This window comes from Phasianus colchicus, chromosome 2 (genome assembly GCF_987193195.1).
Source record: "Phasianus colchicus chromosome 2, bPhaCol1.hap1.1, whole genome shotgun sequence".
In the NCBI taxonomy this organism is placed as follows: domain Eukaryota; kingdom Metazoa; phylum Chordata; class Aves; order Galliformes; family Phasianidae; genus Phasianus; species Phasianus colchicus.
The window spans coordinates 18,164,273-18,235,429 of NC_143437.1; the positions used below are offsets into that span (position 1 = coordinate 18,164,273).

At 44.7% G+C, this 71,157-nt stretch overlaps 1 protein-coding gene across 2 annotated transcripts; it reads left to right on the forward strand.

Annotated features, from left to right (window-relative positions):
• Window positions 1-17,706: 17,706 nt before the first annotated feature.
• Window positions 17,707-39,978, forward strand: DUSP10 (dual specificity phosphatase 10). Of its 2 annotated transcripts, none has more exons than XM_031596128.2 (4): window positions 17,707-17,862; window positions 18,716-19,555; window positions 34,672-35,046; window positions 37,617-39,978. In XM_031596128.2, exons 2-4 carry the CDS (start codon window positions 18,760-18,762, stop codon window positions 37,880-37,882), a joined length of 1,437 nt encoding a protein of 478 aa, XP_031451988.2. In that variant the 5' UTR covers window positions 17,707-17,862; window positions 18,716-18,759; the 3' UTR covers window positions 37,883-39,978. The 2 variants fall into 2 exon arrangements, with proteins under 2 accessions (XP_031451988.2, XP_089991145.1); XM_090135019.1 differs by lacking the exon at window positions 17,707-17,862 and adding an exon at window positions 17,912-17,975.
• Window positions 39,979-71,157: the final 31,179 nt, after the last annotated feature.

Here is a 71,157-nt window from a genome sequence, read left to right on the forward strand (position 1 = left end):
TGAAGACATTTCATTTCAGCCTGCCATGTTCCTGTTACTTTTCACTTGGTTTACACTGATGGTAGTGTTAATAGTAAACCCCACCAAGGGTAGTAGTGACTTATTTTAAGATATCATTGGAGAAGTGAGATATTTTCACAATTGTGAGTTTATCCATGGTGTTTAGTGGTATGGTGGTGATGGGTTGATGGCTTTCCAACTTAATGATTCCATGATTGTATGATGGTTTAAACTGACTGGATGGTGCTCCCTGTTTAATACAGCACTCTGCCCTGCTATGAGCTTCTTTCTTACTAATGTCAGACACACAGGGAGGAATGAATTACTGTAATTTGTTAATAAAAATAGTTTCAGCCCTTGGGATTGTCTCAGTTATGTTCCCTTTGGATGTTTTTTTGTACTACTAGCAGTGTTTCTTCCTGACTCCCAAACTTCTAAAACAAAAGAAATGGCTATGTAGCCATCAACTGTCATGTAGTAGCTCACAAAAAAAAAAAAAAATGGAAGGAAATTATATTGATGCAGACCTTTCAAATCTGTTCTGGAATTTCACCCCCCAGAGCCTTCTGTTTGCTGACTCTCTGTGGCAGCGCAGCCTGGCTATTCTCAGGTAGACAAACAATAACCTCAAATGTGGATTAAGCTGACAATTGGCTTGCTATAAAAAGTCTTCATTTAATGGTTGTAGGAGACCGAACATTTCCATCAAGTCCACAGAATATTAGAGGAAAATTGGATCTGTAATTAGATCCTTCTGATTAACTTGTGTGCAGCAGGCTATCGCTGAGCCACCTAGATCCTTCCTCTTAATAAGGCTTATTGAAGAGGCAGAATAATTATAGTCTTGCAAAAAAGCCTAGTTTTGCAGGATTGTCAGTATTATTTTGATGACTCAGAATGATCTGATAGGATTCTTTTGAATGAAACTTGGTCAGTAACTGTTCTGATATCTTTGCAGCAATTTAAAGATTTTAAACATTTTCATGAGAGCATTTTTCTTAGGAAATGGGAAACAAAGCTTTGTGGGCTTCGCACTGCACAGAAGTACAGTGCAGGTTTTAGGTTCCTCTTTTTTTTTCTCACGCTGCTTTCTACCATGTTCAAACTATTACTTAAGAGAGTGTTTTAATTCATTCAACAGTAAAAAAGGTTTATGTTGGGAGAGAATAATTTATCCAATCTGTAAATTACATTGGGTCTAATCAACTTAAAGAAGTGTTTTTGTTCAGCAGCAATTACATCCAATCAGGTTCTCCAGGGTTCATATTCATGAGATGGAGAAACTGAGAACAGAGGTACTTCCCTTCGTGCAGCCTGGCTCCCTAAGCTCAGGAGGAAAGAAAAAGTCAAACAGCTGAATACAAAACTGCACTTTATGCATTCAGCTCTTGGTCTCTTTCTGTTGGTACTTAGTCAAGAAAGTTCTCTGGTCTATTCCTCGCTACCCTGTGTTTAAGTGGAGGTCCTTCTGATGTCCCCTCTTTGCTTTTATAGCCTTTCTGCTTCCATGTGGCCTGCCTGCCCTCCACAAGGTGAGCCAGGACTCACTGTTGCCACATGCTGGAAGTCAGCAGCTTTCTTGCAGAGCAGAACATGGCTGCCTGGATCCTGACCTGCTCAGAGGGCGACCGAGGCAATTATCCAACCTCTGTGGGTAAATTCATAGCCCAGACTCCTAGTTCTGCAGATTTGTCTGTCAGATGACAGACAAATTTTTTTCCTGAAGCAGTGGGTTGGAGGACATTTTCTCTGGGACAGTGAGCAGCAAGAATTTCTATGAATTTCTTTCCTTTTCTCACTACAGTCTAGGCTCAGTGAGCTCAGAAGGATCAAAGGGGCAGCCTTCGTGTTCCCAAATGGGGTGAGATGCAGGCCATAACAGCAGCCAGGTTGCTGCCGTGTAACTCTTGTTTCTAATGCAGAGCAAAGAGACAAGTGATGGAAATGGCTGTGAGCTGCAAATCAATCCCTGAGACCTTTGAAAGTTCAGAGAAAGGATTTCAGGCCCTTCCCTGACTGTGAAATTGCGTTGTTATCAACGAGTCCATCAGGCTTTTGGCTGCCAGTCAGAGAAATGCTCCGCGGCCATCAGGGAGCAGGGTCACGTCTGTGGGAGCCTGGTGTCCCTCATGTCTTACCAGAGGCAGGGTTCCTGCCACATGGATGCTGCAGTTTGCGTGTATCTTCTGTCTGTACTATTTAGGGGGAAGTGTGGTGTGCTGATAGGAAGTGAATGAAATGAGCTTGCTCACTCTGCTTGGACCTGCAGTATATTTCAACTGTAACCTTCAATACCTCTTGCTATGCCCATCTCCTGTCTTTCTTTATCAGAGACTTTCAAGTTCACGTCAATTTGAAGATGTAGGTGTTGGGCCTCAGGCAAATGTTCACTGGAGATTAGGAGGAGACTGTTACAAACGCAGTGTAACAGAAGTGCTTGCAAGACAGCAGCTTTTGAAAAACCTTTCCCAAGGCAGTTGCAGCAAATCTGGGGCACGCCACGCTTTCCTTCACTTGAGATTCCAGCTGCAAGGCATGTTGTTCCGTGTGGAGTTTCTTTTGCATTTCACCCACTCAAAATGTCTGTCCTGGAACTGCTGGAGGCTTGAAGTGAATTCAGGACTGCATCCAAAAACAGGTGTGTTTTGTGGGTGAAAGCCAGTGGAAGAAAATTCCTGTCCAGAAAGAGGATGCAAGAAGAGGTGATCCCAGTATGTGCCCTGCCAGTGCCAGGACAGAGAGATGGAGAGAGGAAGGGAGGAATCATTTCCACAGGGTGCATCAAGATGCTGACCCAGATTCATGGTGGTGGTTTTAACACAGAGCTGGCGGCTCATGAGGGAGCTCAGCAGAAAGCACTTGTGCAGCACTGACACTTCATCCCATCCTGCATATGGGGAAAGGGCAGCCTCTAAGTTCCTGCAGCTTGCTGGTTGTACTGGGAATTGCCTCCCCTTTTCTCACCCTTAATATTAAGTAAAACTCAGTAGAAATGCTGAGCAGTGGGGTCTGGCTTTGAGTTTATCCCTTTTATCCACATCCTAATTAGTTGCTAAATGACCAGTAAGTTATTGTTGCTTAATATTAGCTTTTCTGCATGATTGGTCATGTAGAATTATCAGTATTGTCTCATTCCCAATACAATTAATCAGTTAAATGAAATGGTGCTAATCAAGGACCCATATGGTGCAGAATGTGGTCTGACCCAGAGCTTATTGAATAAAAGCTTTGTCTGACATGTGTTAGCTGCCTCTTTTTGCTTGAGTTACAGGACCACAGCGTCCTTTCATTTTCACTTTCCTTAGGAGTTCCAATCTCAGATCTGCAGGAAGCACAAGAGAAAAGAGGAAGGCTGGACTTGCTGCTGAAGCAGAGAGTTGAACTCAGACACTGGGTCATATTGCTGGCTGTGCCCACTTACTGACATGGATTTATGCTTGCCATTTTTGTCCCATTTTTTTCCCTCTTGAAAGCAGGAATGATTGTACTAACTTATCAAAGCATTTGTGCATCTTAGCTACTTGATACTCTGAGAGTGCTCTGGGAGTAGCAGATAAAGTACAAAATGTGGTAGTGCCACGCAGGCCTCAAGCATTCCATGTTCCCTCCATCACACAGCAAAGCTGCTAGGAAGGTCTTGGCCGAAGCAGGATGGCAATTTGTTTCTTGCTCCAAAACCTTTGCTTTGCTCCCCCAGACTGTGGGGAGTGACTGTCCTGCAGCTGCTCTTAGCACAGCCTCCCTTGGGTCTGTGGGTCTGACTGCAGGTGTCCATGGGACAGCAATTGTTTGGTTCTCTATTGTTTTTTTTTTTTAAGTTTTAAGTTCTGATGAGTATGGGAGTAAGTCTGATGATTGGCCAAGATTTTAGAATTCAATTACAGCTGGATTTCACTGACATGTACTAAGCGAGATATATTTGATGGAGAATCTAACATTTTATGTAAGTAACTAACACTGGGTATGCCAGGCTGTAGCAGCAAGAATCACCACAGCAGTCGTGGGGAAGCATCTCATGTAGTAGTGTTTGATCCCCCAGTTTTTAATGACTCATAGCTTGTTAGACAGAGAGCTGTGGTCAGGAGGACCTCTGAGCATTGCCTGATGCTGTGTTACCATTTCTCACCCTTCTCCTGCCCAGCTGCATTCTGCCCAAGCAACAAAACATCACCACTGCTCTGGATCGGGCAGATGAGTCGTGGTTGATTGTGTCCTCAGTAAAAAACTGTCAGGACCTGTAGTTATCCTTCAGGTTCGCTGGAAGTTTTTTAAAGCTGCCATGGCCAATGGATGACCATGGGGCTTCACCTGGTAGCCACAGCTATGAGGTCATGCAAGGTGGAGTTCATCACTGCAAGCCTCAGAGGGCAGCCATGTCTGCAGCTTGGGCTTTTTCCTTTAATTTTTCTACTTGCTGCTTCTTCAGTCTGATCTTTCCCCTGACCCTCCTAGGACAATAAATGCCAGCTGAGACATATCTAATTCTTCCCTGTCTTCCTCAGCCTGTACTTCTTTCCTTATCTGAGCACCCAGAAGTGACCTCTGCCTCTTCTCCTTTTCAAGTGCTGTTCATACAAGATTGACCTCAAAGTACACACATACAAGAGTAAAGCACACAGCTCAAGTTTTGTCCATAGACAAAAAGAATTGAACTGCAACAAGCGGGGGTTTTCCAGAGGTGGGATTCATCTTCAGCTACTGGGGATTTTCCAAGAGAGATGATCCAAAGCAGAAGCCATGTGGATGTTTTACAGCATCTCTTTGGTTAGATTGTATTGCATGAACCGTGTATCAAAAGGCATTCCAGGAAAAGTGTTTTGGATTTAGAGGTGTATAATTGCATAAAGCCATGACTAAGGAGGATGGTTTTTCTTTTTCTCTCCTCTGCAATGGATTTCTTTCTTTCTTTTTTTTTTTTTATTGCCTTCTTATTCAGGTATGTTTATTATTGCTGGATGTGAGCACGAAGAAGGAGACTGAAGTACTGGTATGAAAATACCTTGTGTAAAAGTAGAGATCATACTATGGAGAAAAAGGCACAGGCCAGATGCTCACTAGAAGGTAAACGTGTGCAGAGCCTCAGACTGCAAATGCAGCCATTCCCTCCAAGGCTGAACCCTCCTGAGGCGAACATTCAGGCCGGGGCAGCTCAGGCAGGTGCATCCCATGATTGTGAACGCATCGGGGAGGTGCTGCGGGAGCGGCAGGGCTTTTGCTCCAGTCAGTGCTCTGAGCACATAGCAGATGATCTTGCAAGAGCCTCCCTGATGCAAGCACTGCACTCTTCTTGCATGTCTGGTGCATGAGGTATGAGGAAACACAGGGAAAATTCTTGTGCTCTGTAGGCAGCTTTACTTGTATCATCCAAATAAACATGAACTACGGTGGTGCTTATAGGTAAAACTCTCTCCCAGGAGTGGGAGCCCTTGCCACACTCCTTGTGTCCACAACAGCTGAAAACTTAAATGGGACAGATGTGCCCTGTGGACACCACACTGGGTCTCTGCACAGCAGGGAGCTCTGCCCTCTAAGCCTGAAATGTCCCCACATTGACCAGTTTTATGCAGGAAGTGGAGGGAGGTCTGGAGGAGTGAAACTGGCTGTTCTTTTGAGCTAGCTGTAAGCATTTAGGAAAACTTTATAATTAGCAAAAGAACAAAACCTCAGCTATGCACCCTATTAGTTTGTGTGTGTCCATGCATATTTGCATCTGCATACAAAAAGACGTTTTAAAAGTCTGTCTGTCCAGTTGTCTCCCATTGTCATTTCTTGTTCATTCAGAAAAGCACTGCTGTTTCTGGTGCATTAGTAACTGATAATGCAAGCCACATCTAAGGGCTCACAGAAGTGTTGCTAGAAAGTCAGAGTTATAGCCAACATTTTGATGTAGTGATCTCCCAGCAAGATGCTGGTGCATGATCCATGGAAGTGACATGGCTGGGGAGGGGGAAATACCGTCGTGGGGTCACCAACACCCAGCAAACATCAATGCCGTGAGGATAACAGATGAGTTTAGTAGTGTCAGAGCTACCTGCTTCTCTGAGGCAACAAAACATACGAGCATTTGGTCCATCAGAAATGCTCAAGGCATACGCTTATGTGGAACAGGGCCTTGATCAGTAGGTTGTTACTACGGGGTCTGGTAGGAATGGCCAAGCACATGCCCTTCTCTGGGACTGGTAAAGCGGTTCTTGATACCTTCTGCCATCCCTCTGTAAGGAAGGCCATGAACCATAAGCAGACAGAATGCTCTTGGGGTCACTGAAGCTGCTCTGACACACGTGACAGCGGACATTGGCCTCATTGTTACCATGGGCCTCAGTTACTCATTTTTTCAGTTTTCCACTCAGCATTACTCATACTAGTTTTTCAAATGGGCTGTCTGGTGACTAAATCTGGGTTGACTGAGTCTAACACAGTTCTTTATATCTTATGCTACCATGTATTGCTATTATTTTTAATTTCCTGATTTATGAAAAGTATATATGTCAGAGGAGAATAAGTATTTTACTATATATGGTGACGTCTCCTTGTAATATCAAAACAACTTTGAGGCAGCCAATGCTAACTGTTCTGCACACAGCTATGTTGTATTGGATTCAGTGCTCCAGGGAGCTGTGCAGAATGACGTACCAATGGAACTGGGAGGCAAAAAAGCTTTTAAACGCACTGGAAAATTTAGCTTCCATTGTCTGTGTAGGCAGGAGCAGTCTGACACATTTGGTAACAGTTTCCCACATCTATCCCAAGCAATAATATCCTGGTCTTCCTACTTTATGGAGGGTGTGCAGTACTGTAAGGATGTTGCATTACTAATGGCTTACTGTGCTCCTTCAACTGTACAGGACCTGGAATACAAGTGTCTGGCTTGAAAGCCTCTTTGATAACTGCTGTCTGTTGTCTATTTGGCTCTGAGATCCTGCAAATCTGGAAAACGTTGTTCATAAGCACAGGAAAAAAAATGAGTAGGTCCTTTGTTTTTTTCAATCATCAAAGGGGTATTTTCAGAGAAACCTGAAAATAAACAGGCTGATTTGGTCAAGCAGATTTGACTCAAAAGGTTTAGGGGCCGGTATCCTGCCTGTGAATTCCAATTTCTGCATAGTTTGTTCTCTAATCTTCTCTCAAAGGAGCTGGCTTGGGGGATTATGGAGCTGTGGTACTGCACAACTGAGGAAGGTGTTCTGCAGCCCTAGGGATCTCGTTCTTCAAATCCCCTGAGTCCCATAGATGGTTGAGGTTTCCATACAGTAAGGCTGTGCTTTGTAAATCCACCTGACTGCTGTTAAATTGTGACAGCATGAAACCCTTGGGTATGTGTACTACCTTCTCCTATTGCTTGTATTTCAGCAAAACCTCTCTTCCCCTTGGCAATGGTTGCATCTAGTTCTTTTAGAAAAAAAATTCTGTCTGGGTCTCTGCAGGGTGTGAACTGTGAGAGTTGTGTGGTAGTCACTGAAAGAATTCAATTCTACAGGCTTGAGTGGTGGGCCCCAGAGAACCTCATGAGAGCCAACAAATCCAAGTGCAAGGTCTTGCACCTGGGTTGTGGCAATCTCCACAATCATTACAACCTGGGGACGTAAGGATGGAGCACTGCCTTGCTGAAAAGGACTTGGAAGTACAGGCAAGCTGGATGTGAGCCAGCAGTGTGCCCTCACAGCCCAGAAAGCCAACTGTATCCTGGGCTGTATCAAAAGAAGTGTGGCCAGGAGGTTGAGAGGTGATCCTGACCCTCTATTTTGTTCTGGTGAGACCTCACCTGGAGTATTCCAGATGTGGAATCCTCAGTACAGGATAGACATGGACCTGTTGGAGTGCATCCAGAGGAAGGCTACAAAAATGACCCAAGGAATGGAACATCTGCCTCTGAGGACAGGCTGAGAGAGTTGGGTCTGTTCATCCTGGAGAAGAGAAGGCTCCAGGAGATCTGAGAGCAGCTTTTCAGTGTCTAAAGGGAGGCTGTAAGAAAGAAGGGGACAGACTTTTTAGCAGGGTCTGTTGTGACAGGACAAGGGGAAATGGTTTCAAACTTTTTAGTTTAGGGGAGATTTAGATTGGATATAAGGAAGAATTTTTTTACACTAAGGGTGGTGAGGCACTGGCACAGGTTGCTCAGAGAAGTGGTGGATGCTCCATCCCTGGAGACAACCAAGGCCAGGCTGGATGTGGCTCTGAGCAACCTGGTCTGCTGTAGATGTACCTATTCATTGCAGGGGAGTTAGACTAGATGGCCTTTAAAAGTTACTTTCAACTCAAAAGATTCTATGGTTCTTTCTTTCTTTTTTTTTTTTTTTTTTTTTTGATGCTTCACCACCTTTCCAGCTCAATTACCACCTGTGTAAGTTTGGATTTCTAAGTATGTAAAGCTCATGAATCACCTCTTATTTCTGTAGTTTGATAACAAATGTTCTTCCTTTAAAGCATTCTCTGTACTACAAATATTTGACCATGACTGGTCGGCTCTGGCCATTGCTATAGTGAATGACTACAAGTTGTGCAATGTTGTTCCTTGTTGAAGATGAGTGAGCTCATCATTGGAAATCAGAACGTGACTCTTCTCACAGGCATTTTTCATCAGCAGAGGAATAAAGTCACTGATGCACAGGAAGGCTCCCATAAAATGAGAAAGATCAAAACAGACGATTAGGAGCAGTTCCCTGAAACTAAGTAGGATTATCATAGCCTTTTCTCCTCAGGTAACTAACAAATGAATTGGAGAAATTACATCACGGGGTTCTGATGGTGCCTCTCGGTGTGAGGGAGTATCCCAGAAAGCACAGGAGGCAGCAAATGTAGAAGTGCTAATGCTCTGTTTTACACATGACATAATTAACACATGGAAACACCTCTCAGAGAGCCCTGAGGTCAGAAGGCAAGCAGGAATAAAAGACTGAATGAAACAATTACAGGGTTAATGAGACTGCTCATAACTAGTCTGTTAGAAGGCACTGAGAGCACCAACAATTCTCACCTCTGGGAGCATTTAGCAGTGTTTGGATAATGTCTTTATTCCTTGGTTGTCCAACGAGAGGTTCACGGATATCAAAACTCTTGAAAGTGAACAGATTCAGTGAAAAATTCAGATTAAGTGGATCACAGGAATTACCCACAACAGCAATCTGTTTGTGTAACATGGAGGGAATCACGAAAGCTTGTTGTATGTGTAAATATACATATACACGCTATGTAAATTGAAACTATTTAGTATGCATAGTTGGTCTGACCTCAGTAGGCTTTGTGGCTGGAAAATCTAAAGGCATGACACTTTCAAGGGGAAAAGTTGCATTTATCACCTTTTTGCTTGCAGACTCCATTTTATGCACTGACCTCAGCAAATGTAGCAATGAAGACAGCAATATCAAGAAGAAATATCAAAACACTGCCTCCCAACTGCTTACCCATGCATGTTCCCAAATCCTGCACTGAGCTAGGTTTGAATTTTGCAAATCTTTTCCTTTATAATGGGCTGAACAAGCAATCATGTTAAAACAACCTCCTTTTCCCTTCCTCTCCCTGCTCCTTCACTGAATCTGCCCTGTTTAAAATCCTCACACCAAAGTTTGGAGGTCGAACTAAAATCTCCAAGCTCTTGTTAGTTTCCCTGGAACATGTTGCTGAAGTTGTGAGTCCCAGGGTCGGAGCAGTGGTTCGCAGTCCCGACTGTTCTCTGCTGCAGGAAGGTGTTCCAACCCAGATGACCAAATGCTTGGAAGCCCCCATTGCTCCCCTGAGCTCAAGCTGAAGTTTTATTAAGGCAGTTTGCCAGAAGAATGTTAGTCATGAATGAAGTATCCATAAGATCACACAACTGTCTTCCTAAGCTTTTACTTAATCTATTTAGAAAGGATGTGAAATTTTATAATACAATGCAGTCTTTTGAGAAGTGCTGTGAGTGGGGGATGAGTGTGCTGTACTCGGAGCAGATGAAAAGACCTGTTGTTTATTGCTCCGTCACGCCAGTTGCATACATCCTTCACCTGATGAAGCAATTCCTTATTTTTGCATCAAGCACTAATTGTTTGTGTGCGCCCTGTGTTTAATGCAGAGGACATTGCTCATTCCTGTGGCATTTACAATTAGTGCTAATCGCAAGCAGTGTAGTCAGACAAATATGTGGTATCTAAATGAAAAGCTGAAGGGGTGTTGATTGTGTTAAACCTTTAGGCCCACGAGATCTCAGGACCAGCCCTGTGCTGATCTCCTCATGATTCTCAGGAGTGATTTGCCTGCTGCAAGCAGTGTGGTGCCATGGGGCAGCTGGGACCCAAGGTCCCCATGCTTGTTTCTTCCCTGGGTGAGGGCTGAGCCCATGTCCCACCCTGCCAGGGGAACACTGTACTGTCCCAGCTCCACCATGGTGCATAGCTGGGATCCAAGGGCTGGAGGGGCCCATCAGTGGGCAAGACTGAGGTTCTTGGTCCTCACAGGACTCCTCATTTTGATAGCCGCTGAGAAGCAGTGCTCGGGCTGTGCTTGGGATAGAAATGTGTTCCTTTGGCAGAGCAAGCTTTGGTGATTCAGTATTGGAGCCTCCGTGGATCTGAAACAATTTTTCTGCACATTTCTCAATCCCTGTCCTGCTCATCCTGCAGATCACCAGGTGACAGGCAAAGGCTCTTCTGAGAAAAGATGTTAGAAGTGAGCAACAGCATTGTAGCAGCAGCTGACAGAGCTGCTGCAGATAAGGGCTTGTGAGAATTTCTATTACTCTGTTGTTTGAGTCCTTAAGGTTCAGCCATTAAAATTAGTTTGGAGCTAAAAACTGACTGGAGTTACTCGTCTAGCAGTGCTAAACACACTCGGAGTACACTTTTTCAAGCATAGGTCCCCATTCTTGGCAAACTTTATTGTAAATAGATTTCTCCCCACCTGTTAGCTGCAAGCACAAACTATGTGTGCATTTTAGAGGGATGGAGCACAGAGAGAAATTATTGAGGTGTGTACCCAGAGGTTTCTATGTCCTCAAAATGGGAAGGCTGCCATATGACAGAGCACAAAGTATAGCCCAGAGCTTCTCCCCGTATACCAGTAAGAATAATTTTGGACATGAGGCTTGTCTGAGTTGTGACATTTGCTAGCCCATGTTTGGCCATGATGCCAGAAAGAGACTTCGTTGTTTTCTTTTTTTAAGGTTGTTTTCTTTTTTAATGTAATACAAAGCATCGAATCATACTTTAAAATCCTTTATAATTTTATTTTTGGAACTCATGTAGTCTGTGAGCTGTGCCCCTAAGTGGGTAATAAAAGTCCAGTTCCCAACTCTTGCACTGCAGCAGCCCCTGAGCAGTGCTGCTGGATGCTGGCCATGATGCAAGGCTGCTCATGTCAGTGGGGAAATATATCTTCAGTAATGTCATGGGGAAAGTCTGTTGGGAGTGCTCCTTCCTGACGTGGTCATTCTGCAGAGAGGAAGTAAAGAAATAGAAAAGATAAATCTTCCTGAACATGTGTTGTGCCTGCACAGGCACGCAGTGTTCCAGTAGCTGCTGTTGTCTATGTATATGTCTACTGCAGTGCTGCTGGAAACACCTCCTAGTGATTTTCTGTGGTGTTTCCAAAACACGTGCATGCCTGACAGCTGGGTAGTGAGTGGATTTCCCCTGGCCAAGAGGCGAAGCAGAATGGGGCCGAGATGTGAAAAGGAACCAGGATTTCTTCCATGAGATGAGGGGTGTAATCCCCTCTGTGGCGAGGGAGGGGGTCAAAGGGACCAGGGAGATGCTGAGTTTTGTCTCCCAGGATGAGTAGACCCGTGTCTCTGCCACCCCACCTGAGAGCTGGAGTCCAGAGCCTCCTTATGGCTCCAGAAGGGCTTTATGACCATGACTTAATTACCACTCGTCAAGGAAGAATCTCTCCCTCACAATGACATCATCGCTTTTTATTTTTACACTCCTTCGATTAAAGAAGTGAGTAACGACTCGCTCTGTTGACTTTGGCATCTCCTGGCTGATCCCCTCCGATAAGGCGGTCGGGGGCCGCGGGTGACTCAGTGCTGCTATGGGGGCAGCCGGCTGGGTGCCTCATCCAGATGGTATGGGAAAGAAGGGGGGCCAGGGCCTGAATGAAAGTTCCCTGACAGAAAGCAGAGCGGGGCCACGTGCGGCAGGGAGTGACAGTGCTCACTGAGCTATCTGATGGAAAAAGAGCGGTTATTTGCTTTCTCCTTGGCCAGATCAGATTAGTCGTGATTGAAAACTACTTTAATCAGACTAATAGTAAACATACTTGCTGCACTAGAAAAAAATCCTTTCGGTTTCTGATGAAATTCACTTGACTTTCCCGATACCAGCACGAGCGACGGGCGCAGGGCAGGAACATTTGCACAGCCCCATGTCCTGGTGTGGAGGTGATTGTTTTACTTGAGTTCTCTATAGAAACCCTTCTCTCCAGCTAGGTTACAGCTACTTACACTGGCTTCTGCCATGTTTTAAGGCTGAGTCACCACCTCGTATATAACATACACAGTCCTGCAAGTTTACCGTATCGTTATTATTAGATCTCTGTAATTAATGGCCTTTTATTGCAAGAGAGAGAGGGGAAGCAGTGTTCTCAAAGCATGTTTATAAAAGTGAAATTTAGCAGGGCTTTAGGAAGATGAGCAGGATTAAGGAATGGTGGTGAGAAGACCCAGGTGCTATTTAGTCCATCAGCCCCAGCATTTTGATTCTGCTGCAGGATTTGCTAGAACTGAAATTCTGATGTGTCTTGACACGCTCTTACTGGTTTGATGCTGGGGCTGGAGGCATTTGCTTTGGGTTCTTCCTTCTGGATCTGCTCCCGACCCTTTTATGTCCTAAACCTCCTGTTATTGAATCCCCTGGGATCCCTAAGCTACCACACTGCCCTTCAGATCTTGCTCAGACTGCCACTGGAGTCTGTAGGGCCACTGCTGGTGCAGTTTTGTCCTGGTGGGTGGCATGGGATACAATAGTTTTGCTGCTGTGAATGGATACTACCACTGTTTTCATCTTCAGTGGTTCTTTCCAGCCAGAGCTGAAAAGGTGGCTCATGCATCAGAGACCATTTGGGAAAGCAGAGGCCACTGCATTGAAGTGACAGAACAACATGGCATTGCACAGGAATAACGCGGTACTGACAGCAGTTCTACACCTCCCTGCACACCACATGCATGTCCATTCAGGTGCTGCTTTAAGAATGAGAAGAGGGCTGCAATTAGAGGTTGTCCATCCTATTCCCAGTTCTGTGGCTTGCTGCTGAACAGAGAAATGGGCTGAATTAGCCCAAACCACCAGCAGACACTGGAGTGAAGCTACAGCTGTGCTTCTTGAGATGACCACAGGCAGAGCCAAGCCATGTAACCCAAAACTACGGCACAAATGTATCACCAGGGATCTCCCTCCAGTACAACGCACCTGCTATAGCAAAGTGCTTCTAGGATCTGGAGCCAGGGCAACTACTTGTTGGTAGGGATTTTATAGTCAGCTAAGCAGCAGTCATGTGGCTGCCTAATGAGAACAGTATTTCTTGTAAACTCAATCATTAGAGGGCAGGAGGGCTACAGGAATTGGACTGGAGTGAGAAATAGAACTGGTCAACTGTTGGCTTCATGCCGAATTGCTTTCAGCGGGTAGCAGGGAGAAAAATGATTGTTGGTCCAAGCCATGAAACAATCTCTCAAGGAGGTGTCTGAGTAGATAGTAGGTGTGGTGATAATCCTCAGTGGGCTGGGGAAACAAGCCCATAGTTTGTAATCTCTGCTGCTGACATCTGTTTTGTGAGTCCCTCCACTGTGGTTTCACAATCCATCAGCATGGAATCATCAGTGTGGGAAAACAGAAGTTGTAAGAAACGTCTAGGACATTAATATTAACCATAAATGAACTTGGTTTTATTTTTTTGTGACTTGCTATAAAAGACAAGGGCTCCAAGATTTTCTATTAGCAACAGTTCGTCTAATTCAAACGCAGGCTATCTGCATTCTACGCAAGTGTGGGCATTTTGTATGAAATCTGTACTTCTGGCCAAGCAGTTTACTGTACTCAGAAACAGGCATAGAGGAGCCAGCTTCCTCATCTCTCTTGATTGCCTCTGGTTGTTTTCCTTGTACCAAGAGCAGCAGAAGTCCCTTAGGACGTCAGTCCCATGAGTCAAGGGAGCAGGATTTGCCTTAAAAGATTTAAGCAAGCATTGGTTATACTGATTAGCTGGTTGGCCTTGCCTAAGAATGATCATCTTCTTGAGAAAGTCAAGGTACTATTTTCCCTTTTAGCTCATCCCTTGGCTTTGTTATCTGAATGTCTTGCACCACTGTAATTTGGTAAGAGCACGGGCACTTCCCTGCACACTTGAAGTTTGGTGGCAAGCTGCTGAGAAAGGCACACCCAGTGAGAGCCAAACTGATCTTTAGCTTTCTCTTAACATGTTAAACCTCAGTGTCCTTCCTCAAACTCCTGGTGGCGTTTATATGTTCACCTCCCGGAGGACTAGGGACACTTGAACCATGACGGGGACATCGCTGTTCCTCTTCAAGCAACACCGTTGGTAGAGGCTCCACAATGCAGGTGCAGCTCATCAAGCTGGAAGCAGCAGTGAGCTCTCAGCGAAAGAACTTGGGATGAGCAACCTGTGGGTTGCTGTCCCCCACCTAGTGTCACCTTATGTCACCTGCAGGGACCAGCAAGGGCACACCATAGCACCTCTGAAGACGGGGAAAATTAAAGGGATAGACAGGTGCGTTGTGAGACCAGCTGGCAGCTGTGAGAGCAGAGGGAGGTGAGGGTGGTTTTTGGGTGGGGGAGTGGCTCTATGAAGGCAGGAGATGCTCTTGGCTAAGCTGTCATCCCATTTAAAGGTGAAATCTTTTAGATGAAAGCTGAACAAGCCGGTATGGGGCTCAACTTTTGGTACAACAGACTGGCAAGGGAAGAGCTCTCTTGTTAAACTGGTTTGTCATATCAGTGTAAGGAAGATGGTGAGCCTAATTATTGCTCACAGCCTCAGGGGAGCAGGGGAGGATGGCAAACAAGCTTGTCCTATGACCCAGAGCACTTTGCTCGTTGACTAATGCTGTCAAAATTTGGAACCCATTAATGTGAATTCTACTTTCCCCATTGCCTGATTTTGGCTGTGCAGAGGTGACCACTAGTGGCTTGCTTATAGTCACATGCAGGGCAGGAGCCCTGGGTGAGGGGCTGAGGCCGAGCAGTGCTACATCAGGGTAAAGCAAGCCGGGGCTCGCACTGAGGTAGGCGGGAGCAGAACAAGGCCAACTGCCTGTCTCAGTCAGTGTGACAGAAATAGAGTTGATCTCAATAAGATCCCAGCTCTTTCTTCCTGCTAAGTTCTCACTTCCAATTTTAGGGTTGCTGTAACCAAACTGAAGAGGTGGTTTATCCTATGGAAGAGATGCTGCCTGAAGCCCAGGTGGGAGGAAAGGGTTGCTTGAAAATGGGCATAACTCAACAATCTGCTGTGCAGGGACGGCCTGAGCAGCTCTGGAGCTATTTCTACCACACCAGCATGGCCATACCTGAGGCAGGTGAATGAAACAAGGATCAGCTCCTTCTATTTCTTAATGACTGCTTGCACCAGGGGAGGCTGGGCTCAGCCACTTGGTCTGGCTGAGCAAACATCTCCAGGCCCACTGGCCTGCACATCCATGAGAATGTTAAAGTGCTTGCTGTGTGCAGAGCTTCCCCTGCCTGCTGCCAAGGAATACTGATGCTCTTTTTGACAGAGGTGAGATGCCGACAGCTCCATCTAATACAGATGGAAACAGGGTGTGGTGGAAACTGGCCCTGAAAGCTAGTAGGTAAGCAGCAGCTTACCATACAAAGCCCCCACTACCAACAAATAGGTTAGGATGTTCTCTTAGGACAAACATTCAGAGTGACTTTGTGATGGTTCTATTAGTTTCCCTTGCAATGCTGGCGATCACAGGAGTACAGCAGGGATGGTGGATGTGCTTCACTTTACAGCCTCAGTCCTTGCAGGACTGGGAGCCATATGCATGAAACATGGCATACACAGCCCTGAGGCCAGATGCTGCTGGCTTTTGGGCAAAGGAACAAAGCTATGGCTTCCCCATAGCAATGGTGCTTGCAGCAAGGGATTGGGTTTGCCCAGTCTGTACCTACAGTATCGCTCCTGTGCTGCTAGACTCAGCATGCCTCCCATGTGTGTCCTTCTGCAGATCCCAGTTGGATATTTGCTTCTGGGAAGGACACTGTGTAAAAGCAGGGTTTGCTCTTAGGGGATCAATAGGCTCTTTGGGCAGATGGTAGAGTGGATCTCACCCAGCTGAATGCTAATAACTGTGGCCTCTTCTCTCAGGGCTGCTGTTATCTATGCAGTTACTTTCCAATAGGACTGATTTGAGTAATTCACCTTCCTGGTCTCTTTTTCAGGACAGGAGGAACAGTCATTATCACCCCAAACTATGAAGCACAGCTGTGGCAGTGACTCCTACTGGGGTCTTTCCAAGCCTCTGGCTCACCAGCTCAGTTCCCCACCATGAGGCCCTTCCTTTGGCTGCACCAAGGATGGGCAGAGTGAGGAACTTCACCCAGCCCCTAGGAAATGGAACTGCAGTCATGTCTGAGCTGAGCATGGCTTGTAGAGGTCCTAGTGCAGCCACATCTAGAGTGCTGTGTTAGTTCTGTGCTCCTCAGTTCAAGAAAGACAAGATATCCTAGAGGGAGTCCAGTGGAGGGCCACAGAGATGATGAAGGCCTGGAGCATCTTTTGGACAAGGGAAGACTGAGAGACCCGGGGCCGTTCAGCCTGGAGGAGACTGAGAGGGGATCTCATTGCTGTTTATAAATATCTAATGGGAGGAAGTCAAGCAGATGGAGCCAGGCTCTGTTTGGGGATACCCAGTGGCAGAACAAGGGGCAATGGGTACAAACTGGAGCATACAAGTTCCACATGAATATGGAGAAAACTTCTTTGCTGGGAGGGTGACGGAGCACAGGAACAGGCTGCCCAGAGAGGCTGCAGACTCTCCTCTGGAGATACTCAAGACCCATCTGGTTGCCTACGTGTGCAACCTGCTGTGGGGAGCTGCTGTACAGGGTTTTGGACCAGATGATCCCCAGAGGTCCCTTCCAACCCCTAGGAGGTGGCCTATCCTGCCAGGTGTGTAGAAATGCATTTGTTTTGAAGCGCTGTGTAAACATCCGGAAGAGGAATTGAAATGTTGGTCTGTGTTGCCTTTGTTTAATGGTGTGAACCAGGCTGTGGCTGCTTTGCCCAGCATCGCGGAGCACCTCGTGGTTATCGGACAGCAGGATGAATGGGGCACCTGTCTGTGGGCAGCGCTGGGTCTGTCACTCACAGTCAGCCTTCCCACAAAAACACAGAGTCGCATGTGGCTTCCCTTCACTTTTCTGCAAAGAGCATCTCGTGCAGGCTCACGGTGGTTAGAACGGGACTATTGGCAGACGCATCCAGCAGAAGCCTCTTAGGCTCAACTCCGCTCTACGTCATCGCACCCCTTCTTGCGGGGACGCGGTGCTGCTCGCCCCGAACTTGGAGATGTGCGGTTCCCGCGTCGCTCCGTCGCTCCGCTGCTCTGACAGCGCCGGGGCGCGAGAGGGGCGCGCGCCGCACGTCCGCGAAGAGCAGCTGCCGCCGCGGGGCGCGAGCCGGCGCCGCGCCCTTCCGATTGGCTGCCAATGACATCACCCGCCCCGCCCCCTTCCCCGCCCCGCTGCTCGCCGATTGGCCGTCGGGGCCGCCCGTCACCTCTCGCCCCGCCCCCGCAGAGCCGTACATTTACGCGGTAGCAAAAGAGAAAGTAACGAGGATGGTGCGGGTGGCGCGCGGGGCGGCGGGCGCGAGAAACAGCGGCGCGGGGCCGCCAAGAAGCGGGACGCACCGGAGCGCGCCGCGCCGGTGAGTGCGGGCGGGCGGATAGCGGCGCGAGGCCGCCGGAACACGAGGGGTGGAGGGGCCGGGCCGGGGGATGAAAGTTTGGTTCTGCGCTGCTTCGGTTCGCTGCGGTTATTGTATGTTTTCTCCCCTTTCTTTAGGGAGATGGGCTGTTTGCCCTTTTATTGTTGTTGTTCTAAAGCGTGTCGGGCAGAGAGGTTCCGCTCTCGGTTATCTTTTTTCTAAACAGCGAAAGCATGAGGGATTTTCCTCTCTTTCCTTTTTTTTTTTTTTTTTTTAGGGTTGCCCCCCGGTCCGCCCGCTGCCCGGCTCCGTGCGTTGGGACGCGCGCAGGGCGGGGGGAGCCCCGCGGGCGGCGGGAGCGCTTGCGTTCCGCCGAGCTGCTCGGAGCCCGGCGTTTCCTGCTTTCGGCGAGATTTTGTTCTTGTTTAACTCGGCGTTCAAGTTTGCGGCTGTCTCTGCGCGTTGAGTCAAAAGCCGATTTCATTCCGGCTCGCTTGAAAAGTTGCACGTTGCCGCCGACGCGCCGGGCTGCAGCGGTTGCCGGCCGTTCGCTCGCTGCGGAGCGCGGTGCTGCCCGCCTCGCGCCGGGGTGTCCGAACCGCCCCGCACCGTCTGCGTGCGGACCGCGGCCTCCTCCCGGCGTGCTGCTCCGCTTGCTCTTCGCGTACGTGCACGTAGCGTTGCTGCGAGGTTGGGAAGGTTCTTCAGCGAGCGGGCCGGCAGCCGTCAGCTTGGGTTGTGACCCGTGGGTGATGGGTGTCGGGGAAGCGATCCGTAGGTTTATGTGATGCGCTGATCTGTTTTCATCGCCTCTCTCCCCCCGCCGCTCTCCCCTCCCTTTCTTCTTTTGCAGGGGGATCTTGAGTTCTTCTTAATTTGCTAGCTCTCAGCCTCCTCATGCCTCCGTCTCCCTTAGACGACAGGGTAGTGGTGGCACTCTCGAGGCCGGTGAGACCCCAGGATCTCAACCTGTGTTTAGACTCTAGCTATCTGGAACCCGCCTCCTCTGCCGGCGAGAGCCGCCCCGGTCTGCTCGGCGCAGCCGTCGTGTCCGTCAAGACTGCGAATCTCACGTATATGCCCTCATCCAACGGCTCTGCCCGCTCCCTGAGTTGTGGATGCAGCAGTGCCAGTTGCTGCACTGTGGCAACGTACGACAAGGACGCTCAGGCCCAAGCCCACACCAGCACCAGCAGCGCAGCGGCCTCCCCGTCCTGCCCCGCCAACCAAATGGTCAACAGCAATGAGAGCGCCGGTGGCCTGAGCCCCCTGGGCGGGGTGGGCAGCCCGGTATCGGGTGGCGGCAAGCAGCTAGCCAGCATCAAGATCATCTACCCCAACGACCTGGCCAAGAAGATGACGAAATGCAGCAAGAGCCATGCGCAGAACCAAGGGCCTGTCATCATTGACTGCAGGCCGTTCATGGAGTATAATAAGAGCCACATCCAAGGGGCTGTCCACATCAACTGTGCAGACAAGATCAGCCGGAGAAGGCTCCAGCAGGGCAAGATCACTGTCTTGGACTTGATCTCTTGCCGGGAAGGCAAGGACTCCTTCAAGAGGATCTTTTCCAAAGAAATCATAGTTTATGATGAGAATACCAATGAGCCGAGCAGAGTGATGCCTTCCCAGCCCCTCCACATAGTCTTGGAATCCCTCAAGAGAGAAGGCAAGGAACCTCTAGTCCTAAAAGGTAATATTCCTCTTTGCCCCCCACTTGCTGTGTAAGCGTTCTGCCACACACCTTGCTGATGGTTGAGCTTCCAGCATGGCTGTGCACTTCTAGGAATGTCCCTGTGCCTCGAGACACAGCTGGCCAAGCATGTCTTCCATGGGCAGGTGGTGGAATGGGCCACTTGGCAGTGGTGAGGTGCTTGCCTTCCTCTGATGGTTGTCCTTGAGTAGTGGCGGGGTGGGTGTTGAACGAAGGAGGAAGCGTGCTTCCTGGTGGCTGGCTCTGTAGACAAAGAATTTCCCCCAGTGTTTTCTCGAGGTATTTATAGCCTGAGGGGCAAAGGTCCAGGAGAGTATACTTCTCTTTTAGCTTGCCAGACTGACCTTTACTTAGCAGCTTTATTTTAGTCTATGTTAAACTCAGCTCCTGGTGCTGGAGATGGGCAGAGGGACAGCAAATGAAGAACGATAAGGGAGACATTGCATCATTGACCAGCTGACAAAACTCAAGAAGCAGTCCAGTCTTGCTTTGGTGAAACAGGGTTAGAGTAATGGACAGAGGGAGCTGCTCCTCTAGAAAGTGGTCTGAAAGGGTAGTGATTATATGTGTGCGTGGATGCGCACTTCTGTGTTGGTTTTTTTCCTCCTTTAAAGGCTCATTTTGAAATGTATTTTTACCCTATTTCTTAATATTCTGGGGAGGAACAGTCCCACTTGCCCTGAGGTTGCATCCAAGGACACTTCCCTTTCTTCCCTTTATTTTGTAGCTCGTATTTATAACTATGCTGCCCTCTATAAATCTCTTTGCCCCTGGGTATTTATGCTATTTAGAGGCAGGGTTGATAGAGATTGGCTATGGTACTGTGAAGCTACTGGAGGGTTTGTCTGTAGGTAATTCACTTGAAAATAGTAACTTGTACAGAAAAGCCACCCTCCATGGTATGGTGAAAGTATGGGATGGTCTCATAGTTTAGTTTGTTTTCTCCCTTCATCTTCATGGCCGTCTAGGAGCTACAAGTCCAGTGCAGTACTCCTCTTTTAGCATATGCTGTGGAAACTTAAATTTCTTCTAGCTCCAGCAAGCACAAAGTTGCAGTGCTGCAGGTTCCCAGTATGCTTTTAGTGCCTGTCCTGTCGTGATGATGCCCTGTACCTGCGCAAAAGGGAGAGGTGCTCAGTTGAGTAAGGTTACCCCTGAGGTTCTCTCTCTCTAATGGCAGTTATTCTGTTGCAGAGTCCTTACAGCCAGACCTATGACTTGTACTGTGTGGTCTGCAGGTCTTCCTGCCTTTAGACAAGGCAGATGCTGAAGGTGTCTGTCTTCCACGTTTCTCTGTATCACTGAAGCTTCTACCACTTCAGGCTGTACCTGGAGCTGTGGGGCTGCTGGGCCCTGTGGGCTGGCTGTGGGCAGCCCTCTCTGAGGTTGGCCACCATTTCCTGGGTGCTGCACAGGGCTTGGCTGGGTGCTTGTGGGATTACTTGGGCTATTTTTGGTTTTCAGCTACTGAGAAATGTGAGCATCTGTTTCGAAGACCTGCTTAGGAGAAATCCCCTCCCTGAACTTCTTCTGCCAGCAGATCTGAGACTCTGCAAGTAGACAAAGGAAGCATAAATCCCTTGGGTTTTTTGGGTATAGGAATTGGCTGGACGAGGGCAAGCCTCACCTGGGGAAATAAGTGCTCCTGACATCACCTCACCTTCCTCCCTTCTCAAAGGAGCTCTAATGGAGGTCCCTTCCAACCCAGGCCATTCTATGGTTCTGTGAGTTCACCATGCACTAAAGCAGTGCTTAGGAAGGCTCTGCCTCATTTTCTGAGCCTGAGGAGCGGTGCTGGCCACACGGTTGTTCATTTTCCCCCCGTCAGATAGCATTTTTTCCATCACGCCCCAGCAGGCCAAGCGCTAACACCATGTGTGCATGCAGGCCTGTGGCTGCAGACACCAGAATGAAACCAGAGATAGTTCTTTGCCACTTCTTTTTTTTTTGGTTTGTTTTCCCCTCCTTTTTTGAGTGGTTTTTCTTGCTTGCTGTAATCCACTCCTAATTTATGACCAACCCATCTGATGCCTGTGTTGTGTTTGCAAACACTGGTTGCTAACCTAGCCGGCCAAGTTTATGTCCCCCTGATCCGGTGCCACGTTCTCCATCTTTGGTGCTGCCTGTCAGCCCGCGCTGCTCCTTGCCGCTGCGGTGTCACGTTGTGGGGGGAACCCGATCAGCAAACCCAGGGTTGGGTTACGGCCCCGGCTTACCGCTGTCCGGCAGCAGCATGGCCCTCGGTGTATTTAGGGTTAGGTGCCCCCACTCTTTTTAAGCACTGTTTCCAAAGGCCACACGGCTCTATAGAGAAATGCATGGACGGGGTGCCTGACTAGGCTCAAGTTAAAAAGAGGTTGTCTGATTTATTTTTAATGTAACAGACTGACATAAACTGATGCTGACAAGGGAGTGCTGGGCTTTACAGGGATTTTAAGAGCTGTGTGCCTCCCTTTGTGTCTCCTTGCTACTTCCTTTAATATGGAGTGTCATTTTCAATTAAGCTCTTCAGAAGCAAAGATTTGCTCTGTTCTTTGTTCAGAAGGCACAGCAGCATTTGGAAGACTGACATGACTATTTCATTTTTTACCAAAAAGGTATCGTGTTCTTCACATTGCTGTTACATGGGCTTTAGCAGCCTAAGCGATCAAGGGCTGAAGCTGCTGCTCGGTTCTATATGAAATATGAAGAATTCCTGTTTTTCCCCGTGTGCTCACAGCTGTTCTTGTTAGACTACGGTGTTCCATCCCTACTGAAACCTAAAGGCTTCTCTTTGTGTAGATGTGTCTTTTTTGTTCAGTACTGGGATGAGAGGAGGTACAAACAGTGATGGGAGCCCATCAATCACCCTTCCTGCTTGATGATGACAAAGCTGCGTTTTTTCCCAGGTTGGCTCAGAGGCCCAGTGCCCACTTTCCTACCCAAAGCCCAGCAGCACATTGTGGTGGGACTGTCATGGGGTAACAGCAGTGTATTTCTGCCTTACTGGAAGAATTTGCCATCCGTGGGTGCATTAGCTCATAGTGAAAGTGGCTTGCAGCTTTGGGCTTTTTGCATGCTTTAGTTTGCTCCTGGGACATAAAAATAGGAAGTGGGGAATGCTTTGGCATTCAAATGAAAAGTATTATTTTACACAGAATGAAGTGTTTAGGTTTGGAGTTGAGTGTCTCCTTTCAAGTTAAATTAAATCTACAAATGAACCGAAAATGAAAAAGTGTAGTGTCTGTGCCAAAACATTTCAACAGTTTTTTTAAAATGAGAGGAGTTGCCTTTGTCTCCCTAGCCAGTCCCTGGTGGTATTGGCTTCACCTTACCCATCTTCCTCTGCCTTGGAGACCCAGCTGTGGGAGCCTCATGAACCCACTGTTGCCTTGGGCTCAGTTTTTTTTAAAAACTCCTCTGTTTGACTGGGGGAAAGCCAATCCAGATCAAAGGTGTGATGTGAAAATTTGCTAATAATCCCAGTTTTCCTCTGTGCTGTGAAGTGGTGACTGGAGCACTGCAAGGGGCTTGGGGAGGAGCAGAACGGTGGTGATTACACGTTGTTACTTCTCTGTTCTTGTTCCTGATTTGAGGAGCTTTTTTAAACTCTGGTTTGCAGTCTTCTCATTGCTTGTCTAACAGGGAAATAAATTAAGTGGCTGGGTCTCGTTATAGCAAGGAGCACAGAACCTGCCAGCAAACCACTTCGTGCTCGCTGCTGTGGTCTAAGAATAGCTTCAGATCTCTTACCAGCGCTGAAGTCACCTATCAGAGAAGTTGAAACAACTACAAAGGGACCAAGAGACCTATAAAAGGAATACGTGCCTGCTTTACGTTGTCTTGTGTTAACTCAAAGGACTGTGATCAACTGCCTTTGGAATACCTGATGTTTTCATAATCTGTTGCAAACACATGATTTATCATTATTATGTAATCCAGCAGTGCCAGTGTTACTTTAAGCCCTAATTGAATTACACTGCAGAAGTGCATTCAAGAGTAGAACTTGACACAACGGTCAAAAAATCCAGCTGTCCAGCAAATATGTGCCTGGTGCTTATTTCCACTGGAGATCTCCACTGAATAATTATTAGGTCATGGCTGAAATAGGGAAATGTGTATTTTTAAGTGTTAAGTAATGCGTGAGATGCATCCAGTGTGTTTAAAATGTGTTCCCTGTGTGCTGCAGAGGAAATCTGGCCTCATCAGTCACTGGGGGAAAAACTGCTTCTTCACAGGCGGAGATTTCACCTTCGGTTTTCAGAGTCTGATTGCAGGAGCTTGAATACATTTGTCAGTAGTAGTATTTGAGGTTTGAGAAGTTGTTAACTAATACACATAGGCTTCTATTTTTGAGGATCTATTCATGCCTTTTTGTTTTTTTTCTCTTAAACAACAGCTGAGGTTTGTTCTTTTTTACTATGCTTAGGAGACTAAAAGTTTTTAGATTATCTTTGATTTACAGCACTTCTGAAGTGGGGGTTCAGTCACTTGCCTTTAGGCTATAACTCCGTCTTTACTCTATGGAAAAGCTCATTACAATTTCTTATTTACACCAGAAACACTAAAGTGAAAAAATGATATGAATGGGAACAGCATTCCCATAGTCTTAACACTCATCTATCTTGCACATTCATTAACCAACTGGGAAAGAAATTTTTCTTAAATATACAGTGTAAACTTGCAGGGCTATAGAAGTCATGCTCTGCAGAGAAAAAGATCACTGTTAATCTACTTAAAAGAAGACCTAGTGCTTTGTCACTCTGTGCAAAAGATAAGACCACGCGTGGTGCCTTGGCCTTGTTGGGAAGTTGCTGGTGGGCTCGGGGAACATTGGCTGCAGAGAATACAAGGCTGACCTGAGAATGACAACTGGCTGTTGACTGAAGCTTGGTGTCTAGCTATTCAGCTGGATCTGATGAGAGCAAGCTGGGGAGAGGTACCCTTTTGAGCACTGCACCTGCTTACTTAAGCTGGCAGGGCCTTCAGGGGTTTTCACTGTGAGCTATGGTCTTAGCCTGATGAATGTGTTGACAGTAGTTGGAGTGGTAGAGCTCCAGTGCGCACCAATGCCTTTGAGACTTGGCTGGGATGGAAGACCAGCCAGCAGTCCTGGCAGTGCCTCTGCGTCCCCTCTGTGGAGACAGAGAGGGAGGCTATTATGAGAAGCTCACCTGGAAGAGCACTGCCCCTGCTTTCAAAATGTTTCAGCATGGTTATTTCTGCAGCTGGAACGTCCCGGGGCAGTCATGATCTGTGCTGCGTGTTCAACTGGTGCTTTATGCCCCAGCAGCTTCAGCAGTGAATCTGCGGGGATTTTTAATGCCTTGTGACTTTTCAGTACAGGAAACTGCTTCAATTAATATCTGCGATGAAGGCAACCTCGTGCCTGGAAGCATCACAGCCCACTGGAGATGGTTTCAGTGCATCCTCCTACTGCTGTGAAAGCTGCTGGTTCCCCAGGAGCATGTGACCTCCAGCAGGTGGTCTCAGCATGGCTCTGGACTTGTACATAGATTCACAGAATCGTAGGGGTCGGAAGGGACCTCTGGAGATCATCTAGCCCAACCCCCTGCTAAAGAAGGTTCCTGATAGGAGATAGCAGCTTTTTAAGTGCTTAAAGGGCAGAGGAAGATAAGCAAATTCCTTTCCTGTGTGGTGCAGAAAAGGGGTATTCAGACTAGGGATAACTGTGACTAGGTACCAGGGCAGTCTCAGGGCAAGGGCAGCTCTGGCCAAGGCCACACAGTGGTCATTCTCTCACTTCTCACACAATAGGCGTGCTGTGAGGCCTTGGACAAGTCATTTTAATCTGTCTCGTTTTTCTGTTCCCTGCACCATTTGTAACACTGAGCTCATCTCTTATTTAGATCACCAGTTAAGTGCAGTGGACTCAGATCCATCCACAGTCACACAGCTCTGAAACAACACATCTGTCTTGTGCAGAAAGTGGGAGAAAGAATAACAGGCACCCTTTTCGCTTCCTCCCTTAGCAATGCATCCTTTCTAATGTAATACACTGTAGGTTCTGATTTGCCTGTTGACAGTTTTGTTGATTTAAAAACCTCAAGGTTCAGTTTTATTTCTCTGTTCTGGTGAACAGATTATCTCCTGGCTAAAAGCAGCTCAAGGTCTGGAAGGAGCACAAGCTTGTCTTCTCCTTCCACTTGTTTTTAGTGGTGCCCCTAAGAGCACATCACTACTCCCACGTTGACCTGAGCCAGCAAGTCTGCAAGAAGCCACCAGTGCCTTGTAGGAAAGGAGTATATAAACAGGAGGGAGAATTGTTACCCAAGGAGGTTGTGGATGCCCCATCCCTGGAGGCATTCAAGGCCAGGCTGGATGTGGCTCTGGGCAGCCTGGTCTGGTGGTTGGCAATCCTGCACATAGCAGGGAGGTTGAAACTACATCATCATTGTGGTCCTTTTCAACCCAGGCCATTCTATGATTCTCCCAGAGCAATGAGCCTCCTGTTGCTGTCGCTGCTTGTCTTCACATGAATTGCTATATTAAAAAGAAATATATACTTTTTTTTCCCCCATATATATTTTTGCAGTGGTTTTAAGAGATTAGGAAAATAGGTGAGAGAAGCTTGCTAATTGAATTGATTGTTGCCAGTTTATGTCAGAGTGAGATATTGAGGCTTAAGTAAAGCAAGTGGCCAGTAATGTTTTAAAGCAAAAGCTCTTGTTAAAGCTGTTGACCTGTATTATGCTAGTAATGGACTCTAATTCATCTTGGCTGTCGTAAGATATTGGGAGTTTTGTCCATAAACACTCAGTGTGATTAACCTCAAGGCAAACCATCATATTTTTGTAGATATTTTCCTCTTTGTTCTGTAAGGCAGTATTACATCTCTGTCAAGGAATAATACACTACTTATGCCTCCTGCAAAGTACTGTTATTTATTTATGTGTAGAGGCAAGACATAATTTAGTTTTGATCTAGCTGAAGACATTCCTTGTTTGATCGCTGTTTAATTCAGGCTTTTCTAAGTGTAAGTTTTCTCCTTCCCTTGATGCTGGAGTGTAGGTTCTAGCCATGCTTCCTTGCCCATTAGGACTGTTGTGTAATGCTGGGTATCCTGATGGCCAGGATGGACTGAGCTGCCAGGTGCTCAGCTTAGCAGCACGTTGGGGCTTAGGTGCCAGTTGGGCTGGCCCTGGTGTTGGTGGCAGAGTGGGGACTGCCTTGCATCTCACTGCTTCTGGTAGTTGGCTGGTTTGGATAGTATGGCACTAGGATATTTCAAGGCAGCTTCCTTTGCTGGATATGAAGAAAACTTCATATGCTTTGAAGCAGATTGCTGGAAAGTGTCAAATCAGTCCAGATATAATTTGTAGTCAAAAGGAAAAAAATTATTATTATTTTTTTTTTTAAAGAGGTTTTAGATCCAGCAGGAATTAATGGCATTCACTGGTGTGTTGTAGCAGAACCCTGCTTTCCTTTCACCCTGTTGCAATGTGTTGCCGGTGTTTCTGATGCAGAGGAGCAGTGGTTTGGGCTGGAAAGAAGCCTGCATTCATTCTCAGCAGAAACAGAACGGCTTGCTCGGTTGCTGGAGTGAAGCTGTCCTGAAGAGGTTGCCCTTAAAAGGGTAAAATGAATAAACAAATGACTGAACCATGAAAATGTCAGCCTTCTCTAAAACTTGCTAATTAAACAGAAACGTCCGCTCCTACACACCCAGGATTACAGACGTCTGAAACTGTGCTGAGGCCTTTCTCCCTCTTTGGATGCACCAAGCCCGCTGTGCTGCTTCAGTCCTCATGCATCCCAGAGCCTGGAGGTCCCATCCGTGCTGCCTCTGTGAAAGCAGACTTGTAACTCTTTGTCAATATAAAACCATTTGTGGTATCTTTATAACATGAATAGTTTCTGTTCCCTCCCCCATCACTTCCCCTGCCTCCTTTATACATAGCTTTAGCATTTCTCGATGACCTTTTTGTTAATATGATTTCCAATGGGAGCATTTCACAGTAGAAGTATGTATTCCTTCAGGGCTTATGCTGACATTTCCAGTGATTATTTAATTGGACTTCATGTTAGCTTAAATCCCCATGGGAGAGCATACTTTTGAGAAGTTGTAAAGTGTCTAATTTTGAGTTTCTGCTATAAATGCTTGCCCTCCAGGGAGGGCAAGTCCAAACCTCATCTGTCACTGTAAAATCGTCACAGTTTGGGATGTAGGACTTAATTTCTTGTTCTGAGTTACATTCTTGTATAGCTTGAGCTCCTCCTCTTACCTTTCTGATCACTCTCTGAGAATAACAAAATGCTTTGAAGGATGCTGTCTTGTGATGTGTCCCTCTCTCCTGTGAGCATTCTTTTTTATATTTTCTCCTAAATGGACAAACTCTATGCTTACTCAGTGTGTAGGGGACTTCCAGTTGCAAAACTGGAACTTCTGTCTTGAGTTCATATGTGTGGTGACTTTAGGAAGGGCTGGTGAGTTGTCCAGAAGCACTAGTGGCATCTCTTAGAAGAGCTGGCAAGGGAGGTATGTTGCTTTCATAGGTGGCTTGGGTGTCCAACTTCTGTTTGAAGCAAAACTATGTTTAAGACAAACAAACACATATTCATCTAGCTTGTTTCTAATTAGAACTAGCATGGGTGACCTTGTGCTTTCTCAGAAGAGAAAAAGCAACGGGATGACAGCTAGTGATGTGAAGAAGCAAGTCATATGTTCAGGTGTGGAAGGTATTGTGGATGGAAATGAGTGGAGCTGGGCAGAGCCTGTGTCCTTTGGCAGAGGGCAGTGCCTTGGGTGACCTCTCTCCTGCACACCTGGAATATGTCCTTCAGGGCAGCGAGTTGCTCTGTTCCTGGTGTGAAGTACTAGAGCAAAGTAGATAAGAGCAGGGGTTGCAAGAGACCAGCAGGAGAGGATGTATGGTGGGTGTGAGCCGCAGCAAGTTGAAATTAGGAATAATATGCAAACGTATGCGCATGTGCCTCCATGCTGGGGGACAGTGTAATTCTTTTTGTCTGGTCAGACTCTCAACTTTTCAAGGGGGTCTTAAAGCAGCTGGGTCAGGGATGTGCTTGTAGCTCCTCAGGGTCAGAACTCATCAATGAAACAGCATCTCAGGGTAGTTCCCACATGGAAAAAAACTGACCTCACAAGTTCTCTGGAATGCCTGGGCTTGCTTTTTTTGGGTATTTTTGTTTTGCTTTGTTTTGAAGTCTCATTGGCAGCTTGATTAGAGGGAGAGACTAGATTAGATTGAGTGTATCAAAGTGGAAGCTGTTCTTTGTGAACTATGTTTACTTTCAGTTTTTTGTTGTTTGTTTAAAGTTTAATCTTTCACGGCAAGGCTGATGCCAAACGCCATGTGGGTGATGGGGAAAGAAGCCCTGCTATGGGTGGTTTGAACCTCCTGCAGACAGACAAGAAGCCTGCCTGTAGGACTGGAAAGGAGACGTAACTCACATGCTGGTAACCACATGAATACAAAAATCTTTAGCTATTCATATCTGTGTGTTCTCCCACCACCAATTCTTCAAAATCAGTGTTGATTCTTGAGACCATTGAGGATACTTACATTGCAAAAGGATGGTGAATGAGGTTTCTGTTCTGAAGAGCTAAGTATGGTTGCAGTTATGTTTGGTTTTTTTTTTCTATTATTTAACAGCAAAAACATATGGGAACAGTCTTAGCATCATTGTATTTTCCTTGTAACCTTACTGAATTGAGATGTCAAGTGGGCTTGATGCCTCAGTCTCCATCCAGTGTTTTTTATGAAAACAAGCAAAACCCCCGTAGTTTTCTTGAAGTCAGAAGAGCTAGTTCTAATTTTGTTTGGTTGAACGTGGTTTGACAGGTCCCCACTAGTTATGGGAGAGGAGAATCGTCCTTCTCATCTCTTCCTGCTGTGTGAGCCAAATACAATATCTTCAACCACAGCACAACCCTTGAGCTCTCCACAGCAGTGAGCGTGAAGCTGGCCATGCTGAGGGGAAGGATGTCTGTCTTGGATAACAGGAGCACTCCTGCCATGCTGCAGTTAGCCCCATTTCACCAAGAGGTGTGGGAAGTGCTGTTCTCAGTAGCATTGCACATCATGTAGGCCTACTCCTGCTTGAGGCAAAAGCAGAGGGAGGCTGAGGGAGTACTGCAGGAGAAATATGTCATCTGATGGAGGTAGGACTGGCGGAGCTCTGGTTGGGTTAAAGCCCAGATTTGAGGCCATACATTTCTGCAGGCCATGGGTTGGTATTGTGAAGACATAATCCAGGCGGTTGTCCCATCTCGAGAGTGGCTTCGGCCACGACTGGCAGAGAGCTCTGCTTCAACCTCTAAAGCTGCTTTTCCCTTGGGGAGGGAAGCGAGCTGTGATAGATTTGCTGCTGAAAGCGCACCCAAGCATGCAGAGAGGATACACAACAGCACGACCCAGATGAGCTCATGCTTGCTAGCGGGTGCCTCAGCACACCCTGCACACGCGGTGGGAGCGGGGGGGTGGGCAGGGCCAGACTCTGCTGCCCACCTGGGGTGGCACAAGCTGGGCACCCCCAACCCGCAGCACACCTATTTGTATGGGCTCAAGTTGCATTTGCTTAACCTTGAGGCATCCTGCACTTTGAGTTGACTTGACACAAAGTCATCTGTTCATTAATAACACAGAAGCAGTTTAATTGTTGTCTTAGTGGAAAAATACATGAGACTGTCATCAGCTGTTGCTTCTGGCAATGCTTTCTGCAGTAATGTAAATAAATGAGGTCACAGGTTTAAAGGAACAGGCTGTACTCGCACAAATTCAAAGCGTCATCTTAAACGGATACGCACCAATTGCCTGAATGTCTTATATTGTGGTGCTGTGCTCGTGCCACAAACGTTAGCTGCTTAAAGCTGTAACATTTCGACCTTAAACACAGGCACATTTAGCCGTAGGGCTCAGTTTGTTGTGTAGGTCCTGTCGCTGTCACACAGAGCAGAGCTCAGCGCTGCCCTCCGCTCCCTGTGAGGAGCTGCAGCCGCCATCAGGCCTCCCCTCAGCTCCTCTGAGCAAACCCAGCGGCCTCAGCTCTTCTCACACACCTTGTCCTCCAGGCCCTTCTCCATCTTTCTCGGCCTCCTTTGGACACTCTCTGATACATCTTTTTCTGATAATTCACAGCCCTATGGGATTTCTGCTTTTGTTGCATGTGAATTTTGGTTTGGCGGTTTTGTTATGGTTTTGTTTTTTTTTTTAGGTTGCTTTGTGGTGTTGTAATTGAGGATGAGTGAATCCAAAAATCCATCTGAATAGCTTTCAAAGCTGTATAAAAGGTCTGTTTGTCTGTGGGGATCACGTGTTCTGTCTAAATGTGGATCCTGCATCTGCAATCTGTCATGTATAAAAAATGTTCCTGCTGTAACTGCAACAGGTATTGCTCTGTCAGGGCATTTTGTGCTGCTTGACTTTGCCTAAGCTGTCCCTACTGTGGGAGAGGAAGCAAGGTAACTTTAGTATGGGTTAAGAATCTCTTTCGAAGTAGGAAATATGTCAACTCTACTGAAATGTATCACAAAGCAAACCCTCGCTTATGTAGAATTTTAGAATATGCTGGTGGAAGGCACAAATCCCTTGCACAGAATGTGTGCAGATAGAACGTGTTGGTTTTGCTTTCTGTAAAGATGGCTGTTCCTACTGTGAGGTCATAGTCCTTTGCAAATCTGGTCACCGTGTTTCTACCGCACATTTTGTGTCTGCTTTGAATTATGCTCTCCTTTTCATGATGGCAAATGACAGCTGTTATTTGGCATGACTTCTGTGCCGTTTGCCCCTGCTTGATTTGCTCTGAGCTCTGGCTCCTGCCCAGCTGCTCACCTGGCCTCGAGAGCACAAAGTGGCTTCAGAGCTGGGAATATGCCCACAGCTGCTGCGTGGCAGGGGTTCGGGAGGCATCATGCAAAATGTCTGTGGGCAGGTGGTTGCAAAAGGCCTGAGCAAACAAGTATGAATAGCTGGAGTGTATGCAGTGCTGATTTGAAGCTTCCTAAAAGTTTTGACGTCTCAGACAATCCCTAGCCTGTGGTCATTCACTAACTGTTCTGGCAGGACAGAACAGTGGAATATTTCACGCAGCTCATGCAGTGATAACTGCAAACATCTCTGGCCTTTCAAATCAATGGTGAGCAGAAGCACTGCCTGCTGATGCGGTCACTAGATAGCAGGGCAGGCTGTCTGCTGCAGAGGTCCTGCTTCCTTCATTCCTTTCCTTATAGGAAAAAACACTGAATATCCAAGTGTGCTGGGCATCCTTGCATGCCTATTGCTTTGTTTGGGCGTGGGTAGGTTCAGGCTCCCTGACAACCTGCTCAGCAGCTGTTTTGGAGCAGCATGTGGGATGTTCTCTGTATCTGTGTGAGAGCTGTCAAACGGGCTGGATGGTTCAAGCTTTTAACCACGCTCTGGTCGTTAAAGCTATGTGATATCTTCAAAGATGGAGAAGATGGGTTACAAGCATAGCATTCTGTAATAGTGTAGCTGGCATGTCTGCTAGCATTTTGCTTAGTCAGTGTGTTGCTTGAGAATTTGAATGTCCTACTGGAGGTGAGCACACAGCTGCATGTGAGCCCCATGGCTGGAGCTCAGCACTACCATGCATGCCACTGGTTCTTCCCAGTGGATGTGTTGCCTGTCTGCTGCAGCTGCAGTGGTGAAGGCTTTCTGTATTACAGTTAGCAGCTGAAAATCTGCTTTTAAAACTCAGCTTGCTTGTGTGCTGGTGAGAGGCTTCTCACCCATGTGTTGTGCCCATTTTTACATTTCTTTTTCCCTCTGTGACTACATCTTGTTGCATCCTTTCTGGACACCCATTCTTGTCTATTGCTCCATTGGTTGGGGGGTCTGAGGCAGTTCAGGTTAGTGATCTTCTCCAACTAATGTCCTGGGAGGGAGCTTACTCTAAGTTCTCCAACTCTGCTGTGCGCTTAGGGAGGCTGGTGAAGTGTGATGTCTTAAGGAGTGCAGCTCTGAAGAGTGCTGAAGCAGAGTGGTTCAGCCTGTGGCTGCTGGCTCCCAGAAAGCTGTGACAGAGGTGGAAATTGAGAACTGACCCCAGGGCCACTGGAGCTGCTTATTCTTAGGATTGGTTCTTGGGGACCCCACGTGTACTGAGCATTTTTTGAACAATTATTTAAGCTGAATGGATTGCTTGCCTGTGCAAAAACAGTGTAAGTGTTGGAGTAGGGTTGGGTTGACAGGAATATAGTCAGGGTTCAGCCTTTAGCCTAGGCTGTTGGTTTGGGTGAGATGGCAGATGGCCATCATCATGGTGACCCTGGTCTTCTCTGTTGTTCTTGAGCAGCCTGCAAAGACTTCTCAGCCTCCATAAAGACCGGGCAGTGTAGTTTGCAGATGAGCTCAGACTTTTGTCCTTGCCTTTTCTTCTGCCCTGTGCCCTGTTACAACAGCTTTGTGAACAGAGATCTTTAAGGCAGATGTGTTTGTGCTTTTTCCAGTAAACTGCAGAAACAGCTGATGATAAGCATGCTTTTGATGCATGGGAAATATTCTGCATTTTGAGAACGATTCATGGATTTCTGGGAAAGTTAATTACTAGCAGTATGTGAAGGAGAGGAGGAAGGTGAGATTAGACAGGCCTGAGGGCTTCTGTAGCACTGTAGCATGCTGCGTCCTGGTGTCCATCCAGAAGTGCCCGGATGTGGAGGCACTCAGACCTGTCAGGTGTGTGGCCAGGCCAGTGGTTTTGGTGCTGTCTGAAGGATGGGAACTCACCTGCCCTTGTGCAGAGGAGGGGACTGAGTTGGGGGGTTGCTTGAGGAGTGGAGAATACATGAAAGGAAGCAATAAACCTCCTTTGTGCAAAGAGTGGAAGGTGAGTTATGGCCACCTGCCTTCAGCAGAAGGACCCAGGGCTGCCTGCGTATTGCGAGCCTCCAAAGGAAGGTCTGGGATTTAAAGTTCACCCCTGCCATAGAAGTGAGGTCTAACTGTGCTTGTTTCCCTCTTGTTGGCCAATTGCAGGCATATAGATAGTGTACATGGGTTGTAGCTGGGCTTCCCCATTCTCAAAGCTGGCTGTGGCCTGGTGAGGGGCACTAGTGTTGTCAGGTACAAAGATGGGCCCTGGGTGAGCACTGGCACTGAGGTGTTGGAGCTTCAGTGCTCAAGAGTTGGGTGTTTTTCTATCTGAACCAAAGCCTGCGTGACAGCTTTAAAGTCTTCCTTTTGCTAGATCATTGTGAAAGAGCATGGAAAAGGCAAATAACCTTTTAGGAGGGGGAAAAAAAAATAGCAGGATGGTGACATTCAGCATTTGTTTTGGCTGGAGTAACTCTTTCTAGTAATCTACGTGTAGTTTTCCCCTTCCTGGAATTTTTTGGCTTTCATTTAACGAAGTGCAGTTGAGCCCAAGCGCTTGGCTGGTCTCGGCACAACACGTGGCCCCATGTACCCTGCTCCACCAGAAACCCACATGTCTGTGGGCGGCAGAGGGGTATGGCTGCCCTTCTCCTCTCTTCCCAGGCGCGGAGGCGAGCCACCTGTTAACATTACATCATTGGCTCCCAACAACGCCGTCGTACCAAAGGCCCGAAACAAAGTGGTTCTTCTTGTATTGTTTGCACTCAAAGAGCTGATGTCATGCCAGCTGATGTCATTGTGTGCTTTGTGTAATTGCTATGGAAACCGGGCAGGTGGGGAGCCCAGGGCTGATGTAATTGACGAATGAGGTGTAGAATGAAGCTCTGCTTTTCTTCCTAGTTCTGCAGAGCTGCCCTCCTGGAGGGGGGGCGGAAGGGGAAGAAAAAAGGGAGAAATTCTGCTTGAAAAAGCCAGCAGTGTGACTTGCAGTAGAGCTAGGGGAACACAAGCCAAAAAAGTGACTTCTCCCTGCCCCCTCAAATCCATTTCCCAGTCCATATTAATGTCCTAAAAATAACCTCCTAGATATATTCAGGCAACTGGGACAGAAAAGGGAGAGCTGTTTGCCCCATGTTAGGCAAGCACCTTGGTTGTTTTCAAGGTGTGGCATTGCTCTGTCTGACTACGCGGGCATGTGCTGTTCTCAGGAGTAAAGGCTGCGAGGCTGCATGCGGTCCCCGAGAGCTGCGGGTGCCCTATAGAGGTCTCTAATCAAAATATCTACTCGGTCTCTCTCCCCAGGAGGACTCAGCGGTTTCAAGCAGAACCACGAAAACCTCTGCGATAACTCCCTCCAGCTGCAAGAGTGCCAGGAGGGGGGAGGCAGCGGTGCATCCGCAGTGCCCCCCACACTACCTCAGTCCATCCCCACCACGCCGGACATTGAGAATGCCGAGCTCACCCCCATCCTGCCCTTCCTCTTCCTCGGAAATGAGCATGACGCTCAGGACTTGGAGAAAATGCAGAGGATGAACATAGGCTATGTAATCAACGTGACCACCCACCTGCCCCTGTACCATTACGAGAAAGGCATGTTCAACTACAAGCGGCTCCCGGCCACTGACAGCAACAAGCAGAATCTCAGGCAGTATTTTGAAGAGGCTTTTGAGTTCATTGGTAATTATCCTTGGCTGGAACTACTTTCTCCCCACTCCCCCCCTCCCCTCACCTATTACAAGAATCTGGAATGAATTTTATGCTTTGCTAACTACCCTGAAGGCTGTGTAAGGTCACATTTACTTTTGTTTAGATTGTCAGAAATACTGAGCACCTCATGTTTCTGCTGATTCTCATTTCTGGCACATCTGACTAAGTAGCCCAGAGGTACAATTTTATCCATTGATAGCGATGCCTACCTCTAACCCTTCAAATTTTGGTCTTTTCCACCCCTGCTTCTCCCAGCTGAGATTTTTGTCATTCCCTCTTCGTGATTCCTTTGCATTTCCTAGTCTTCACAGTGGCTTCTGGCCAAATTTTTGTAGTAACTATTTTTAATGACAGCTGAGTCTTCCCTAACTCAGTTTTATGAGAGAAATGAAAAACTTTCACACTCCGCATATTTTATCATTAGATTTGTAACTTCAGTGTAAGTGTGGGTGGGTGGATAGCAATGAAAACTAGTATTAATAAGCTTCAAATTCCTGTAGGCTGTGAGACAGTTCACTGTGAAAATGCAGCTCCATCTGAAATTGGGGAGGTAGCTGAGGAAATGAAATTACTGTGTCAATCTGAACCTTGCTGTGATTCACGCAGCATATGCCTCATCCAGTTTGGTTGGGGGGGCTGTGCCTTCAGCTCTGGTCATCTCTACTAAGCCCAGACAGCCTTTTTAAGTGGAGCTGGTCATTGAGGACGTTAAGTAATACTGAAAACTTGTGAGGACCTTTTCTTGCTCTTGTCTGTGTATTTGTGGGCACAGCTTCCTATAGTGTACACACAGAGCTCAGCCTTTTGCAGCACTGTGAATGTCTGCTGGTGTTTATCCAGTAGCAGTTCACGTGTTTAGACGTTTCCTGAAACATCAATAGTTCAGGTTTGATAGTGAAAGCCAAGATGACAAAAGCATACTTCTTTGCCACATCACAGCTTAGGTCCTTAGCTGACACCATGGACTTAGTGAAGTGGACTCAGGTCTGTCTTCCTTGATTCCTGCTCTCAAAAATAGACTGTTTATGGCTTCTGGGTGAGAGCATTTGTGCACAGCTCCTCTGGAAATTGAGCCTGCTTGTGCTGGCTCTGTGGGGTGCTCTTGAGCTCACCAAGGATCCAGCCCTGGTCGTGCAGCTGGGGCCTAGGGTGGAAAACCCAGGCTTAGCATATTCTGGTCCCTTCTGCCTTGGTGCTGGGTCTCAGTGCTCTTGGGTGCTGCTGGTTCTGGCTGTGTTCTGGTTAGCAGGAGATCATCATGCAGCTTACTTTGTCTCAGTGAAGCTGAGTAAACAGAACACTGCTTATACTGTAGTTTTGATGGCAGGCAGCATTAGTACTCAAATACAACTCAACATTAGAACTGAACAACTCAAACTCTTAAGTTACATACTGTATGGTTTTTTTTAATTGGTTTGATGACCTTACTAAGGGCAGAGAAAACAGCCTTGCTCTGAAAACATTTAGAAAGTATTTTGAAACCCCTTTTGCTTTCCTCTTCAATAATTGTAGCTTGAGGGGCTAGCTTTGTTTTTAATAAACAAATATTTCTCCATTGAGGTTTTTCTCCTTAGCAAATTTAGCTAGCTGAGGAAGTTACTAGTCAAAGTTTTCCCTCCCTCAGGGTAAGCTTTTTTAATTTCATTTGAGACAATAGGGAAATATGTAAACAGTTGGTCATTGGCATGTATCTATTTAAATAAATTAGAAAACAAACATAAGTTTAGTTAAGATTAAGGGCATAGGAAGTGAAGCTCAAAACGTGTGTTAAAAAATGTTTGGAGTTTTGAGTTTCTTAAATACTGACTGATAGAAACAATTCAGCTTCCTTTAAGTTTTTGTAATACAGGTGGAACTTGTGGAATAAGATGCACTTTACTCTTTGTGGGTTTGGACTCACACCAAAACCTGCAAGCTAACTTCATGTTCTCCTGATTAATAAAAGGAAATAATACACTGAAATGTCACATCTTGAAAGCTTTAACTTCCATTTTCAAAGTAAGCTGTGGGAAATGAAGATGCCATGGCAGTGACTTCCTCCTCTTTCCTGGGTCCTGTGCTTCCAGGAGCTTTTTTCACTCTTGCATCTCTCTGTGCAGATGATATGTTTTGGTGGAGAGCACATGTACATCTGACTGCACATGTGTGTTTTCCTTTTCCTTTTTCCCCTCGTTCTTTCCTTGTTGCTCCTAGAGAGATGTTTGGGAAAGGTAGCCTTCGGCAGAATGAGGTGCTCCAATTGTTAAGGGGCAAAGATGACAACAGCCTTTTCCCAAATGAAAGGTGATTAAAATTGGGCTGGGAGGCAAAGATTCATTTGAAACAGACAGAATTTGCTGTGCAGACTGGCCTGTGTGCTTCACATGGAGTAGCCTTGATTCCCTAAAGGAGGGTGGACTAGAGAGGAAGAGAAGGAGGTGCTGCTGTGCTTCAAGCCAAACAGAGCAACTTTTCACATCAAGTTGCTTTTCACTGCACTGAGCTTTGCTAATTTACTAAATAGCAGAAATCTTACTTCCTTCTGTTTTTCTTGTTTTCAGAGGAAGCCCATCAGTGTGGAAAAGGTCTCCTCATTCACTGCCAGGCCGGAGTGTCCCGATCTGCCACCATAGTTATTGCGTACTTGATGAAGCATACGCGCATGACCATGACGGATGCCTATAAATTTGTAAAAGGCAAACGACCAATCATTTCCCCTAACCTTAACTTTATGGGGCAGTTACTGGAGTTTGAGGAAGACCTAAACAATGGCGTCACACCGCGAATCCTCACACCGAAGCTGATCGGTGTAGAAACTGTTGTGTGACGGTGAAGCTGCAAAGAGGTGGTCAATGAAGGGGTTAACCTGTTCTTCACCTGATTTAGGGCAGTGAGGGGTGGGCTGTGGGGTTTTTTTGTTTGTTTGTTTTTTTAGCTTTTGGGTGGGGAGGGGGTTGCAGCAAACTTTTTGTGAATAAAAACCTTTTTTTGTAAGGAAAGGTTTTTAAAAGAGATCCAAGAACTTGGCCATGTTTGGGATGCGGTTGTGATTTCGTTCCCGGGCACTGATAGAGCAGAGAAGCTTTGGAGCAAAAGGAGTACTTTTTAAAATCCAAAAGCCAAGAAGAAATATTGGGCTTTTTGTTGTTGTTGTTTTTTGTCGGTTGGTTGGTTTTTTCCTCCTCCTCCTCTCCAGCTACTCGTAGAGTTTATGGCTAAGTAGTCTGTGCAGGTTCATAGACTGAAGAAACCTAAGTTGAAGACAAAACACAAACAGCCAAAACAAAGCAGAAAAAACTTGCTGAAGCATGAGGGCCTTCGTTCTGCAAAGGCGTTGCTACAGATCACCTAGCAAATCGCTCACTGACGCAAAGGAGATCAGAGCAGCTTAAAAAGTCTGCAGGCACTTTTCACACTCCTGACTCAAACTAAAGAAGAAAAAAAAGGTTTATTTGGTGTGTTTCATGTTCCAGTTCTATTTTTCTATTTTGGGGTGTAAGGTTTTAACAGAAAGGGACTTTGATCATTCTATGCCATATGCCTTCACTGGCTTCTTGTGCAATAATAATTTGGGATTTGTTTTGAGTATTCAATCCAATTAGAGTTGGCTGCCCACTAATAATAAGATAATTTTTAAAGTCTAATAGTGCAATGGCAGCTGGCTTGGTTCAGAAGGGATAAGTGAAAGCAATTATTTTGTTCCTTTATATGATTTTGATCCTAGTTACAGTGCCATAAACCTTGTTACATATGTATATCAGAATGTACAAAAATCGAGAACGAGCAAAGTTTATTTAAAAATATTTTTCGCACAAAATATTGGTGTGTTTCAGTTGTCTATGTAAAAGAAATTTGATTATAAAAGCAAAAAATCCTTTGGGAAATGTGTGTCCTTTTATTTCTTTAGCAGTTTTTCATTTGCTTTCTGTCAGATGGGCTTTTGGTTGTGCTTGATTTTTTTTTGGGGGGGGTGTTTTTGTTTGCCTTTTCTTTTGCAGCATACAATGCCCATTGACAAAGCTGATACCTTTTGTTTGACATCTCTTCTTCAGTGTCTTGTTCCTGTCCTCTGCTGGTGGAATGTGTTTTCTTTATTTCTTGCTGTACTCTTGCATCCCTTGCTTTCAGTAGCCGTGTTTTTATCTCCTGGAAATACATCAAACTTGGAGCTGTTCAGATGAATTTGCATGACCGGGGTGGGCTTTTTGGGACAGACCTACAGCTCAACAGTTATTTAAAAAAAAAAAGAAATAAACATTTTCCAATGATTTCTTTTCATCTTCCTGCAATTAGCTTACCTTCTGTGTTTCAGAACTAGTTTCTAGAGAGAGATGAGTGTCCTTCTATTTGTTTGGTTTGCTTTTTTTTTCCCCTGGCCTCTCCAAAGCCTGCTCCTTTAGCAGTTCCATGATCACTGGTCCTGCTGGAATTTTTCCTTCTCTTTGCCCACTTTTCTTTTATCCTTTCCCTTTTCCAGTTGTGTCACTGTTAAGTGTGGTGTGTATTGCAAGGCTTCTGCCCAGCAATGTCCCTTAGGTGGCTGACTTCTTTTGCTTTCTTTGTTTGTATTTTTTTTTTTCTTCAAATTAATGGTATGGTATAAACTGATCTCCTCCAGACTGTTACCAACTTAAAATTTCTTTGAGCCTAAAATGAGTTATAAAACATTTCTCGTACGATTCTGTTGTGCAAGCTGATATATCCCAGGAAGCCTCGTAGCTGTGAAGGTTTTTCCTAGGTGAAAACCAGTGTGGACTGAACCAAGATTAAAACAGGACCTGTCAGAAAACTTATGTATAATCACATTAGACATGTATATTTTTGTGGACATTTTACTTAAAATGTTGTTACTATACCGATATTTTCTTGAAACGTATCCCTTTATTAAATTATTTTTCTACTGGAACTGATTTTTTTTTCTTTCCTATGGTTGGTCCCTTCAGTGAGATGCTCTTGGCAGGGAGCATTACCCAGACTTCAGGCTCCAACTGCTGTGGGTTGAGGACAGCATGCTGCAGTGGGAAAAGACATCCCTCCCTAAAGATGGGCTTTCTTTGCCCTTGGGCTCAGCCTTTTTCAGCTGTTCTGCGTGAACTGCAGATGGCTGCACCTGGGTCAAGTTGTTAGTGGGCAGAGAGGAGGTTAAAAAAGCTCTTTGCTGCTTGCAGATCTGTGATTCAGAGGAAGGGAAAGAGCAGCAGGGCTGGCTGAGATTGTAGCAGCCTGCTTTACTGACAGTATGGATCTGCATGATAATGCTGGAGATCTACAGAGCAGGTGGAGTACACAACCTAGGACATGGCAGTCTTAAGCCTAAGGGGAGCAAAGGAAGACTAAATTCAAGACAAGACTTCAAGGCCCTTTGTTACTGGTTTGCTGGTGCCTTGCTCCTGCCCTCCATTTGCTTTGGGGAGAAAACAAGTCTGAGGTCCCTGTCCCACCCACTTGGCAGGTACAGCCTGGGAGTGCTTCAAGATGGAACAGTCATGGAGGCAGCATCTTGTATGGTCACAAGGTCTGCCAGCCAGTGGTTGTGGGAAGGTTTAAAGCACTCCCAGGAGCCGAGGGGGCTGAGGCAGGAGCTGTGAGGGGTATAGGGAGGCACCCGGCAGGCTGGGAGCACACAGGACTCAAGGCCTGACTGGCTGCAGCAGGGCTGGCTCTGGGCTACGTGCTCCCAGCAGGCTTCTCCCGAGGAAAGGGAGATTCAGTGGGGAGAACAGAAATATACTATCTCTTGGCAGAGTTAAGGAGGTGATTAAAGATTATGAGTGGCTGATGGCTGGCTCATTAGCAGGTGTCTATTTTCATGTGGCCTGTTTGCCCTCCTGCAAGTACACAGGTGTTGACCAACATCAGGTTTACAACAGTGGGAGCACAGCCTGACATCGGGAGCTGATGGGAGAGCGGGGGATTGCACAGAGCACGTCTGGGCATTCTGCTGGCAGTGGAAGAAGCCGGCACAAGCCATGCTGTGGTCTCATGCCACTAGACCCCAGGTCCTCCTGCTGGTGAGGGCATTGTTGGTCAGCCTGCTCAGCTGAGCACCACACCTGCTGAGGGGCTGCCTTTCTCTTAACAGCCCCTGCATGTCTTCAGGCACCCTGAAGGGGTCCTGGTTTGATTTGATGATTGTCCAGGCAGCACTTCTCTCCAAAAGGCCAGAGACTAAAGTCTGCAGCAATCCCTGCTTAGAGCTATTCTGTTACTGGGCAAGGGATGTTGTGAGGTGAAGCAATTACACATCACAAGCACCTGCTGAACAGCGTGCAGGTCTCTTCAACTCATGTTCTCTAGGGTGGGGAGGCCTAGCAGGTGTGTAATGAGCTGCAGCTGAGCCTAATCAGTGTGAGATGCAGAAAACCTGCTGGTGAGTCAGCACTGATCTTTTTGTGCCTTTGTGGAGACAGTGTGCTGGAGTCTACAGAAATACAGCATGTCTTAGGAAGTCTGAGCTTGTGTCGAGTTTTGTTGGACCTAGTCGGGCTCAAGCCCATCATCAGGAGTTGCTCTACTCTTTGTTGCGTCTCCAGGCAAGCAGCGTTGGATTGTTGCAGTGAATTCCTGCCTTAAGATTGGCTTCATCTCAAGGACAAGAGAAGACGACCTCAAGGTTGGTGCCTGGGGATAACTGCTGCTGTATCTCTGATAGGGAGTGTTTGGTACAGCAAGAAATACTTAAGAGAACTAATATTAATTAGGGAGTAAATTAAAACACTGTAACACAAACTACATCTACTAGTTGAAGGCACTAAGCTAGAGGTTAAATGTAATTTGACTCATGTACTTTGACTTTACATTTCTTGCTGTACCCTACCTCTTTTGATTGTCTATATATAAGATGTGATGTAAGAGAGCATGGGTTTATCCTGAAGATTTATTTGTGGTGGAGAGGTGAAGGAGCTGTCTGGCACTTGAGGTTTTTGTATCGGGTTGCGCTTTTGGCACACAGTGGAGCGTTTGGAAAAGATCACATCATAGAGTGCAGTGGTCAGCTGCTGTAAGGATGGACAGAGGTTGTGTGTGATGCAAGGGCTCTGAGTAGAGAGCCACTGGGTTTGGAAGGTCTTGCTGTACTACAAGGCATGCTTAGGTGTAGAGCTATAGTAGAAGCTGCCATGAGAACGTGTTGTGATCACTGGTAAAATTCATTGAGGTGATGGAAGAGGACACTGGAATGAAAAATGGTGAGGTATTGGCAGACTGACTGAGGAATTATCTAAAGGTGTTTGTTTTTAAAGGTCTATCCAACAGTCTTGTACAGAGCTTTGGCCTGGTAGCAATTATCTGGGAGCTCTTTTTAATGCATGCAGGTCAAGTGTAGAGTTGTGCATGTGCCTCAGATTGCTTGGCCCTGTCTCCTAATACTCTGACATCCGAGGCCATTTTGTAATGATTGGCTTTCATTGGGAGTTAGGAAGGTGCTGAGGAATGTTCTGCCTGTGCTGTTCTTTAGCTGCTCTGGGCTGGGGTCCCTGATGTAGCCAGTGGGAATTTGCAAGCAGCAGACGAGCTGCTACTAGCTGAATCAGCTGAGCTCCTACCTGTGTAGAGCTACTAAAAATCTCAGAAAGCTTACAATGAGAGCTCAGTTGTTCCTATGCATTTTTTGTCTGTTGCAAATATATAGCCTTTCTAGTCTAGACAGATGCAATGATTACACCTTTGTATAAAGCACGGTATGGCTGCAATACATGGCATTAGGATTCTTCAGGAGCTCTTCTCTGACCTTAAGGTTTGCTTGTGTGTGTAAATTACCCTGTGGAAGCAGAAGGTGAGTACCCAACCTTTATGGAGGTGGTGTTCCCCTTGTTTTGTGGGTCAGAGATATGTTTAGTCACAGAGCAGAGTGAGGAACAGAGAGCCAAGGACCCAAGGCTTCTCTTGCTTTACTGATGCTACTAATCTGTTTCTTAAAACTTCCACTGTTTGCTGAAAAGTGTTTCAGTTGGCTGAAATTTTGCTAGCTGAGCTCCTCTTTGGAGTTAGGCAAACTTGGTCCTCAATGTACCTGTCTCTCCTGTATGCACTGAACAATTTTTGAGCCAATTACGTGACACAGAAGTCTTAGTAGTGCCTTTTTCTAAACTGCCTTTGCTGCTGTATGAGCACCTGTAAATGGCCCTTTCACCTTAGTTCTAGGCACAGTGCAGTATGTGCCAACAGCATTGCTGCTAGTTTGCCATCCTATGTTTAATGTAGCTGCAATTACGCAGAGATACATAAGGAGAAGGTGTTGATAAGCAGCCCAAGTTCTCAGCAGAGAAATGACACCAGAATAGCTGTGGTGTTGTTTCTAATTGCAACGGATGAGCAGCCTGGCTCATTAATCCTCCCTATCAGCAGCACATAGCTCGTCTGCACCAGAATAGCCCTGATCTCAGCAAACCTACATCCTGCCCTGGGCTCCTGTTTTTGACGTATTTGGACAAGATGAGATCTAGCACCGCCTGGCAGGGACTCTGTTTGGCTGGACTGCCTTGGACAGCGGGGATGACCCAGGACTTGCAATGCTGTGTGCTTTAGGAGATGTCTGGGGTGCAGACCCGACAGGTGCTGGCAGGGCTTTGCTGTGCAAAGAGTCTGTGCTGTGTTGTTCTTTTCTCTCTTTAGCTTTCTTCTTGGGCACCTGCACAAAGTGTTTCTGGAGGCTACAGCTAGCACTGCTAATGAGCAAAACCTGTTTTCTTGCTGTCCTCAGTGACTCCAGTTAAAGCTGTGTTTGCAGAAATTTTCTCTCAGGAGACAGTACAAACTTCTGAAAACCCTTAGCAGCACTCAGTACCTCTGCTGTCTCCCCAGATCCTTGTGGCAGGAGAAAGGCTGGGTCACCTGGTGGTGGGTTCTATGTGATGGAGGGAAGCTGTTCAAGGACAGGGACTGCGGAGACGGGGCCAATACAGGTGCACAGTGCTGATGTTTTGACTGCTAAATGATAATTCTGTCTAAATCACTACATATTGTGCAGGCAGATTGGTTTCTGGGACAGGCTGATGCCTGCTGAAGGCTTAGAATATTTTTGTCTGTTTTCTTCATTTTAATTGCATATATCTATTGGCTTTGAATGCTGAGGAAGACAGCAGCATCCTCTATTACACCCAACTGGGTGGGGATGAGCCAGCTGCAGCTCAGTGTGGGCTTCTGTAGAGCCAGGCCTTTTCCCACCAATACCTTGGGAAGAGCTGTTTCTGGCAAGCCAGGCTCTTATGTCCCTCTCAGCTGTGTTCCCAGGGTGACTGGACTGGATTCGGCTTGATAAGCTGCTGGGGAGTTAAGTAAATAAGCTCCTGCTACCTTTGCCTTGCTTTTGCTAAGATGACTGCATTGTACGTGAGGAAGTAGAGGAATCATGACATACTGTAATCTGTCAGAGCTAGGGTCATGTATGGGGAAACTGGGCAAAAGGACTTCTGGATTACTGTGAGATCCAAAACATATTCTATAGAAATTTACCTTCTTCAGCCTCTCTTGTTTTATCTATTTGGCTGAAAGGTGCTTTAGGAGCATTGCAGGCATGTGTCCTGCAACCACAGAATAACGATGTTCTACCTATTAAAATTCTCCTTTCAACTTCAGCTGGAGATGATACTCCTCTTTGCTTCCTTTTTGCCTCAAAGGTGAAACAACTTAAATGCTTCTAATGATTGGAGGGTGGAGAGCTGCTGAGAAGCAGGAGAAATGCATAGGGAAAACTGGATGCAGAAGTGAGGAAATAACTCCCTTGGGCTTGGCTATGATGCAGGGCCTCTGCTGTGTGGTGGGATGTCAGGAATTGAAAGTTGGGCTTCTTGGGATGAGCTGCTAGCCAGGGAAAGAAAAGGGTGGTGTGAGACAGATACAGCCAAATGATCATCTTTCTTCACACACAGTTTTGATATCATTGGCCTGTTTCAGAGTGACTCAGACAGAAAGTTCCTACATAGCTAAAATTCTGCTCCTGTCCCTGAGCAGTGGAGAGAGCTGGGTGGCTAAAGATCAATGGAGAGGCCTGAAATAAGCTGGTGTGCAGATGCTCACCTTGGGTGGTGGGTGGGGGGGGGTTGAAATCAGTGTTCTGAAACACAGCTGCCTCTCACTGTCCTGCTGGTAGAGCTGAGGAAAAAATAATGAAATCTCTTAAGCCCTAGAGCTGATATGATACATACAGAGAGCTCTGGAGGTGTTTTATGTGCATCCAAGGGTTTGAGATCCTCCTGAAGCTTTCATCTTGCCAGTAGGGACCAAAGTTGTTACTGTTGGTCAGGCAGTTGGGTCCAGTAGGCATCCCAGTACTGGACTTCCAACCCAGTCTGTGGCTTTGCCCACCTGGAAACTTTCTATACTTCCCTGCAAATCTTTTGCCACGAAGGTTTGGTTCTGTTGCCTCAAGGAGGGGCCATGGGCACTTCATTATCCTGCTGACTTCATCAGTCTCATTGCATTCTCAGTGCACTCATGAGAAAGCTCAGGTTTCAGTTCCTCGCAACTTTGCTGAACTTCAGCTATTTTGGACTAAAATTTTCCATGCCAGGTGGGTGTCAAGGCTAAGTACCCCTTTGTGTTCAGCTGAGGCTGATTGACTCTATTTTCCTTCTGTTTGTAGATAATTCTCTTTTAACTCCATCTGATGAATAATTTTGGAATAATGTTTCAATTTTTTTCCCATTTCTTTAGGAAAATGATAATCACTACTTTTTTTTTAGGAAAATATTCATTTCATTAGCAGTAAGGGAATTGCTGAAATACATAATTCTAATAAAGTTTTGTATAGAAAATAACTGAAAAGCCCTTTTGATAAGGTCAGAGTACTTCACTTTGACCTTTTCAGCAGTGAAACCTTTCAGTTCTTCATTCCAAGAAAGGACTTGATGTTCTGGATATGTATCTAAAATGAAATAAAGGTGCTGTTGGAGAGAAACACTTCAGCTTTGCAAGTTGACCATTTTTGATGTGGCTTGATGCTGGCGGTTTTTGAAAGGAAGATGTTTCTTCCAATGGGTAGCATCAGTATCTCCTGGTGGGTAATACTCTCAGATAGCAACTATTGCAAACTGAGTGGAAGGACGAGCTTTGCACAACTGTCTTGTTTTACAGATGTCTAAGTGGTTGAAGTCAGCTCAGGGAAGGATCTGGCCCAGTCTAACTTTGGTAGCAAGGAGCCACCTGTGCCCTGTTGGAGGAGCTTGTCTTTGGGCAGCTGGCTCTGCAGCAGGGGTGGTAGTTACAGGAAGCCTGCACTCTTGTGAGAGGGAAATGTCTGTGCTTATAGCTGACAGTGCTTGCAAGACTGCTCTCACTGTACCTGGAGGGTAGATGTTGACAACAGCTTTGCTCCACTAAGACTACATGTCTGCAAAGAGACCAAATGGATGTGTGTCCCTGGCTTGGGTCTAAGTGAGACCTCCAGAAATACTGACATATGCTTTGGTATTGACTCCTGGCGTATCTTTTGGCTGCATCTGAAGGTACAGCTCAGCTGGGTCCCTGGAGCTCATCAGCTCCAAGCCAACACCAAAAACATACCTTGCTTCCAAGGGCAATTTTGTGGCTGTAGCAATGCTATGTTCCTGCTCTGAGGGCCATGAGCTCCTCCAGTGCCTTTCCTCCAGCTTCAGTGTGTTGAAGTTGGTTCCTCTGTGATAATGTGGAACAAGTAGAAAGATCTGGCACAAAAACTTGCAATGCACAATATAGGAAAATTAGCTGAAAACGTGTTGAAAAGAGCAAAATGGTTTGTAACTATGATTAAACTCTTCTTGTGGAGAAGTAAAAAATGATGTGCCAAAAAGGGATTTAAAATCTTGGTGATTTGTATATGTATGCTTTATTTCTGTAGAGAGTGCTTATATGTTGTTTTCAGGGTAGCTACCAAGTAAGGAAGTTGATGAGGTAAAAAGTATAATCTAAACTAATTTTCCAGTAATATTTCTCTTAAAATGTAAATTTCAGAACATAACGTCTTGTTTGCCGCAAGTATGCTCCTCTACTTTTGGTGTTGCATGGATGAAGCTAAAATTGTCTCCTTTGAATTATTTTATAGGCATTTATTACTTGTTCTTGAAAGTTGCTATCAACAATTCTACAGGCCTATGATCACAATGTTGACAACCTAATTTCCTCAAAGCTATCCTTACAATTAGCAGCTTGAATAATTCTTTTAAGAAAGTGGAAGATGAACAGCCTTTGTTACCTGGTATTTTCCACACATTTTGAAACAGTAACCTCAAGAGGGCTTTATGTATATGGTTTATCAGAAAACTTCCTTTAGGTCTTATCTGAATATTTAACGTGGCATAGTGTAGTTAGGAGAAATGGTGATGCTTTTACAGCATCTGTCCTCTGCTAACATTCAGGTGTTGAAGTTTGCAAACTTCCTTTTAAGCATCGTATTTTCTTTTTCCTATCTTGGGACTGACGTGGAAAGGAAATTTGGAGAAAATTTGTAAGGAAAAATACCTTTTCCTTTTTTCCTGCCTTCTAACTTTTGAATGCTCAATTACTGTGTTCCAGTCAGAATGCAGTATTTCTCAGAGAAGATGGCCTTTTTTTTTTTTTTTGCTTTCTTATCAGCCCCACTCTAACCCAGAAAATAAATCAGCAAAAGTTCAAATTCCAGTCTAGTTATCGAAATCACACTTGGAATGATTACAGAACAAGTCTGTATCTCTGTACCCATGCTTTTAAAATTACTCACAATTTTGGCAGCTCAAGCCAAAATTTGTGTACATATTTAAGTGTCTACTTATAAATCCAGATTTTAAGTTGTGTCATGTTTAGCACCAGTTTTTTATCACTTGCTTGCTCCATTCCTGTCTCCACAGATGGTGCCGACTGTGGCTCCTGCTTACAGTCTGATCCACCTCAGTCCACCAACAGCATTGTTTTTTCCTCTGCTGGTACTTCATACTGTTTATCTTGCTCAGTTTTACTCCTCCATCATCTTCTCCTTAGCTGACCCCGAGGTTGAATACCACAGCAGTAACCTTCCACAAACAATCTGCTAGCCTGCTTTCTATCATCTAAGCTACATACTTGCTGCCTGATTGACTAGCTTTATTTCAAGCTTATTCTGCAATCCTTCAAAGGATTTTTTTTTAATTCAATGAAGGGGATAATTATTTAATGTAGTTATTTTATTAACACACTTCCTTTTTAACCTTAATTGTATTGAGATTTTTATATTTGAACTATGTTGCAATCCTGATAGCAGCTCTGAGTTTTGAAGTTTCAATGGACAACTTAAATTAACTTCTAAGTTGCAAAGAAATAAATTTAATTCCTTACTTGCATGATTATGACCAGAAACTTTCCATCGCTGACGATCCACATTCCTGTGCACTCTTCCCTTCCAAACAGACAGCATGATCTTTAAGTTTGTACTTCAGAAACTGATTTGGCTTTGAGTGTTTACTCCAGCTTCTGGAGCTCAGTGAAAGGGTGATGGGATAAAAGCCCATCTGCATTGCTATAGAATCATTGGGGTTGGAAAAGACTGATAAGATTCATGTCCAACCACCACCTCATCCCCACCGTGTCCCACCATTTCTTTCTGAGAATAAATATTTCCTAATCACTGTCAGGTCACTTATTCAAACCCAGTTCTGACAAGTAGGTTCCAGAAGCTGAGAGACAGCTGTGAAATGCATCAGTTGCTTGTGAATGGATTTCAGCATCAGGAAAATGCAGTCGTAGGTTGAAGCCTGTGGTTCTCCGTTTAAAACAAAACAAATCATTCTTTAATATGTGAGCAATGTCATGAGTGGAGGATCAGTCTGCATATCTTTCATCTAAAGATGTTGTTCCTAGTCTGCGTGTGTGGGCAGGGAAGCTGAGCTACCTTTCCTTTTATTTATTCTAAGCTAATATAATGCTGTTGCCAACCTGGAGGAAATTCTTTGGCAATAACGCCCTCAGTGATCATTTGCACTCTGATATTATATAAAAATAACAAACAAATTTGCTGCCAAAATCTATAGAAGCATTTTCATGAATCCTGAAACAAACCCAGAGCACAGTAATTGCCTCCAGGCAGGGCTGTGTGGCATAAAATTTGGGTGAGAAAGGTAAAGTAAATATCTTGAATGAAGCAAACTTAAAATGTGTTAAAAGTAGCTTTCTGGATAGAAAGAACTGTGTCCCTTCTCCACATCTGTCCGTGGGTGATTGTGAAGAGACAGAATTGGTCAGGAGGCCATGGATTAGAGCTGGGCTTGCACAATAGGGAGCAGTATAATTGACAACAGTGAAGGTAAGCAATTGGGATTTAGAATTTCTACCAGAGGAGATGAAGTGTTGTTGATGCAGTTATTCAGCACTTGTGAATCAGCTTGTGCCCAGGATGTCTGCACCTTACCTGAAAACATCTGCACTAAATACTGTGATAATTGTTCTGGTTTACGCTGATGTAACAGTGAGCTTTTGCCCACAGCATGCTACCAATATCATCTTTTTCTGAGGCAATAACATTTGGAAACCTGCTGATAGATATTTCTGTTTTGGCTTGTTCAGTGGGAATGTTTGTTTAGGACTACTGATAGCAAAGGAGAACTGGAGTCTTGTAGGGTCCAGTTAAGGAGGAATGAGACATCCGTGGTCACTGGGAGTTTCAAACAACATGATGGTATGCTTGAGGAACTAGAGCTTCAAACTCGGTGGATGTTACCATGTGGCCTTGAGAATGATGTGCCTATAAATGGAAAAAAAACAGTTTTCACAGGATCCATTGTTTTTAGGAAGAGCCCCAAAAGCCAGCAGATGACATCACTAGGTCTGAGGGTAATGTGATTCCTGACAAAGGTTTAGCAACTAATTATTTTTTTTTCTGCCTATGCAGACACTCCATTGGGTACTGCCAATGGATCATTAAAGCACATCCATTGCCTCATGAGGTGGAAGTCTACCAAGTTCCATGTATGACTCAGTTGATCTGATGTGTGGGGGTTATGTGGGCTCTCACTGATCCAATGCACTCTGTGCATTCAGGCTCCCTTATCTCTGCAAAGATTCCTCTTTCTTAAAAGTATGCTCTCACAGCAGGCAGGAGGCACCTGTAAGAAAACAGTGAGCTACTTGATGCATCTGGAGTGCATGGGGATGGAGGAAGTGGTGGAAAAGCAAAGGAGTTTATGACTGAGCCGTCTTTCCAATAGCAGTGGATGCACAGGGGTGCGGAGTCTTTGCTCCTAAAACACTACATGCCAATTTGTAAAAATAAATAATTTTAAAAAATAATAAGAATAATAAATTTGAGCTTCAACAATACAGGTTAAGAGATGTGATGCCTTCAGACAATTAAGGAGCTTTTATTTCATTCTCACCACTAAAATGCATCATGACAAAAAGATGCTGTGCCCCTCGATCTGCATGTGCATAGGCATCAGGTTATACATAGCAGCTACTGAAGATCAAAGGCTGCAGGGGTCTGCTGTACTGTAGAAAGTTATTGAAACCTTACCAGTCAAATCAAATCAGTGCTCTGTTTTGGCTGGAAAGTAGTGATGAGCTGTTTTTTTTCTCTTCCTCCAACCCTGTGCAAATTATGAGGTGAGTGGATTAGTGACATAAGAATAAGTGAGCTTTTCCTGTGTTTACTTGCATAGTTTGTGTACTTGGACTAGGTTTTAAGGAGACACAGTTTTTCCTTACATTAAATCACAGCCTGTTATGGTGGCTCTTGAGCCTTTCTGGTAGGCAGAGCTCCCTGTCCCACCTCACCATAAAGAAGTGCGGTCTTAGTCCCATCTGCTCCCCAGTGCTGTTAAAGAGTATCAGGAGAAGAATGTATCTATTTTATGTATGATTAGTAAATTCCACAAAGGTGTAGTCCTAGTATTTCAGGCAGCTCTATGAAAGTGCTGCTGCAGATAAATAGATGCCTTATTTTTTATGGAAGAGACGCATACCAAGTCATTCTTCTGACAGGGAAGGGAGAATGGGTTGCTTGTGTTCCTCTGGATCAGTGGGAATCATTTAATGCGAAGAGTTGGATTTTTTTAAGGTTAAACATTACAGCACTGTAGGGTATCTCTGGAGACAAGGGGATGTCATGGTGGTGCAGCCAGTGGTATATGTCTTGTCTTGTGACAAAAAATTGTTTGGCTATTCCTCCATTAGTGTGTGGAAGTACATGTGGTGCATAGTGTAGAATTGTCTCATGTCTGGGAACAGAACCTTACCTTTGTTTTGTTGTGACCTCGCATGGCAAAGGAGATGCTAAAAAGGATGTAGCAATGGCCACAGGACAAGGGCAGTCTCATATATACACAGGAAGAATGCTAGGTCTGGATGAGAGGTTGGAAGAACACAGCTGTAGCACGACATGGCAGAAGCAGGTAAGGGCAAGCACTTGAGGCTAATGCAACTTGCCATGTGATGTCACACTGATGTGCACAGGTGCATCCTGCAGAACATTGATCTGGCAGCTTTAGGTCTGCCTGGTGCACACACAGTTCAGGTAGCTCAGAGCGCTGTGTTCCCCGTTCCTCTTGCAGAGCTGAAATGTGTGTGTTTGTATTACTGGCTCTCTGGCATTGTCTGCCTGTTTACAAGCTGTGCACTCTGATTTTGTGTATATTAACACTTGGCAGCTTACATAAATAGGCTTGTTGCTGATACACAAAAAGCAGTGAGCTCCAGCTTCCCGACCTGACTGCTCTGCTAACAGAAATAGAAAACGCTTTTTAAGTCCTTCTGACTCCGAGTGCTGCACTGTGAGCCAATCTTTTCTAGTAAAAATAGCATTTCCTTACTGAGTCTCTTGGAGCAGCTCTGTATCTCTGCTTTTCCTTCCCTTATGTGCGTAAAAAATAATAATAATAAAAAAAACACTGATTAATTAATCAGGCTTTTCTTTGCATAAACAACGAGTGTTTCTGGCAGCAGATCTGATATCCCTATCTTCACGCTGTCCACTGACATTTAGGGAAATCAAGCTGTTTGCAAAGGACTGATTCTGCTGGAGGTTTTGAGCAGGGAAATGTGTTAAATATTAGGTTCTCTTATTTGTAATGACCTGACTTTCTTTTCTTTTTTTTTTTTGTTTTGACTGAGTAATTTTGTGATTGCTTGACATGATGGGAACTGATGACTTTCCTCCTTTCTCTACCCATGCTGACCAAGAGGTCAGCGCATGGCATCGTGTCTTGACACAGAAATATGAAGAATCTCATCTGTGAGGCTAGATTTTTTTTTCTTAATAGATCTAGTCTTTATTTTTCCCCCTGCTGTGAAGATATGCAGGGCACCATACGAGATGGGGTGCAGCACAGCTCTATAATCTATCCCAAAGACGGGATTTTTGGTATCAAGGGGCAGGCCAAAAAGCAGGTAAGCCCGAGGAGGTACCTCTAACTGCTGGGGGAGCTGAACGTGGGATGGCTGACCTCACTGTGGGGAATGGGGAAGGCTGTGTACGAGAGCCCCTGCCTGCTCTGACTTCCAGTTTGCCTCTGGAAACTGAGTTTGTTGTTACCCTGCAATGCCAACCAGCTCAACTAGGACATTGCCTCATGGAAGATTATGCCCCGAAGCATGTGGTGCAAACAGCAAGAAAGGGACATGGGAATGTAAAGGAAGTTATTGTCTGGTCAGGGACCCCAGCTCAAGGAGGAGAAAGAAACCAAGAATCTGCAAATTGTATCTCCCATAGACCTTTCCTCACTTAAAGGTAGGCTTGTGTATGAGGTTTTTCTGTGGTCCTGAGCCTGGACTCAGATGATGCAGAGGCCACGTAGGTCCATCACAGGGATTCTGCACTATTTCATTTTTACTTACCTCCTTGGTTGGTCACTTTTATTTTTTTATACCTCCATATCAACTGCAATTTCTGTTTGAAGCTTTTGGAGAACATTTTTTCTGAAAGCTTTGCCTGGTAAGATAGAGGATTGTTTTGACATCTGTGTAATAATCTAGATCCTCTATCAGTGTGACCTACTAGATAAGACCCTTGTTGGGTATCAGGAAGTGTGTGCTATGTTCTCATTTCTGTGCTGACATATTATGCAGCTTAGCTAATCATTCTGCCTCCTTCTGCCTTACTTTCTCACTTGTAAATTGAAGCTGATGATGCTTGCTGCCCTTTGTAATACGCTTTAAACCTGCAGAAGGAGATAGTTATGGATGATCAAAAGAAAGTTCTGTACTGCTCAGTACATTAAAAAAAAAATGTGATTTATTACATGAATTCTGCTAGTGGAAAGCTTGAATTTATATTTACAGTGGTACAAATCTGAAAGCTCATTGACATCAATGCAGGGCTTTACACTGATTTCAAAAGGCATTAAGTGAAGCTTTATACAGAGACACAAGCTTTTTATTTTACCTTTTTTTTCCTGCTGACTGTTGTAGTTGCCATTTGCTGAAATGGCATTTAATTCTCTTGAACCATCAGAAGACATGCAGCAGATATAAAACACGGAGGTTGCTGTTTTATTTTCATAGCAGAGGAATTCTGAGAAAACCAAAGAAGTGCCGTCTGTAGTTGGGGCGTAGGACTACCATAGGCAAAGGAGCAACCCTTCAATCCATGAGAATTAAACTGAATTTTGTCTTCCCTGACAGTGCCCATGCTGTACTTAGTACTCATCCGATTTATTTCTCCTGTATGTTCTCTGGCTCCTGACTTAATTGAATCCAGGCATTGTGCAGCTGGAATTAAGTGTATCCTCCTTCCAGTGTCCCTTTCTCAGAGCTGCTCCAATTGTGCAGGACTGCTGATGAGCCTTTTCTTTCATGTCTGGTACTTTATTTACCCCTTCTTTAGAACAACTGCAGTTAATAACGGTGGCGGTTATTCATAAGGTTTGATAAGCATCTGTAGCATTTCCTCAGGCTCCAAAATGAAATGACTCTTTTCATCATCACCTTGGGGCATATAATAGATAAGAGACAACAATAAATATATTTGGCACCACAAGTTTCCCTCCAGAAGTCATACTGTTATATTATGGTCTGTTGCAAATCTTTTTCCGTATCTCGTGCATGTTTCTGACAAGATAATGTGGTCTTCCTTTCCATCTCTCTGCCAGAACTTAACTCTGACTTTTTTTTTTGCTAGTCTGGTGTTTAAATGAGACAACTTTTTCAATGAAAACTTATCTTGCTGTGGTATTTATCATGCAGGCTTTGCCTTTTATGTTCCAAAGAGGCTGTTGTTTCCAAGTTGTTTCCATTTGAACACTGTGTGCTTAAGTTTGAATGGCTGAGTCAATGAGGCAGTCCAGATAAGAGTTTTCAGTAACTTCTTGATAATTCACGAGCTATGCAGCACATTTTATAAACGTTTGGGAACAAACTCTGAACAGCTTAATAGCATGGTGTTATGTGGCCAGCCTTCTGTAAAGCGAGGGGTGACAGCTCAGAGTGCTGTGACCAGCAGGGTTCATGGCCTAATCTTATGGCCACCTGTAGACCTTGATCTCTCTTGAGAGGTGAGATCTTCTTTTTCTGAAATCTCCTGTACTTCTGAAAGCTCGTTCTGTGCATTCTCAAAACATACCAAAGACTGGTTAAAAGTCCATTGCTAGGGTCTGTCAGATCATCATTTTCCTTTGCCCTGACCTCTTCAGACATTGCTAAGGTGGGGTTAGAACCAGCAGAAATCAACTTTAGAATTCAGTATATGGTTCAAGGAATCACTCTTTAAGCAATCAGCATAACAGGCACACAAAGATGTACCCATAAGGAGATGTTATGAAAACATGGCATAGTACAGAAACTTCAAAATGGATTGAAAGTGCATTTTCTTGAGAATTTATCTTATGTTTCAATTTTAAATTGCAGTTTTGAGCAGAAGTTGTTTAGGGAATTCAAATGTAATCACCTCCTGTGTTGTAAATATCATGGCAGTTCCCTAGGAGGAGTGATAATGCTAAGCCCCCTTCACCATTGATCTGGAGCATAGTTTTCAGATGATGCTTTTCATTTTTGCTTCAAGATTTCCAGGGTGATCTGTCACAGGGTATGGGATGTGTAATTTCAATGATTAGCTATTCTCCTCTTGCTTTGTCTTTTCTTTCTGGAGTGAGTTCTTCCTAGCTTCCTCTTGCATCAGTTGGTTCCTGATGTACTTTTAGTTGCTGAATTTAGGAGCGATTAGTTATGGTAATTGTGAAAGCTGATGATTAAACTGTGATGAAAACATACGTAATGTTCTTTTCCATAAATTAAATAGACTGAATGGTGTACATCCTTCATTTCCACTCTGTTCATTATTCACTCATCCTTTTATGACTTTATCTCCTTTCTAGACATGGATACCAGAATGGAGCACAGTAGTAGCTGCAACAAAGCAAAGCGAGCAGTTGTTTGGCTTCTTGATATTCTCCTGTTTGCATACCTAAAATTTACTGGCCACAGTGTGTCACAGTGGCTTAATAATTGCCATAAGCAGAACTGTTTTATAAAAAAAAGCTGGTTCCCAGGGGAATGTGGCCTGAATGAATTCCTCTAAGAGTTCAGAACCAAATGGCTGGTTCTCCTGGAGCAGGAGCTACTTTCTTGTTCTTGGCTAACCAGCAGTTCAGACTATCAAGAATTAAAGACTGTCCTCATTACTTGCTAGTCTTCAAACCCTTGTCTTGTTTGTAACCGTCAATTCAGAATGCTCATTTGTGCTTTGAGGTCAATGGCAGGAACAGCCCAAGGAGTAAAAAATGGAAGGTGAGGGCTGATTCCTATAGAATCCCACCAAAATCATGTGTGTTTGGAAACAAGCTGTCATTTATGACTGCAGCTAATGATGTGAGGAACTGCAGGAGAGTTTAAAACAAACAAACAAAAAAACCACTATCAACTCTGTTCCAAAGTTAGGGTTTTGACTCTCTGGTACAACATGGACGTTCTTGTCCTCTCCTAGAACTTCCTTGGTGTTCAAAGAGCTGAAGATTCACCCTCAGGGATCTAAGTAATCCTTTGGACATCTCTCTTAAAACTCAGCTCTGCATTAGCTTCCATTAAACACTCTCCTGTTATTTTTATAGCACAGGGTATTTCATTTCCATGCATGATGTATATGTGTTCTCCTACCTATTTCTGTAGTACTAAAATATCTATTGAAGGACTTGCAGTATTCAATACTACTGCTAGCTCTGGTTCTGTATCACTTTCTTTTCTTCTTTGCATGCTCAGAAATATCCAAGCCTCTTTTTTGTGCTAAATTCAGGTTTTTTTTTTTTCAACCTCTTATTTTGTGTTTACATTTATATTTTTTATTATATTTATTATTAACTTCACCCTTGGCAAAGTGTTTTAGCTTGAGGTTTTTTGTTTTCTCTTTAAGCCAAATGCTTTTATAATCATTGAAGGCTTTCTTGGACTGTGGCATCTTCATTTCTAGGTTATCTAATAAAATGCCATTAAAAATGATAACTCATGATTTTATGTTTATGGTTTTCTATCTTATGTCAAATGTTCATAACTGGATGGAATGGCAGGAAATAGAGTTAGATTAGTGATTTGGACTCTGCAGTTGTGATGTTCAAAATGAATAGCCAAAGCATGTTCTCATGCATTGAAAACATTTGGTTTCTGTTCTAGCTTTGTGTTTGCTTGCTATCTGCTAGATCAAATCAAGATACAGTGTTTTTTGAGTCAGGAAATAGTTGAAATTGCTGTTGATGATGTTGATGATTAAAATTATGGCCAATTTACTTCTGGCAGGTTGACATCTTCTAAAATAAGTTCCTCGTGCTGGAATTCTGTCCACAGAGCCTAATGAGAAAGCTGTGTTAGAGACAGATGCTTGGGGAGCTCATTGCCTTGTTCACTAGTACGGTTTGGAGATATGTAGGAGATGATGATAATTCATTAATCTGCCCTGTATTTTTCATGGTATTGACTCATGCATTTGTGTTTGTTGCTGGGGTGTCAGTGATGACAAAGTTTGTACTTGACAGAAAAAGTTACTACTTCCAATTAAGACTTCTCTGTATGGACAGTAGTAGCCAAGAGCAGCCTCTGCTGTTTTCCCTAGGCTATCTGAAATAATTTTCTATCTTTCTTTATTCACTACATTCTCTCTAATAACCTGCTTCTGTCTTGCAGTATTTGCATGTAGTTCCCAATAACATCTATAATTTATAAGCCTTACTTCCAGAGCACTGAGATACATCAAAACAATGTCCAAGGAGCATAAAGCAGTCTTCTCAGCTTTGATATTTCTTTATTTTTAGCTGTTCTCCCCATAGAGAACACTATGACGTTTGGTTGCAAGAGCTGATAGAAAATTTCTAACCTGTATTGGGCCTGGAACCCAAATGATTATAAACTTGTACATTTGATGCAGACAGTTCATGGGGGCTGAAGATTTCACTGATGTGCTAGAAGAATCATTGCTGAAAAACCCTGCTTTTTGCCAGCTAAATATTTTAGCTGCTGATTAAGATTAACAATTCCGCTTCAGCCTTTTTGTGTTTCTTTTTAGATATGCAATATTACTTTAAAAACAATGAAACAAACAGTAACGAAAGAAATATTTACTACTACTTCCTTCCTGGTACTTGTTAGTGTTAGCAGCCTGCTTGCTCTCACTACATTCTTTCTCAGTACTTCACATTTCTGGGAGAGTAATGGCACCAACAGAGAAGCAGAGTCACAGGATGACCAAATTCAGACAGCAGACGAGTGGCAGAACTAGGAAAAAAGGTATTTTTTTTAACCCAGCGTATATGTGTATAGATACCTGCATAGCTATCTTCAGCTCAGCTCCTTGTGCTACCAAGAGCTGCTCTGTAGCATGCTACAAGGAGAAAAGGTCAGCAACAGCAAGATATACTTGGCTGCTAGCAGGCATCACTATTGGCTATGGGGGATCAGGATGCAAAGTTTCCTCTGCTCAGTCCTAGCATTTCCAGAAGTTACTTTGTGTGATATTTCTACACTTCCCAATCCCATATCACTGGCAGTTTTGTCATGTTCATAGGATTTCAGTGAGGAGTTTACTGCTGAGGGACAACTCTTATCACCAGGCACTGCAGATGTTACTTCTATGGAAAGGGCTAGGCTTTCTTTTCTTCTGACTTAATCTAAAGCCCTTCAGTAGCAGCCACAACTTTCAGAAGATTTCTTTGAAAGCTTTCATGAGATCCGAGCTTTTAAAAAGATCTTTTTCTAAAGCTAAAACCATCTTGTGGCTCCACTGGAAGTCAAAAGTCCTAATGGCTATGCCATGTATTCTGAATTCCTGGGGAGGTATTTTTAGACCTGCAGTTAACACTGCAAGCTTGTCAGCTCTCCAATGGGTGTTTAAGGTCTTCAGAAGACTGTTTGTACATTGGCTTCAGAAGCTCACTGATGTAATATGATGTATTGTGTGCCCAACTCCTGGGCCAGTTGGCCAACAGCTGAGCGAGAAGCTGAAAGCCATGGGTCTGTGGATAGGAAAAACAGTTCTGGGGGATACAAGCAGTAAGTGAAAAGGAGAGAGTTGGGTGTTTGAGCCTGTGGGCAAGGTGGGTATAAATAAGTGATTTTGGTGTTAAAAGCAAGAAAAAGAGAAAAGATTGCATTAAGGAAAAGCAGCACAACTTCTCTGCTAGTCTGCAGAAGCTAGGCTGACCTGGTTTGCAGCCACCTTCGTATTTGACTACTTGGGAAACTAATAATTTCTTACTTTTAAAGGCACAGTCTGTAGTAGGTTACATCCCACTATAAAAGAGACATGAAGCAAAGAATTTGGGTAATTAAAAATGGGGGGAGAAAAAAAAAAAAGGCAGGTGTCAGGCCACATGTGTATGATGTGATGTACAGTCACTTAAAATGATATAAAACTTGTAGGGGGCTTAAAGGCTCCTGCAATATGTCATTACCTTGTTCAGTAAGGCATATAATCCCAAAGATGCTGAGTATTCTTGCCTTTGTTTTGCAGTGTCTGCATCCATAGCAGTATGGGAGATGCCTGCTGGCCCCATGGAATACATGTTGCTCTACTGGGAGTTGTTCTTGCCCACAGCAGGGGGGTTGGACTTTAGGTGACTGAAGGTCCCTTCTAATCCAAACCACTATATGACCTTATCTGAAAATTAAATCTCTAAGATAAAGTCTTTCTTTAGAAACAGAATATATTTGACACGTTATTTTAGCAATCGATTTTAAGGGGAAGAATATAAAGAAATGGATTTAGCCAGAAAGATAAAGTTTGGACTTGGTGTAACGTGACTAAATCCCATTTGAGACTCTCTATTTCCATACCAGTATGAACTCCTATTGCTACCAGTAACTGGATGCAGTTTCATCCTGTTTTGATGAATGCTGCAAAATATCCTTCTACATATGTGTATTTTTGAAGTGTTTACAGACCCAGTAGTTGCATATTTACTTTTCTGGAACATTATTCAAAACTGTAATGGCGACTAAGCCTTGGCTCCTCAGTCCCTGCAGCCACAGGGAGCACAGGATCCTGTGCAGGTTCAGCTGCAGGCTGTGTGTGAGGCTCCTGGGGAGGTGCTGGGTCTCAACAGTTTCATACTGTGGCTTTGCCAAAAGATGAGGCCCATCAGTCTTGCTTCTGGTGGCTCCTCTCCTTGGTGAAGTCACTTTGACCTTTGCTTAGCTGTAGATTTTTGGTAGGATTTTTAAGAGGATTTAGTCATATTTTTCCCTTTGCATTCAACTCTGTTTTCTTTGGGCAAAAATAGGCATCTTCAGGTCTTCACTCCTGATATGTTCCCTGCCAACACCTCCTTGTGCTCAGCCCCAGTCAGAGAACTGGATTTGGAAACACCTGAAGGGACACATCCTGGGAAAGGAAAGCATCATTACTAGGTCTTGGAGCAGGGAAGATATTTAAAAACCTCAGCCAGATTACGAAGTTGAATTACGTAAGACTTGAAAAAGTGCAGATTGCCTTTTTTCAGCTAATCTGTCAGCCATCTGCTGGCTTGCTGTTGTTTCACAGCAAATACAAGCTGCTTTAAATTGCTCTTTTAAAGTTTTCATTTAATTCTATTTAACTGAGTGTTAACTAGTTCATTTGGTGTGTGCTTAATTAGGTGATAGTGCCCAAAGAAGGTCCCTCAGCGTGCTGTACTATGTGCCTCCAAGCCCCCAGGCTGCTGGGAAGGAGGCAAAAGAGAACCCCTATATTAGTGGATTTATAAACTCAGAAATATGCTATAAACTCATCTTCCTCACCTGTCTGCCTTCAGTTCTGCTTGCACATGTTCTACTAGGTTTCCTTGGCCTGGTGCTGGTGCTTGGAGGGAAGCTGTGCAGATCCAGTTATTGGGCAGCCAGCAAGCTGGCTGCAGTGAGAAACATCATAAATGTCACTTATTTGGAGGGCTGCTCTGCAGCTACGAGTCACTCCAGCTATGTCAACCCTGCACCTATTTATAACCCAGCAATCTGTCACTGGGGGCTTTCTGCAGTTCTTTGCTGCGTGCCACATGGGTTGTAATGCAATAGCTGGATTTATTATAAGATTTCCTCTACCACTCTTTAGAAATGGCAGGTGCAGCGTTGGTAGAGCTCTGGTAACAAAGTGCAGGTAAGGAGGGAAGCACCTGGAGGGACAGGAAACTTAAGTTATCTGTACCTTTGCACCGCTTGGATTTCAGCTGGGGCTGAATATTAAATATATTCATGGAGATATGTCACTTTTGCAGAGGTGAACTATTGCAGTGTACTCTTACATATTTTTCCTTTTGAAATATAGATAGAGGATGTAACAACGCTGTCTGCTCCTACCTAGGGAGTATGCTGGAGGCTTTGTAAATCAAACCTCCAGTTGAAGTTGTTCGTAGAATCACAGAACTGCTCAGGTTGGGAAAGACGTTAAAGATTATCAAGTCCAACTGCAACCTAACCAAGCTACTCTCCCTCTAACAATCCTCTGCTAAATCATGTCCATGAGCACCACATCCAAACGGATTTTAAACACATCCAGGGATGGTGACTCAACCACCTCCTCAGGGAGCCTATTACAGTGCTTGACTATACTTTCTGTAAAGAAGTTGTTCCTGATATCCAACCTAAACCTCCCCTGGCACAACTTGAAGCCATTTCCCCTTGTCCTATCACCAAAGGATCTTGATCTTGGGGGGAAAAAGTGACTAGGATGGAAAAAAAAAAAAAAACAACAACCCAACAACCATGACCACTTTCATTGTGAAGGTTCGTTCTTACATGTTCTGCCAAATGCAGGTGAGACTGCTGCTTAACTGAAATGAGATTTTTCTCTTCCTACAAACCTACTGAAACTGTAGCTTCTGTGCAGCATGAAGGAAAGATATAAGACCTGGCCACTCAAAGGGTGTTCTACACTGTCTGCAGTTAAATGCTCTTTTCAATCTTTGGCAGCTTTCTTCATACTGCATCAGTGGAATCAAAGCTGATGTGTGGACTTGTCCAGACCAGAAAGAATCCTTCACAGCTGTTTTTAACCATCTCCATTTCTACGAAGCAATGAGTTGAAAGGCAATATTTCTTGCATTTCTTGGGTGAAGTGTGCCATACAAACAAGATAGAAAACTCTTAAATTCTGTTTCCCAGATGATAAGCATTCACCTTGCATGTCCCCCACATTTGCTGTGCTGTGCAGAGCACTGTGCTCCGAGTGATGCTAATTATGCCCACCCATGCCCAGCTCAGCTCCCATAGACAATGCTGCAGCTGCTGCGGTCCACAGTAGTGCTCACTGATGCTTCCAAAACAGGAACCCCTCTGGTCCAGGAACAGCTGGGCATGGCCCCAGCTCTTGTGCTGAAGGTAGACCCTCATGTGCAGTGCCCCAGGACATGGAATATGTTGCACCTATTATTGGCTGTGACTTGGAGCGATGGCAGCTTACTGGATATCTCCCACGTGAGACTTAAAGGGTGAAGGGTAGGCTATTTCGTGTAGTGCTGGCTGAGGGACAGCTGCAGCTGTCCATGCCTGCCATATTATCTGAGGAAAGGTCCTTAAAAAAGGCAACACAAAACAATGCTCCTTGATTTCTCTTTTTATAAGCCAAAGCTTATAGGCTGAGTGTAAATTTGAAAGGGGCGATGACTGTTGGAGATAGTCTGGGGGCAAGAACCTCAGGGGAAAAAATGCTGAGTCTGGGATTTGACAGGAAGAAGATGATGACATTGGAGAACTTTGCCTGGGGGGGAAATGGAGGGGCTGGGAGGGGTACATAGGGGCAAAATTGAGACTTGGAAAAAAAAACTGAGGCAGGGGATGAGTAGGGAGGAGGGACCTGAGCGCTTTATAAACTGGCTCTGAAGTGGGCTGTGCCCTTGTCCTCTGCTGCTAGAAAGCAGCTGTGGAGACTTGTGGGGTGACCTGGGCCTTTGCATCCTCTGCTATGCACCATGCTGGTGGCCCTCTGCAGCTCTGGGGCAGGTATCTTCCCTCAGGTGCTCGTGTCTCCCTAAATCTGGTTTTCAGGGCCAGGTGTAGGGTTCTGTGAATGAACAGTGGCATCATTTGGTCACTGAGATCTGGGAAACACAGGGTGTGGGAGGAGAAGAGGAAGGTATACCTCAATAGCTCCTTGTTGAACAAAGTATAGGCCAGGGAAAAACAAACAGAACAGTATGGCACCGCGTAATTAGAGAGTCTGTTATAATGGACAAGGATGCCCTAATTTCCCCCATCAAAGCAACTTTAAGCACTTGGATTCATAGCACTGGTGCATTTTTCTGTATTATTGGACATAATGTGGCTGTGAAATGCAATGCACCAAATGAGGACAATTACTTCTGCCCACCTTGTAAATTCTTAATGAGATTCCAGTTAGTAAATTGATGTCCTGCCCTTTGAGTCCCCTTGTGCTTATTCTCTGGTATGATGCAATTCCACTTCAGAACGGGTTTCCAGCTGCAGGGGAACCCAGGCTTTAATCCAAGCAGACATTCTGACCATTTTTCCCATGACACCTCTTCAAGACAAATATTTTTTTAATTTAGCTTTTCAAAGCAGGCAAAGAAATCTGTGAAAATACGATCCTCTCAGGGGCATGATGTCATTTGTATTGTCTCATAAGATGTCATATGGTGTCATGAAATGGCAATTCATGGTGTCCTGCCAGGTGCAGCAGTGTTGTGGTTTCCTCCCACCTGTGAAGACTAAGGCTGCAACTAAGAGCCCTTTAGACTCTGAGCTGGGCGCTGAGGAAAGGGTGCAGGAGCACAAGTTGTAAGAAGCTTTAATGAAGATTTTATGCTCAGCTTTAATATTCCCCTTTCTTCCTGGTCTGCCACTGCCTAAAAACTTTGTTGTCTAGAACATGGGGAAAAAGGTGTCACATAGAGTTGAATGCTGAAGGTGTGTGGAGAAGGGACTCGGTTTGCCATGTACGGGTGCTGGAGGGATCCACCATAGCTGCTCATTGCATTTAACAGGCATAAGGACTGAACTCAAACATAAAACTGTTAGAGATTGGCAGAGGGCATAGCCCCAGTTCTGGAGTTCAAGGGGCACTTGGGCAGCGCTCTCAGTCAATGGGTTTGGATTTTGGGTGGTGCTGTGTGGAGCCAGGAGTTGGATACAGTGATCCTCATGGGTCTCTTCCAGGTGGGAGTATTCTATGAAACAGTCAAAGATTGATCTGATCCCTATTTTGATAGGGTTTAAGAAAGTGGTTTCACTGTGGTGACCCCAGGAAGAAGGTCGCATCTCACCATGGCAGGAATATGGACTGGACTGTTGCCCCTCTTCCTGGCTACATCTCTTGCAAGACTTCTGTGGGCAACTGCACTTTCTGTAGAAAAGAGGATGTTGACTTCTTAAAACTAACAAATCTTGTGCAACCTTTCCAAAGGATTTATTTTTTTTCCTGTAGAGCTTTTAAAATTTGTTTTTAATTCAAAAGAAGATTTTAAGTCCCGTCAGTCCTGACAAACACTTCAAAGACTCTCAAAGCTCTAGATCTTCACTGAGATGCCAGTCTAGCCCTTCCCACTGCTTTTTGCTATTTAAAAGAGAGCTCTTTCCTTCTCTTGCCCTTCTGATGCTGCTGCAGTGTCAAGGTAGTAGTAGTTCCTTCCCTAGACAGTGCACTTGAAGTTTAGTGGGATCAGTGTTCAGAACCTGCTTTAGAAGAGTGCTTGTCAAAATGCTACCATAGACACTACCTTCGATGTAACATCAAACTTCAGATGAAATGTGGGCCTGACAATGTGTCAAAGTACAGTAGCATAAATAAGATGTTGGCCATAGGTCTCCCGATGACAGATGTAAGTGTAAGTATAAAGTGTGCTTTCTAAAAATAGTGTACATGTAGAAGGTGCTGGCTACCAGAGTGTGTCATAGATAACTGAAAGAATAAAAGCAGCATCAGCAAAATTCATTGTGAACGTGCAACATTTCAGGGCACCTGGATACTGGGGATCAGCTGGGGATGAAGTGGCACCTGTATGCAATACATCTCTCTGGAAGGACATGATACGGGTTGGAAAGTCAAGCTGAGGATTACATCTGGAATGTACATAGGCATGAACCCTAATGAAGATGAAGTGCTACTTTTTTTTTTTGCTTTTCTTTCCTCATAAAGGAGAGTTCTTCAAAGACTTCCTGATGTCCTAATCTCTGATGTTTTGAGATGATTATTTGCTATCAAGCCACTTCTGTATTGGGTGGTGGTGTAGATGTTTGCCTAGCAATTAGTCCAATAGACGATGTGACAAACCACTTGTTTCCAGTGTATATGCATATTTTTAAGTAGCTTTGACCACTAGTTCTTTACTGCTTCCCTGTTCCTCTTAGTTTTACTCATACTACCTGGCAGACTAAGGTACTAGTTAGACTGAGCAAAAGTGACAAGACCAATCATCAATGAGTGCTCTCTTAGCAACGAGAGGATCTGTTCTCATTGCAGAATTGGCAGCAGAGGTCTTGATAAAAACAAATGTGCAAGAAAGATAGCATGAGTGCCTTACAGAGAATTTGAAGGATCCAGGCTTGGTTAAAGCAAATCTCTTTCAATGGCAACGTGACCAGGGTCTGGCTGCATGGTCTGCTCATACCTGACCTTACAGTAGGAGATGTACGAGTTCATTGTCCAGAATGCTGTCTGTTACATCCTCCATGCTTCCCAGTGATCTTTACACATATAACTTAGTTAAAAGGGCTATGAATTATAGTGGCTCTTCATAAGAGAAAAAGGGTAGAATTTCTTAGTGATTTGGCTTTGTGTAATGAAAGTTTTTACATACAGTGTGGGCAGAAATTTCTCTGGATAGGTTTTTAAATTAGTCTCATAATGCTGCTCTCTTTCAGCATTGAGCTGCAGTGAATTTTCCAGTGAGATGTTAAAGGCTGCAACTATACTTTTTTTGTGCTGAGAATCAAATGGTCAGTTGAGGCAGAGAGAGAGGAGTTCCTCTTCAGGGTGTTGGAGAGTTGCAATATTATATTCCCTCTGCTCTATAGATCTACTGTTGATGCTGTAGAGGAAGAGAGCTGTAAATGCTGTTGGGCTTGGTGGTCTGAAGAGTGAACACTCCTCCATTTCTCTAGGACCTAGCTTTTAGGTCCTAATAGTCCTGACATATCAGATGATGCAGTAGGATTGAAGCTGGTACTTTGATCTTCAGGGAAATTATGCTGAGCTATTCTTAGAGCATTTCTATTGTGTGTGGGGAGGAAAGTCTAGTTTAGGGAAATGACATAGCAGGCTATCAGTGCTGGTGTGAAACTGCTAGCAAGTGGAGATGGTGATGGAAAGTGTTAGGTGGGTTTTGCTGCCACACTGGTGCAGCTGACTTGTTCCCTCACTCACATAAAGGAGAAGTAGGACCTGCCATTGGGCTGCAGTGAGAATTAGGCTTTGTTGCGGAGCAAGAGTGTGTAACAGGAACGGCAAGCCTGAAGTGATGCCTTAGGCTGAGGTTTTACACAGAACTTCTGCAGAAGCCAGGGCAATGCTATTTTAACTTTCTAGGTGTGATCCTTAGCCAGTGTGAATGATTTCAGTGCAGCTGTTAGAAACTGTTAGAAAGGGGATGAAGGGGCCTTTGAAATATTGTGCCCTGCCACAGCCTGGGATTAGTTTTTAACAGCATACTTGGAGAATAATTATCTGATCTTGTATTCTCTGATGCCATCTTTGTAATACTGCACTGGCCTTAGCTTTAGGGGTGTTTGTGTTTGTTTTGTTTTTCTCCCTGTAGTGTCAGACCAGCAGTTCTTGAACAGACCTCAGCATAGAATATGGTTTTCCTCACTATCTTTCCAGCTGGGCTAATGCTAATATATGTAGAATGGGGGAGGGAGAGAGTTCATGTATAACGTAGCTACCTTTTGCTGGAGGATCTTGCAAACATTGCTGGAGTTTTGCGTGGGGAAAGAATGAGTAACAGCCTTGGTATGGGAAGAAAGCTCCAGCTATGGATCCATCCTAGAGAAACTCTTGTCTTGATTGTAGTACAACTCAAGTTTTCTGCACAGAATAAAGAGGAGAAAGTGATTAGTCTACAACCACATTCTTGACAAGAAGTGTTTAAAAAAAAAAAAGTGTATAATTGAGCATAAGTACTCTAATATTTGTCTCTGTTTCCTCAGTTCCCTCTCTTTGTAAATTATAAAGTAGGGATTTCCCCAGAGTTATAATTTAATTTGACCTTCTAGTGGAGGAGCTTTATCACAACACTGATTCCAAATGAGCACGTGTTACCTCCAGTTTTGACTGGAGACTACAGTGAGTGCACGGCCACTGCTTGTGTGTCCTGTCCAGTCCCCCCAGCCACCTCCAGGATTAGCTCTGCAAGAATAATTGGTGCCTCATCTTCTCTCCCACTCATATGGTCCCCCTTCTTCCTTATCAGTTCTTAGAGGACCACAGATGGGACGTGTGAGTGTCCTTTTGCTATGAACTCAGTGGTACACAGAAGTATGGGGGCTCCTGATGCCTGGCTCCAGCTTCTTTCACAGATTTGGACCTTTTTGGGGCTGTTCTTTAAACAATTGATCATTTGAAACAACTGCTTTGAGTGCTATATTAAAATGATGGTACCTCATCTTATGCATGTCGTATACAAAGTTCTTCACGCATGTGAAAATAAGGCTAATAATTAATTCTCACAGCTCTAGCTATGAAAGATGATTGCTTTTCTCTGAAAGGAGCATACTGATCTGAACAAACCAGGAGACCAACCAAGGGTGTTTTTCCTACAGCATTTTGAAAATATAAATAGATTGTGACATTTCTGTTTTATGAGGGCACTTGAAGTCCAGAGAGGTCAGAAAAGCCCATAGGTATTGAAGCTCTATTCACCTCCTGTTGTAGGTGCTGAGTCCATACTGGAGGTTTCTGCACAGCTGAGATCCGTCAGAGCCCAATCTTGCTTTCACACCAGCTTATTTTTGAAAACATTTCTAGTAGAACAATATGATACATTATGAGACGAGCAGCCCAGCTGATGAAGTGCAGGATGAAAGTGGCTCATCTCTTTGCTCTTTTACTTTAGATTTAGCACTGCAAAATCACTTTTCCCTGTGAAAGCACTCGATTTATACCAGCACTCCAGGAGACAGTTTGCAAGGCACTGAAAAATTTTGCTGTACTCTTGAGCAAACAGTCACTTTCCCCCACCACTGCCACGTGCACCATTTAGACGTGCTATGAGCACAGAGGCACTGATGGGAGGCTTCCTCCAGCTCTGTGCGATGGCAGTGCTCCCTCCAGGAGAGAAACTACACTGGAGAAGAGAGTTCAAATGGGATAATCCAGAGAAGTTTCATTCATTCAGCCAGTGGAGGGTATGCCAAACTAGCACCTTCCAAAATTTCTAAGACTTGTGTGGAGCTAAAGAGCAGAGAACCTTAAAGAGGTTACAGGTAGCAGACTTTTCCCCAGCTGGAGAGGCACCACTGGTGTCCTGCTGAGTGGATTGCTGGTACCTGGGTCCTGCCAGCAGGATGATGGGTCTTGAGGAAGCAGGAGGTATCTGCATAAGCAGTGGGGAAGATGAGTCACCTTTTTATTCAGTTGAGTGCAATGTGATAGGTGTGTTTGGCTTAGCAGTCAGATCTTGTAGGGTTGATTTCAAAAGCAGTTTGTTTTCTTTCCATTAATCTGTTAAGTGTTTTTTCTGCTTTATTGGAGGCAGAAGGAAATACAAGTTCATTCCACTCCATTCACCTTTAAAAATGTGTGAATGATGCATGGCTGATGGGGTGCTGATGCATCACCACTTCCCTGGGCTTTGCTGCATTCACTTATCCACGTTTTTTCTGGCTAGAGCTGTATGAACAAACTAGGTGAACCAGGACAGGATGACTGGCAGAGCTCTGTCACCATGCAGGGTGGTTTTTTTTTTTCCTTATGCATAAAACAGTGACATCACTGCGAAGCAGACTTCAGTCTGAGTGCAGCTCTCTTCCTTGGCACATCCATGGATGAGGAATGAGTTCAGGACTTCTGTGTGCACACAGGTTGCGTAGCTGAGGAACAGGAGTAAGCATGACACTGTCTCCTAACCAGGGGTGAAACATTTCCTGCCTATCTGAATTTATGGTTGTGGTAGGAGTTGCACTGTCTTCAGGAGTTAGAGGTTAATCTTTTAGACACTGTTGTTCCCATCTCCTATAGAAACAATACTTGCGTTGCAGGAATGTGTGATCAGATTTATTTATTGCACCATTTAAATCAATTATGTTGTAATAACTTCTACCCTAAATAGGATAAGGTGCATAAAGCCATAAGATCCTTTTAAAATGTTTCTTTAAACTTATGATTTTCTCCTTGAGAAGTACAGGGCTGAAGTAAATGCACTGCCTAAGCGAGCAATGAAAATTACAGTCTAAAAAATCAAATGCCAAAATGCCCAAAGCTTTCATGACTTGGAACAAAAAGGAGAAAAGATCTGTCTCTATTTCAGCTGCCCACTGCTTTACCATATATGAAGGTGACCCTGCACAGCCCTTTTCCCATGTTTTATAATGGAGCAGGGCAGGCTGTAAGTGGTTGATGCCAAGGGGATAGGTTTTCAATTGGTTTCAACCCCAGGCATGTTCCCAGAACTGCTGGCACTGTGCATCCCACCTGGGGGCCTGGCAGCCAACGTGCAATCATCACCTGCTGTCAGCGAGCCTGTTACGTGCCTTTGACCTAGAAAGATAATAATATCCTGATAACAATAACAGAGCTTGTGTGAGATGATGGATTCTGCCATGTGCAAGAGCTGGTCTTGAGGGGACCTGAACTGGGAGCTATGTAGGTTTTGTGATCCAAAGGAAATAATAAGCATGTGGCAGCTCTGTACCAGCATGGCTCTGTGTCTACACTCCTCTTTCTGTCTCTGCCCCTCTCTACCTGCCATTGCTTTCCTGGGGTCATCCATAGTGGCCAATACATCATCCAAGGCTGACCTTTACAGATATAATGTCATCTCTGCCCATCTGTAGCAGAGTCAAGGGCACCACCTTCTTTGAACAGCAGGTAGAGAAGATGGTATCTGCTCAAACAAAATGCAGCTACTCCTAAAATGTTTCCTCAGTGACTGTGCTGAAGCCCACTTAATCTAGAAAATAAGTCATCAGTGCTCTGCTGATAATGTGCAAGAGCAGGGGAGATATATAATGAATAGATGATGTTTGATCTTTAGGGTGATTCTTCATAATTACGCATAAAAAGCTAAGTGGAAAAACGACCGAGTGAGGCTTCTCTCTGCACTTGATGACTTTGGCTCCTGGGGAAAGCCTTTGAGTCACCCTTATGCAGGTCTAGTATGTGAGAGGAGCAGAGGAAGAGTCATCCTAGGTGCAAAACCTGTGGAGTAATGCATAGAAGGAGCAGGAAGTGTCGTGTTTCCCCATAAGCAAAGCAGAAGCAAATCCCCTATATGAAAGGGGTGTTTCTTGTGAGGGAGAATATCAAATCTAGTGATAACCAAAGAAAGCTTTTCTTCTCTTATGGCCATGAGTGGCTCAGAATTAGATCAGGTAGAGAAACTGTAAGTGTGCTTCATCCATCATACATGTCAGCTTTTTGAAAAGTCATCTCTGCAATAAACAGAAAAGGTTATCTTCCAACTACATAAAGCTTTGTCCAGTAAACAAACTTTTTTTTTTTGAGGAACTCTCCTGCCAGGGAATAGGGGAAAGATCCAGCTTTCAATCAATGTCTTTTACCACTCTATTTTTTTTTCCTGTTCATTTTCCCATTTGTTCCTTTCAATCACAGATTTCCTTGTTCTTTCTCTTGAACGAACTTTTACAAAAGATGAGAGTACAGGAAATAAGGCTAAAGAGTGTTGTCTACTGGTCCTCCTCATCTTTGAGCAGTTACCTCTGAGTCAGTATTTAGTATCAACTAGGTTTGATTAAAAAGACGGATGTCACAAATACATTTACCCAAATACAGTAAGCTTTATGAGAAATGAAAGCTGAAGATCAGCTAATGAAGAAAAATCAATAGTTGGATAGTTTGCTACTTTGCACGTGGTACACAACTGGACTATCAACATAAAATGTGTATCTTTTAAAACCGTGATCTATACTGCTTCTTGCAGGGAGGCAAGTGGAGCCAGGACAGCTGGCCTGAATTGGGGAGGTGGTCATTCCATACTGTATAATATCATATGGAAAGCTGTAAGCTGTGGGGAGTTGGCCAGGGAGCAGCTGCTGCTCAAGGATTTGCAGTGTTGTTTGGTGGGGGGTAAGCTGTTGCCTTGATAGCATGGTGTTGGTTGGTGGGCAGATGTGGTGTTAGTTGGATGCTGGTTGATGAGTAATTGCATTGAGGCTACATATGTTCATATCATTGTATGTTTGTTTCTGTTTTCCTCTTCCGTCTTAGTAAATAGTTTTTATCTCCATCTACAATTTCTATTTTTTATAGTTCTCTCCTTCATCCCACTTACTGGGGAGAGAGCAAATGTGTTGTTGAGCTGCCTGCTGGGTTAAACCACATCAGATTACCAGATTGGCCAATGCTGTTACTGACGGAGGTGACAACAGTGAAATGAGCAGCAGGAACTAGGCTGAGTTGTTCTTTAGGTCTCATGGTTTCTTGGTAATTTCAGGAAGTCAAAGACTGGAGAATCATATGGCTTTCTTAAAATTTGTTTTTTGATGTCTTGTGCGAGAACTTTAAATATATATATAGTAAACAAAAGAAAAGGGAGCTTTCCTTTTATTAATAAATTTCAATTTGAAAGTGCTGAATCTTTTATTAAGGAAATGTAAAAAGCAGAAGTT

Excerpts from the sequence above, each read along its gene's own strand:
- DUSP10 (XM_031596128.2), top strand. The coding sequence starts at position 18,760 with ATGCCTCCGTCTCCCTTAGACGACAGGGTAGTGGTGGCACTCTCGAGG. Across the intron at positions 19,556-34,671 it reads GGAACCTCTAGTCCTAAAAG|GAGGACTCAGCGGTTTCAAG; the intron begins GTAATATTCCTC and ends CTCTCTCCCCAG. Across the intron at positions 35,047-37,616 it reads AGAGGCTTTTGAGTTCATTG|AGGAAGCCCATCAGTGTGGA; the intron begins GTAATTATCCTT and ends TCTTGTTTTCAG.